The 72,089-nt window shown below is 44.9% G+C and overlaps 1 pseudogene; it reads right to left on the bottom strand.

Moving 5' to 3' along the window:
* Nucleotides 1-24,839: 24,839 nt before the first annotated feature.
* LOC122237546 lies at nt 24,840-25,019 on the bottom strand (annotated as a pseudogene).
* Between the last annotated feature and the right edge of the window lie 47,070 nt (nt 25,020-72,089).

Genomic DNA, 72,089 nt, shown 5'->3' on the forward strand with positions numbered 1-72,089 from the left:
GAATGGAATTAACTATCCAGGCCCGGAAGTAAGTTTTGGGGATGCAGGTTTTGACTTCTGATTCAGTTTTGTTAATTTTTATATAGTTTTTCAGATTTTCGATTCTTTTCTTGAACCTGTTTTGAATGTTATATTTTCCTAGAAATTTCTCTATGTCATTAAAATTTTTTTAAAATTTCTTTATTTGTTTTGAGCGAGTGAGAGAGCACATGCGAGCAGGGGAGGGGCAGACAGAGAGGGAGAGAGAGAATCCCAAGCAGGGTCCACACCCAGCGTAGATCCCGACGTGGGGCACGATCTCACAACCAAGAGATCGTGACCTGAGCCAAAACCAAGAGTCGGTGCTTAACCGACTGAGCCACCCAGGTGCCCCCATTAGATTTTTAAAAATTACCTGCATCAACTGTCCGTAATAATGTCTTATTGTCTTTGCAGTGTCTGTAGCATAGAAGAGATACTCTCTTCTTTTTTATAACTCCTGACATTTGAATTCTGGGTTTCTACTTCCTTTAAATTTTAAAAATTATTTTATTAGAGGTAGTAAATTTTATTTGCCACTCACGTAACCAACAGAAGAAATGGCATCTGTGATAAAGAAATAAGGTTATGTGTCAATATTTAAAAAAAAAAGACAGGGGATCCTGGGTGGCATCTGACTTTGGCTCAGGTCATGATCTCGCAGTTCGTGGGTTCGAGCCCCACATTGGGCTCTGTCAGCTCGGAGCCTGGAGCCTGCTTCCGATTCTGTGTCTCCCTCTCTCTCTGCCCCTCCCCCGCTAGCCCTCTATCTCGCTCTTTCTCAAAAATAAATAAACATTAAAAAAAATTTAAGGTAATCCCTTATAAAAATGTACATATGATTTAAATGACACTTTACAATACAGGATATCCAAATGCCAAATTACCAAAAAGCACATGCAATCTGCTAATTCTGACTCCTCACTTTGTACCCACATCAGCGGATAAGATTTAAAAGACCAACACATGTGGACAAGAAGGCAGAGTATCCAGAATTCTCACACTGCTCCTGGGATCGTGAATTAGCTGCAGTTATTTTAGGTAATAGTTTGTCGTTTCTAGAAAATTTTTGAATATGTACTTCCTAATATCCAGAAAATCTCTGTCTCTCTCTCTCTCCCTGTGTGTGTGCGCGCGCGCCCGCGAATCAAGTCCAAGGCCCAAGTCAGTACGAATTCATCAAGAACACGGCGTTGTAACCGGCTTTGCAGCCTCACCCAAGTTGGGTTTTGCCAAGCCCAAACCTCGATGGCTTATCGATGGCTCCTTTCGTTCTCGTTCTGCGGGGCCCCGGGGGTCGCGGCGGGTTGGCTGCAGACCGCGAGGGCCGCTGTTCCGCCCAGGGCCTTGGCCTCGGGGTCCACCTGCAGAAGCAGCGCCCCTGGGCGCCTGGCTGCTTCGCTGGCTCAGGAAAGAGGAAAGAGCGGGAGCGGGGCCAGGCCAACCTGGGGCTCAGAGCTCCGTTCAGACCCACGCGGCAGGTGGGCTCCTGGGCCACGAAGCCAGCGGTCAGATGCCCCGGCCCCGGGGACGCGGACACAGAACCTACCCTAAGGGGCGCTGCGAGCTCGGTGCGCGGGACGTGATGTGTCATTCCCTAGGAAAGGGGAACAAATGTTTGCCATCTTTCTGACCCTGTGCCCACGAAAGCGTCCCAGGACCGAGAGCGGGCCCTCCCCGTGAAGCCCGGACTGGGGTCGCCACGGTGCCCCTGCTGTCCCCGCCCACCACTGAGAGGAAGACAAACGTCAGAGCGGGGAGGCCTGAGGACGCCTCCTGCACCCCACCCCCCAGTGGTGCCAGCGAGGGGCTCCCCGCTGGCCGCCACGCCAGGGCTGAGGCTGGCACGGGCCGGCACAGGGGGCCGCTGGGAGGGGAGGGGGGGGGGAGAGACAACCGGGGCGGGGGGGGGGGGGGGCGGTGGAAAGGAGGACCGGAGGGAGCAGAACAGGACTGAAGCCGAGGGGCAGGGCCGCGTGGAGCCAGAGGGGAGAAACGCCCGTACTCCTGGAGCGCGCCCCCGTGCGCACGGGCTGCCGCTGGCAGCGCCGGGCTGGGGTCCGCACCCGCGGGGGCCGTGGAGTTGCCGCGGCCTCTCTGAACGTGAGGAAGGGCAGTCACCTGTCAGAGTGCGAGTGCAAGCCCGGGAGAGACAGGTGTGTGCCGCCCGTGCAAGGAGGGTGCAGCACCCCCCCCTCGCCCCGTCCCTCTGGGAGCCCCAGCGGAGCCCCGGGAAGGGCCGCCCGCGGGAGGGGTGCGTGCGGGGCGCCCGCCCTCCCCGAAGCCGCAGGGTGCACGCTGGGCAGTGTGGGACACAAGGGGCAGACCTGTGGGTGGCTTTCCTGAGCCGAGCTCCCCGCTCGCCTCGGCCCTGCAGTCCCCATCACACTAGGACTAAGACAGGTTAAGGGTACCATGCCCTCGGGCTGCCACCTGCTGACCTGGGCCCTCGGAGGCCAGGCTCCTAGGCTCGGGGAGCTGCCTCAGCGGCCAGGCCACCTACCCCTGCCCCCACGGCCCTCCCCCACCGCCCACTGCCCCTGTCCCATGGCCCCGGCCCCCACTACCCCCCACCCACCCCTGCACCAGGCCCCGCGCTCCCCACCGTCCCGCCCCACCAAACCCTGCCCCCTACCCCCCACTGCCCCTGCCCCACTGTCCCCGCCCGCGGGCACCACCCTCCACCTACCCCTGCCCCCCACCTACCCCTGCCCCCACGGCCCTCCTCCACCATCCCTGCCCCATGGTCCCAGCCCCCAGCATCCCCCCCTACTCCTGCACCAGCCCCCACACCCCACACCCCTGCCCCACTGGCCCTCTCCTCCTGAATGCGTCTGAAAGCACAGGAGGCACTGACTCACCTGCACAAGGATTTGCTGCTGTTTGTTTTCTTGGAAACTAAAAATAACAAGGTCGATGTGAGCAAACAGAAAGACATAAAGTAACCAAACCCTGTCAATGAAAAAGACGAAGCACTGTTCCCCAGAAACCCCCTCCCTCAGAGGCTGTCTTTAAAAGCAGCTTTGGTTTCCACACAACGCTAAAAAAGAAAAAAAAAAGAAAAATGTGTCTTAAATGATCCAGAAACTCCGACATCTCATAAATAACTCTCCTGTGGTTATTCCGGATGTACAATAGCACATATCTTTGTAATTCCGTGCAAAGGAAGGTGCCTAAAATAAGGGGCTTAGCTACGCTGGTGTCCAACCTCCAGGCCCCCGGGGAGCATCTGAAACCAGCCTGGACACAGAGGTCAGGGAGACACCAGAGAAAGAGGGAGGCGCTCCAGATGGGGGCAGGTGTCCTAAGCAAGGGAACTGCCCTGCGGACCTGTCCTGATGCCTGCACCTGCCAGAATCATAACGGTGTATACGGAGGCCTTAACCGGTCCCAGGCATGCGTACCATCCGGATGGTCTCCCACCGTGTGGCTCTCTCAAGGCTGTGTCCTTGAAAGCGGCCCCCGGCTTTGGGAAGGGTGGGCAGGGTGCACATTCCAGGGGCAGGGCTGGGGGGTAGGAGCCTCCCGGGGTCAGGGGCCAGCTCTGATCGTGCCCTCTCCATGACCTCCTCCAACCGCATATAAGGAACGTATGGCATGAGAGAACGGGTACTTGAAGAATAATCCTTCCTGAAGTTGTCTTTTCCGTAAATTGTAAATGCATACCCTTCGATGTCATATTCCCAGAGTCCACACTTTGCTATCGAACTTCGCCAAGAAGGGTAAGGCTCGTATCATTTTGCTGAACTTAATATTCACTGTATATCCATGGTACCAGTAAAGCTTCAATGTAACGGAACAGGGAAATAAATTATTCTTATTTACAGACCTAAGCTAACAAAATCTTAACTTTTTTTAATGTTTATTTATTTTTGAGAGAGAGAGAGCATGAGCCGGGGAGGGCAGAGAGAGAGAGAGAGGGAGACACAGAATCTGAAGCAGCTCCAGGCTCCAAGCTGTCAGCACAGAGCCCGACCCGGGGCTCAAACTCACCGACTGAGAGATCGTGCCCTGAGCCGAAGTCAAGAGTCGGGGGCCTAACTGACTGAGCCAACCAGGTGCCAGTTGTGCTGACAGTGAGGGGCCTGCTTGGGATTCTCTCTCCCTCTCTCGCTGTCCCTCCCCCACTGGAGCGCTCTCTTTCTTTCAAAATAAATAAATAAACTTAAAAAAAAAAAAAGCTGTGCATTTTCATGACATATTCCTGCCTAACTCATGGAGCTCTTCAAATCTGGTAGGATCAGAATAACACACATTGTGGCAGTTTCATAAAGACACAGAGTATCAGTCTTTTCTCCTGCCTTGGAGGACACACCCTACTCTCCCTCCAAACTTTTCATCAAAACCCAAGTTTACAGGGAGAAAACGTCCCAGGCATTTCTTTTCCAGTAGGTCAATATAGCTGCTTGCTGTACATTCGTTGCTTCCTGCGCCCCCACTCGATGGTTGTTTCCATCCTGTTTCCATCCTTGCTGGTGGTGGTTGTTTTTGTATTATTCTTGGCCTTCTGGACTGATCACGATGTAATAGTTCTTTTGCTCATGTTTACATAAAAACTTTATGGAGTCCCAGAAAAATACACTCAGAAGGACATCGCAAAGGTGTGTTTTTCCCGAGCTCGGGGCGTTTGGATGCTGGTAAGGTGGGGGTGCCACAGCCAGGGTGGGGCTGGCCCCTCCGCACCCCTCAATCGTCGAGCCTGATTAGCAAAGGTGCGGGCACCGGGAGAGGGTGGGAGCAGGTGGGAGCGAGACGGAATCTCGGTAATAGGGCTCCGTGGTGGTGACACAGGCAGACAGTTCAGGTCTTGGGCTTACAAAAAGTAACTGACAATAAATTACTAAAGATTACAGTTGGATACTGAAATGACCGAACGCCTCTCAAACTCAGAATGTTGCGTTGTACTCCTTAGCTGAAGAAACGAGGGCGTAGAAGCAGGCTTTGCCGTGGGAATGTGTGTCCCCGTAAGTCTCTTACTCTATCACACTTCTCAATTCTGAAATTTCCGTTTGGTTCTCCTTCGTACCTTCCGTTTCTTTGCTGGCACTTTCTGATGTCCCGAGCTGGTTTTAAATCCTTTTCAGGTAATCCCGACACCTGTGTCGTCCCATTATTGACATCTGTTGGTGTCTTTTCTCACTCATGTTGGCATTTCCCTGGTTCGCAGTATGATGAGTGATGTTCACTTAAATCCTGGACGTTTGGGGTGTTAAGTAAGGAGATTCTGGATCGTGTTTACATCTCTGTCTCGGCAGGTGTCCCGTGACACTCTGTGGCAGGGGAAGGAGATGTGGTGCCTCAATACCGCCACGGTGGGGGAGTCCACGTTCCCCACCAAGCCTCTGTGGCCACCTGGGGGCGAGGGGCACCTCAGTACCACTCCCCTCGTGGTCTCCACTAGTCCTGTGGAGGTGGCACCTTACCAGCTGCTACAGATGGAAGGAAGTCCGGCCCCCGACTCAGGCTTCTCTGGTAGGACCCCAGCACGGAGGAGCTGTGTCATAATGGCCAGGTGAGGGTGGCAGGTCTAGGATCCCCATTTAACCTTTACTACGGGGGTGCAGATAGGGCTGCGTGTTTCCTGGGGTGTTGGTCTAGAGTAGGGTGGTTATTGTCTAAAAGTTTTCTGCCTTGCTAGTCTGCCCCTCTCCTCGTCCTTTGTCTATAGAGAGCAGGGTTTTTGTGGGGCTCTTTCAATTTTTTTTATTTGGGGGGGTGGCCTCAGCCCCTTGGTGTTCCTGGGTTGCTGGCTTTCTCAGCACCTCTTCTGGGGTACATGAGGCACATAGAAAACCCACGGAACTCACGGCTGTGTCACTCCTGGTACAACTGTAGTTTTGAAAGGGTAGAGAGGGTAACGAGACACCAATTACTCACAAGGACTCAAGGCAAAGAACAGTGGTATTAGTCAAAATGTCACTCAAGTTTTGAGAATGCCTTCCAGCTCCTACTGAGGCAGATGAAGTGACGTGAATGTCCTTCGTAGCCATTAAAGGGCTTCCCTAATGCGAAATGCCAATTTAGGAGTATTTTTGTAAGAACGGTACCACGTACGTTGACCCTTGAACAGTGCGGGGGTTCGGGGTTAGTCACAAATCCACATGTAACTTTGGTTCCCCCAAAACTTAACTCCTCGTAGCCTACTGTGGACTGGAAACCTTAATGATAACACAAAGAGGTGGCCAACACATATCTTGAATGTTGTATGGATTGGCTGTATTCTTACAATAAAGTAAGGTAGAGAAAAGATGTTACTAGAAAAAGTCATAAGGAAGGAAAAATACACTTGCAGGACTAGACTGTATTTATGGGGAAATGTCTGCATAGAAGTGGACCCATGCAGTTCAAACCCCTGTTCAAGGGTCAACTGTAAGTTTCCGTACAAAAAGTTAGTCCTTGTCTCTAGTGCCCACACGAATGTATTCACTCAATGATAACTACAATTTACCATATAAAAGTTGGAACATTTTATGCAAAGGGCAGAAGCGATTGAAACATAGTACCAAGAGAGACAAGAGGGAACTTAGGATAAAGATACGTAGCCAAATTGTGCTGTTGTTTCCGTTTAAGTTCCGTAGAACAAAGTGTGGAATAAAAGTCCTTGCGGGAACATAGTCTCAGAATCCAGATAAGTTCTTCTCAGCCCGAACTCTGGCAAAACCTTCATAATCCTTCACAGTTCTAGCAGATTCCACTAATTTGGAAAAATAAATACAAATCAAAATTTAATTCATTTGTAGAGAGTGTAAGCAAAACACACACTATCATTTGGTCTAAACTTCTAACACAGTCAGTTGTTTTTCTGTGTGTCCATGAAGCCTGTTAAATCCATATAATCTTCATTTGATTTATTGACAACCTTGCTACATGCTTTCACAACGGAATGCTGCTTTACAAAGAATTATAGGTTAGATCAAGTACACCGACATAAAACATTCGGTGTTTCAGCTTTCAAAAAACATCTCAGCCCGTTTAAACCTGTAAATACATATAATTGTCCTTTACATTGACAGTGTCACTTCAGGTTGAAGGAATGTGGTCGGAGACAGACCTTTCTCTGTTCTTGCGGTCTCGCTAAAGAAAGACTACTTGTTGACGGAGGGCGAATAGTGAGGACAAATGGATGAGGAGATGAAGACATTATAATTCAAATGCCTGGGGTCGGGGTGACACCTGGGGTCCATTTGTGTCCCTCCCTTCTATTTCTCACTCAACGTAATCTCAATACAACAAAAAAGGGACTGTGGGACTCCGTGTAACCATTCACCGCAGGGAGCACACGTTCGTGCTTACGCACCAACAGTGTAGCAGAACAGCGTTAGACGGATTTTTCCCTAACTGTTGGCTGGTTTTCATTAAGTGAGCATGTTGCTCTCATTTTTCCGAATATCCATATAAATATTGCCTTTTCAAGTGTGTACTTACCTGTGGAATGGCCCTTTCCTCGTCTACATGGCCTTCCTTATGCATGGAGGTACAGAGCTGTGTTCCCCGAGGGCTGGTTCTTGAGAACACAGTGTGAATAAAATCTTACCCGGTTATCAGTGGGGGCTACGCATGAACCTGAAAAACTAACAGAAACGCTTGCTCTAAAACTGAGTGGGGGTCATGCACTCTCCAGGCCAATATTTAACTCAATCAAAACGAACACCTTCATAAGAGCGATTGTCTTGGTGAGATCCCAGCCCCCAGTTGGTTTGTAATCGGCAAGCAAGACAAGTAAGTTGCTACCTGGTGTTTTCATGTAACTGTATGAGAACAAACTTAAATGTGAAGGAAACCGTCCCTTCCTGGTAAGAACCAAATGTCTTATCAAAAGTATCTGAGACACCAGTTTTCGCTGTGAGACTGCACCGTATGCAAAGTAACAAAAGTGGGTCCTGAGTTCTGGCCCGGAGGGACTTGACCAACCCACACACTGACTTAAGCAGTGTCTCATCTGCTGTAGAAACCCTAGAATGTGTTATGTATTGCATTTCCCCCTCAGGACTTCACATGTCCATTAAACTGCATTATTTTCCATCTTTTAGAATTTGAGGCCATTTCCGATTTCCATGCTGCATTATATTTTAATAACAACTTACTCACTGACCTAACAAGACTTCTGAAGACTTATTAGGTGCCACGCACTGCTCCAAGGGTATGAAAAGAGTGAGGTATTTTCCTCCTTTTAAGGACAAGAGAAGATAATCCCAGACAAATGTCTGCAGCCGGGAGTAAGAGAGTTGCCAAAAAAAAAAGAGAGATGATAACACACGTATGCAAACCGTTCTCTCTCTGAGGGTGAAGACGTAACATTGGAAATGGATTCTCCTCCCGCACTCTGTGGGCCAGTTCGTGCCCTGCCCTTCTGCAGAATGAATGAGTGTGAATAAAGGTCGTTAATGGGAAAGTATCTCTGCATCGAGCGTCATGGATCATGGTGGTCCTTTTTTCTCAACCATTTTAAAATTAAAAACAAAAAAAATCAGGCCATCCTTCTGCATCGACCCTGGGCACAAGCCGCTTGCCTCTCAAACCAAATTCAGTTAATCCGTGAATAAAGAATACCCAATCCTGGGGCGCCTGGGTGGCGCAGTCGGTTAAGCGTCCGACTTCAGCCAGGTCACGATCTCGCGGTCCGTGAGTTCGAGCCCCGCGTCAGGCTCTGGGCTGATGGCTCGGAGCCTGGAGCCTGTTTCCGATTCTGTGTCTCCCTCTCTCTCTGCCCCTCCCCCGTTCATGCTCTGTCTCTCTCTGTCCCAAAAATAAATAAAAAACGTTGAAAAAAAAAAAAAAAATACCCAATCCACCGGACTACACACACCTGAAAAGTCTCTGGGACCATCTAGGTAGTTTCTGATCGAGAGCGTGCTTCATTCAGCAGCTTTCCAAAGCATGGGTCCTGGTAGTTATCATAGGAGAATCTTTTTTTTTCTTTTAAGGTAGAAGGAAGCATTTCAACCAGTGATGATATACATTAAAATTTGTTTTAAAGAAGTAGAAAAAGAGTTGCCTGGCCGACCATGAACACAGTGCACATGCTGTGATGGTTATCTTATCAGCTTAAGAGAACGGTTCACTTCATCTCTGTTGAATCAGATCTAAAAAAAAAAAAATAATAAATTTTCCAGCATGTATAGGAGCTTCTTTTCAGATAGCCAGTTAAAATATTTACCTTCTCGTAACAAGTTAGCAAATAATTGTGTATTGCTGATTACAGAAACGATGGCTATCTCTATGGACTCAAAAGCAGCTCAGACACGACATATTGGGATTGATATTGCCAATAAAATACATCTATTTGTCTCAAATGGCACAGATATCGGCCAAAGCAACGTTTTCCAAGTCATGGAAATAAGGTAATAGCAAAGCAGTGTGAAGAACACGAAAGCCTGGCAGCTTCTGAAGGCCACGACCACGCAATTCTCTCTTCATTTTGCAGCCAGGAAATATCGATCGTTTATATTCCAGGCCTACCTGTGTCCAGTCTCTTTATGTTTTTGTGGATTGTGATGAAATTTAGTGGCAGAGTCCTCAAATGGGTATCCTCAGCTAAATTCAATTTGCTTGTCTACACCAAACCAACAAAACACATTTAAGAAAAGTGGATTTGTAAAGACTGTCTCCTACTTCGTGTTACGACAGAGGATATAATGCTAATGCTTTGTCAAGTGGAAATCGCTGTGTAACACAAGGCATTATCCCAGTTCATCACAGAACTGAAAGGAAAAGTGCAAGTACACAAAGGGACAGGCTTCACCTGTGGGAAGCATGTGGACGTTATCAGTGCTTTGCCCATAGCCCCTTGCGTTCATCCTGCCGCTGCTGCTTCAGATACAAGCCAGGGGCTGTCTTGGCCACTGGAGCCTGCTGGGTCGGGGTGAGGTAGACTGGAAATGCTTGGGGGTCAGTCCCTCTGGGGGCAGCTCCTGTTGACAACTCAGAGTGGCTGGTGGTGAATATGGCGGCTCTGTCACCTCTTGGATGGGAGAGCCATGGGATATATTTCACATTGTCCCCCAGGCTCCAGATGGGATCGAGTCTTGCCATCCACAGCAGTGATCTGATGTCTTTCCTTGTCTTCCCTACTCTCCAATCGGTGCTTCCTCAAGTGACCTCCCAAGCTAATCACCGTGCCAGAATCCTTGTCTCGGAGTTTATGTCTGAAGGCACCCAGCCCAAGACAGAAAGATTGAGCATTACGCTAGAAAAACCACCCACTTCAGCATAAAGATCTACTCGTGAAACCCAACTCTGCTACTATTCATGAGTGAGATGGGGATTGGGTTGTATGCACTCAAGGTGGGTTCATAGGACAGATACTTCTTTCCGAACTTTAGTGGAGCATCATTGAAGAAAAGAGTTTAAAATACTAAATTTAGGTACAAATATGAGTATTTATTCTGAATGACAAAAGATCACAACAAAGTAAAAATTTTCAAACGTTGACAAATAAAACAAATACAACTTAGAAAAAATTCTTTGTATCAATTCAGTGCCTGGCTCACCTTTATAATGCTTTTACCCCTAGACATTTTGGCTGGATCGTTTTCCAACGCCTTGTCACATGAAAATAAGCTTATAGTATTTTCAATAGCTATGTTCCATGAAACAAATAAAGGGATAATTCCGTCTAAGTTACCTGGTAGATAATTAAGTCTTTTCAGATTGATCGGTTGAGTTTTTGGTCTGTAGTTTTGTAACACTTCCTCCTGATGCACATTTCATTTTACTTAATGCCCTGTAAAGTTTTAGGATCTCGATCCAATCTAGAAGACATATCAAAATTCTTTCCATGCGTATTGCCACACATGCTTATGCCCTATAAACATAAGAATTCTGACAAATCCTATTTTACACAATTCTCATTAGAGCAATATGCCTTTCAAATCGCATGTGGCGCGTTATAAGGTACATTTCTAAGGAACCAACCTCTTCCATTTTATCTAGGAGCCATTACAGTTTTCACAACTGATTCTTAGAAGTTTCCACAGGGTTCTCTGTTTTCCAACGAAGACATCCGGGTGGCCAACAGACACATGAAACGATGCTCGACATCACTCATCATCAGGGAAACAGAAGTCAAAGCCACACTGAGATACCACCTCACGCCGGTCAGAGTGGCTAAAATGAACAACTCAGGAGACTCTAGATGCTGGCGAGGATGTGGACAAACGGGAGCCCTCGTGCACTGTTGGTGGGAATGCAAACTGGTGCAGCCGCTCTGGAAAATAGTGTGGAGGGTCCTCAGAAAATTAAAAATAGAGCTACCCTATGACCCAGCAATGGCACTGCTAGGAATTTACGCAAGGGATCCAGGAGTGCTGATGCAGAGGAGCACTTGTACCCCAATGTTTATAGCAGCACTTTCAACAATAGCCAGAGTACGGAAAGAGCCTAAATGTCCATCAACTGACGAATGGATAAAGAAGATGTGGTTCATATAGACAATGGAATACTACTCGGCAACGAGAAAGAATGAAATCCTGTCATTTGCAGCAACGTGGATGGAACTGGAGGGTATTATGCTGAGTGAAATAAGTCAGTCAGAGAAGGACAGATACCATATGTTTTCAGTCATACGTGGATCTTGAGAAACTTAACAGAAGACCATGGGGGAGGGGAAGGGGAAAAAGATAGTTACAAACAGGGAGGGAGGGAGGGAGGGAGGGAGGCAAACCATAAGAGACTCTTAAATACAGAGAACAAACTGAGGATTGATGGGTGTCAGGGAGAGGGGTGAATGGGTGATGGGCACTGAGGAGGGCACCTGTTGGGATGAGCACTGGGTGTTGTATGGAAACCAATTTGACAATAAATTATATTAGAAGAAAAAGAAAGAAGTTTCCACAGACATGGTTCTGATTTTGTTAATTTCACACCTTGTTTCCCCTCCACCAGCCTCTTGTGTCTGGGGCCTTATGGCTTGGGACACATTATTTCAAGAAAACCACTGTATTAGCTGAAGCAAGATGTATGAGTTGAGCCTTTCTAGAAGGTATTCCTACCCTGGGATGGCCGAGTTGTCAGCACAGAGCCCGACACAGGGCTCAAACTCACAGACCGCAAGATCATGACCTGAGCCGAAGTCAGACGCTTACTCGACTGAGCCACCCAGGCGCCCCTAACTTAATTCTTAATTCTCCTACATGGCAGTGAATGCCACCACATAAACACATCTCACTAAACTCAAGTTAAATGTATTTCCAGTGCAACTCTCAGGGAGCCAAATCTCAGAAATGTCCGTAGCCTTTGGAACACAAGCCAACCCAAGGAGAAGCGTGACAGGGAAGTGTGAGTGCAGAGACAAGTCACCTGGAAGGCATATCGTCTTTGCAAATTTCCTGAGAGCATGTGCCAGTGAAAACCCATAGGGGGTCGTTACGAGAGCCTTGAAAGGGTTCCATATAAATGAGGGGTCCTGAAGCTTCACTTCCATGGTAAATCCTTGGATAGCCATCTGTAAACTGAAATGGCCGTGCTGTATCCTCAGGATTCTGGAGACAGCAGGGTACCTACGGAGGCATTTTTCTGATAATGAGGAGACCAGGGCAGAATGTCTGTAACAGAGGGACTAGGCACTGAGCTACGGCAGAGACACAGGAACAGTACTTGGTACTAAGGGCTTACCAAGAGCGCAAAGTCCGACAGGACGAGGAGAGGGGCGAGAATTCAGCCAGCCAAGGGGACCAACCTGATGCACCCCATAGAGGCCCCCCTCCTGGGACAAGGAGCAGGGATGAGCAGGACAGAGGGGGAAACGAAACGGTATGAAATCCTTTCAAAAAGAAAAAAGTGGACACCTGGTGCTTCCGTCAGTGAAGCCCCTGACTCTTGATTTTGGCTCAGGTCATGATCTCACAGTTCATGGGATCAAGCCCCACATCGGGCTCTGTGCTGGTGGTACAGAGCCTACCTGGGGTTCTCTCTCTCCCTCTCGCTGCCCCTCCCCTGCTCTTTCACTCTCTGTCTCTCTCAAAAATAAATAAACTTTATTGAAAACAAGGTAAAAAGAGTGACTTCACATGATTGCAGCAAACATCAGATTAGCTATAACATATATACGTATGCATCTATCCCAGAGGCAGGACCACATGATGATGCCAGTTCTGTCACTTCCGGGATGAGACACCAAAGTCTGAGTTCTTCGGTGACTTTAGAGCAAACGCAAAAAAAAAAAAAAAAAAAAAAGAAAGAAAGAAAGAAAGAAATCACAGCATTTGATGGTGGGGGACTCCTAATGATATCATGCCAGAAGTCAAGCAAGACTTTTTTCTAATTACTGCTATCTCTGCAAAACTCTTCTCAATGTCACATTTGCTGGTAAATAGTAAAATTCACATAAGCACTAAAGCATTCTCCAGCTACTGAATTCTCTTCATAGAAGTTTTAGGACCGACCTTCTCCAAAGGACTGGTGCAGATTGGAGGATGATCTGGGAATTGGGCAGGAAGACCACATCCAGGCCAGGGTACCTGAGAGCCACCTGCACAGCGGAGTGGAAAGGCCCTCGCAACGCGCGACACGGGGTGGTACACGGCAGAGCATGCCTCCTGTCTCGGCGGTCGCGCCCCCGTCTGGGAGACGTGGGGTTGGGACCATGGCAATGGATTCCAAAGTGAGCCCCGGGCAACGCACGAGGTCCCGTCAGACACACTCAGAGCCGCTCTCCTTTCTCCAGACATGTGGACTTCACAAGAAAGAGTCTACAGTTGACAGAAAATGTTTGACACCATTCAGGAGCTCAAAGATTCCTTCTTACCTCATAAAATAGAATGCCAAGATTCAAACTCTTTTAAAGACGTGTTTTTTTTTAAAGGCCCAACATTTGGGGGTACCCGGGTGGCTCAGTCGGTTAGGTATAGACGCTTGATTTCAGCTCAGGTCTTGGTCCCACAGTTTGTGAGATCGTGCCCTGCGTCAGCCTCTATGCTGATAGTGTGGAGGCTGCTTGGGATTTTCTCTCTGGTCTCTCTCAGAATAAATAAATAAACTTAAAAAAAAAAAAGGCTCCACATTCTATCTCGAGCTACCTTGCATCTAAGTCATAGCAGAAAGCTTACCTTTATTTCAGATCAACAGATATTTATTGTGTGTTTGCACTCTGCAAGGCACAGGTACAAAGAAATGATGCCTTTGATTCCAGTTTAAAATGCAAAGGAGGCACCTGGGTGGCTCAGTCGGTTAAGCATCTGACTCTGATTTCGGCTCAGGTCATAATCTCACAGATTCTTTCTCTCCCTCTCTCAGGCCCTTCCCCGCATGTGCACATGTGTGGGCACATGCTCGCTCACTCTCTCTCTCTCAATATAAATAAACCTAAAAATATCTAAAATGCAAAGGAAAAAAGATACACATAGAAATTCTAAATTCCATGAAGACATAAAACTAATTCATAAGCCTTAGACTATTTTTCATATATAGAAAAATAAATACACCTAGCATTATTATTTCAAACTTTTGGAGGGATGAACCGGTTCAGTGGAGGTAAAACGACAGAATATGCCATTTTTTGTGAAATCCTTAGCAAATAACCATCTTCTTTCTCAGCGAGGAGCCAGCTACCTCTCATACTATGTAATTAAAAAAGCACTTGTTCAAACACGGCCCAGTTGACCTTGTTAATCCCCGTGCTGAGCAATGTTGTCCAGAAAATGGTAACATAATGAACCAAGAAGATATAGGACTCACCCACAGGCTGGCTTTTGATTTCAAGAAAAACTTTCAGCAACAAAACCCTGGGGAAAAAAAAAAAAAAAACAGTAGTTATAAAATATTCTTGAAATACATCTGACTCGGTATTAATTACTTAAATGAAGTATGTGTCAAATTGTTCTGTGCAAAACCGACTTGTATTTTTTAAAGGCCTGGAAGAAAAAAAAAATCAGCCATTATCAAGAAAAGTGATGTATCGGGGCGCCTAGGTGGCTCAGTCAGTTGAGGGTCCGACTTCGGCTCAGGTCATGATCTCACGGTTCATGGGTTCGAGCCCCGCGTCGGGCTCTGGGTTGACGGGTCAGAGTCTGGAGCCCGCTTCGGATTCTGTGTCTCCCTCTCTGCCCCTCCCCCACTCATGTTCTGTCTCTCTCTGCCTCTCAAAAATAAAGAAACATAATAAAAAAAAAGAAAAAAGAAAAGCGATGTATCAAAAAGTAACCAAATCCAATCATCGAGCCTAAAGGCAATAGCACAGGTTGTTGTCAAATAACATCTGACAGAAACAGCTTCTAAACCACAGGATGGCATTAACTTGTTCTTCGTGAAGGCCCGAGCCAACCCCAACATCTACTTCTTGGTCTCCTAAACTGTACAGGATTGAATGGGAAGGGTGCATCGAACTCTTTTTCCGTGTTAGTAATCAAGGTTGTGGCACAAAAGACTCCTGGAGGGTTTCGGATTTAACCGTTGCTGTTTCGTTCTATCTGTAAGCAAATACAATTTACCCAAAAACCTTCCGATTTTGTCTTACTGGGGCAATGGAGAAATTGTATTTGTAACTATTTACTAAATGCTGGAGGCATAACCCTGTCCTTTTGCACAGACTATCAATCATTACCGGTAGGAGTATTAATATTCGTTGTGTGTAGAGGTCAGAGGTCAATTTTACCTTTAATTTTCCTCTCCCTTGACACAGGAGGTAACTAGCTTGGAGAAGTCACCAACCTGGCCTCGGGTCACACACCAATGGTGAGTGACAAGCTTGCTCAAGTCTAAGCCATTCGAGTTAAGATATCTGTGTGTTTTCTGTTAGTAAAACAACCCGTGTAGAATTTCAAGCAGGCAACAATGAAAGGCGTGTGGTTCATACTTTCACACCACCAAACTACTTAAAATATTACCACTGTGGCGGCTTTTCCCAGCCAAAGCATTCATGTTATATCCCTAAACGTGGCAAAGTGTGTGAATGATGCAGAGGAGCCCCGAAAGGCAGCGAGATCGAAATATCCCTGGCTTTGTATTCTAGCCATTTGCAAACAGCTCTGGTAAGAGGCCCTAGGACGTCACTTGTAGTAAGAGGCTATTCCTGGCAGAGGTACATTTTTAAGGATAAACTTAATGAAAACCATTCCGTCCAATCTCTCTGAACACAGATGTCCTGCTGGCTATCGGACCCTGGGGTGGGGCGGGGGGGAGGGAGGGTAAAATGCTATTTCTGTTGATATGACTGGGTAGGGCCTTACAGTGGAATATCTTTGAAATGCAGCGTATGTTGAAGTACTTGACTGTTTGGGAGACGTAGCTTTGTCCCAATAGACACTCCTCAACTCCACTAGCTGTGTGTGTCAGATGTGAATTGTCTTAGAGCTGATGCTGTTGTCTGTGAATCGAGGTAACAACCAGAGGCAGCTCCCATGGAAAGGAACTGATATGGAAAGTCATTACCAGAGTACCTGGCACTAACAATTACAGAACGGTCAGCAGGACACCTGCTCTCTGACCTAGACCTCTGCTGACCTTGCTTCCATTGTGGCTTCTGCCCTTGGCAGACTTATGTGGCCTTAGAGGTCCTGCCTCACACACTATCCCTTCTACTCTCAAATTTTCTCCCATTCAACTTTTGTAGTTACCCGAGTCTGAGTTCGCACCCTGATTCCCTGAGATACCCAACTGTCTGATAGACCCACCTCTAAGATCTCGGGAAGATCCCTCGACGAAGTGGCCAAGGCCCCCAATCAAATAGGCTTTTTTGAAAAACACCTCGAACGTGTATTTAAGATTGATTTATTAGATGCCAAAAGAAAAAAGACATTTCACCTTGAGCTGAGAATCAGTCGGTCACTCGGCTAAAATTCTGCAAATAGATTTGAATCACTTCATTATCTTCGAATCTAAGGACTCCGTAATACGGTCATTGAAGATCACTTTGCGGTCTCCCCCGTGCCCAGAGCCGGCCAAGCTCAATACAAGTTGAAAACGCGGGCCACATATGGTGTAGACAGTACCGGGCAGAGGAACACAACCAGATGGCTCCCAGAGACGAAAAGGGGTGTCTGTCAGCACTTCACTCCTTCCCTGAGGGAGTGCTCCGGTGACGTGGCGGGAATGTCCCCGCAATGGGACAGCAAGTCATTTTGCTAGCAACTACGGGAATAGCTCCTGTACCGTCAGCCCCTTTTCATTTCCAAAGTTCCTACCAGAGAAGGTGGCTGAGACGGACGTAAAGCAGACAAGGACAGATGGCTCCTGTGGGTAATGATTTGGGTCACATTTGGGTCACGATGTTACTAAAAAGTTTTCCAGAAACAGAGTAAAAGAGTCTTTCACTGCTCATTAAAACTCCCTCCATAGGGGCGCCTGGGTGGCTCGGTCGGTTAAGCGTCCTACTTCGGCTCAGGTCATGATCTCACAGTCTGTGAGTTCGAGCCCCACGTCGGGCTCTGTGCTGACAGCCCAGAGCCTGGAGCCTGTTTCAGATTCTGTGTCTCCCTCTCTCTCTGCCCCTCCCCTGTTCATGCTCTGTCTCTCTCTGTCTCAAAAATAAATAAAACGTTTAAAAAAATTAAAAAAAAAAAACTCCCTCCGTATTTCCACTTCAAACGGAAGTGAGCGCACAGAGGCAGCCCTCTGAAGCCGCCACTGTCTTGCTCTGGTCAGGCTTTCTTCACCCAGCAGGACCACAAGCCCTCTTCCAGAGCAACCCTTTCCAGACCCCTGCCTCGTTGAGTCTGAGCAGGGCTCAGGATGGGCTCAGGGGGCTGTGTCACCCTGCATGAGGGTTAATTCACAAAAGGCCAGCTCAATCCTGAAGAGCTGGACATCATGGGGGCAGGTTTGTGGGAGCCATCCTGCTGGGACAGACAGACAGCCTGGGGCAAAGACACCCGAATCCCAATGCCAGTCCCCCCTGCTTTGTGCCCACTCACAGTTGAGGACCTCAGCTCCTCGGGGATAAAATGTTCTGCCCCGCCTGCCTCAGAGACGTACGTGCTAATGACCTAATGTTATACATGAAAAACACTTCTGAAAAGTATAAAGTTATAGTTGTTACCACCATTAACACGATCGTTGTTCTGTCTTTACTAAGTGAGTGCCTATTAAAACATTACACGGAGACTGCAATCAAATATATTGCAAACATCAGCTCTGATAGCTACACGGAGGTCACATGTCTATTACTCTCAAATTCAAGCAGTGAGCCATTTTTCCGGGCACACGTTATTCTAACAATAAGAAAATCTGCATGTGGCATGCCGTGATTATGAGACGCCTGACAGCCTACACCAGAAATAGCGTAATTGCCGTATCAAGGACTTCAACTCGTGTGAAAACGTATCACCACTTTTGCCTCCTCTGAATAGGTACTTAGCTGTGGTGAGTGGACTTTGGTTCCAAACGCATGTTTTTATAGAATAAGAAGAAGGTTCACGTAATGTATTACTATCAACTTATGTTCAGGCAGCCGTAATCCTTTTCAATTCGGGACCCAGACAGAGATATAACTACAGAAGTCGTTTGCTAGAGAAAGAACAATAGCGCTGACATAAATAACTTAAAGCAGCCAAACGTATAGAGTCCAGAAAGACTTCCTGTATCCCAGGCGAAGTGTGCGACAACCGTCATTCCTGCCATGAAAACACAAGGTAACTATGGTGCTGGGAGAGAATACGGAAGAAACTCCCAGAACCGCAAGATCGGGAGGACCCATTAGAGTCCAACACCACTATCCTCTAAACGCTCACCGTAAAACCCCCCAAACTGCGTGCACAACTCCAACAAGAGAAAATGTATCCTGCCCAGAGATGCTGCATTTTGTTTTCTCAGAGGTCTGAGATTCCTCATAGACCTGAGATCTTAGATCTCAAGTCTGTCTCCTTCTAGCATCTTCTAACCATCCGAAGCAGAACACACGCAAAAGTCAAAGCTGTCTGCCACATGGAAACCTTTCTACTGTTGGCAAGCGGGCATTCACAGTTCCTGGATTACCTCTCCTCACAGCCAACATCTCTGCTGCCTACAGGCACTTCTTAAACAGTCTCAAATGAACCCCTTCTGCCCCCTGGTCATTTCTCTCTGAGTGATTTTTTTTTTTTTTTTTTTTACATCTCACTTGAACATAAGGACTTGGACGGAATGCATGCTTTCTTGTTGGATGTCACAGGCCCAAGTAGGCAAACAGTCCCACCAATACAGAAAAAGGTAATGCATTATGGTTTACAAAATAACGATTTCAAGACACTTAGAGGTCTATGAAAACAACAAGGAATTGCTGGGCTAAAATTTCCAGGATGGGAGGCCCATTCACAGATGAGCTCACGACACCCAGCTCTTTCCTCGGGAAGACATCCGCCAGTTTTGAGCATGGGCTCGGGTTGGGCCCAGACAGGAGTCTAGCCTCAGTGGAGAGAGAAACCAAAGAACAGTTCCAAGTCCAGAACAACAAACTAGAAGGCCTCAAATATTCATCTGGTTCTCACTAAAGACATTCGCAGAATCCTGACTCTGTGTGCGGGATAAACGGCCCGGTGAGAGGTTCTGAAACTCAGAATTTCCTGCTCCCTCACGGTGCTGGGGACTCCTTGACACCCCAGGAGAACAGTCCTGAAAAGAAAACACGCATGAGGGAGGCCCCCTAGAGGGGCAAATTAACACCAAAGATCAACAACAAAGACTGACACGGGGCACCTATGGATTGCGGATATCCAGGCGAAGGGGATTCGGGTTTGGCTCCTGGGAGAGGCCATTTCCGGAGGACAGAGAAACCAGGCAAGAACTTGGAACTCCTTTGAAAATAGACATGCCGCCCTAGCAAGACATCAAATTAGAAAGTCTTTGTAAGACAAGCATCACCACCCTCCCTAGGTCTTTAACACATTGTCCAGAACATAACTAAAATTGACCGAGCACACAAAGAGGAAAGACTATACGATAAATAAGAACGAGAAAGGAAACTACAAAAGAAACAGACCCCAACATGATCCAGGTACAGGAATTAATGAAACGGAAGAACTGGGCACGGTATGTTCAAAAATATGGCAAAAGATGAAGCAGAGATGTAATAGACACTAAGTTGTTACCACATAGATTCCATTCAAAAAGAGTGTCTAAATGATACTGTGGATCTAAGGTGTGTAAGACATGAATTGTACAACCTCGATGAATGAATGGAAAAGTATACAATGTGCAAGAAGCCAATGTAATGTAGAACAGCTAAGTGGCAGGTCCCCCACTGTTCTGGCGAACAGAGTGAAATCACAGAAGCCAAAGAAAGCACTCGGCAGAGGGTGTAATGAAAATATGGGACACAGTCAATATTGCGATCTCTTTCTCGGTTTGCGGCGACATAGTGGTATTCATCGTGGATTCTTAACAAGAGTGACAATTGCACACTAAGTATCCGGAGACACCAGTAGACCACTTTTTGTCTTACCTGTCGGGCGTCTGAGTAATGGAATTATTAGAAACTCTAGCCAGCGTTTCGTAAAGCTGTGGTCATGCACAGAAAAATAACTTAAAGTCACAAAAACAATTGGAGATGACGATGGTATTTTAACCATTTGCCGCTTAAGGAAACCCTTCCTGTCTGGTGTTATCTTTGAGTATTTTTTTTTTTTCTGCATGGTGAGGCGGGACAGGACCCAACGATAATCCGCTGATGGTGGAGAATGTCAAGGAAGGTACACTGAGAATATTCACTAGTTATGCTCATAGCCAAGACTATCGTGATAATCTTCAGAAGGAGGGAGTAATTTTTACCAGCAAGCACCCAGGTGCTAAAATGATGTTTGCAGCATGTGTAAATCAACATAGCTTTGCTTACCCCATACTGGCACATTAGAACAGTGGCTTAAGAAAAGAACCATTTCTGTAAAGACTGGATCATAAGCTTAAAACAAAAATGCTATCGCGAAGGTGGTTTAGGCTTAAAGTCAGGAAAATTATTTCCTCCTCCAAACCATACAGGAAATCATTTAAGAAACTAACTGATCCGTAAAGTAAAGAATGGGACGTAGCATCAGCTGACTCCTGCCATAGTAATTAACCTTCCCTTTTCTATAAGCTCGGGACTCTCTTCTACATGTTAATAAATTATTTCTCTTGTCACGCCAATTATAAAAGATCTATTTCTACGCTTCTAAGTTAATTGTGAGAAATGAGTTCTAACTTTCAAAGTTATCTACCTCTTCGGTTATCTGTAATAATTTTCAAACTGTTTTGTTAGAGGAATTTTTTTCATTCTCATCTAATTCTAGCTGGCATTTAATTGTGCTCAGACGCATTGTTTCAGGTTTAGTCTCGGATTCAACTTTCACTTTTTAATGACCACCATGTGTTGTACATTCCATGAGTCCTACTGTGTTCTTGAAGGCTCCTGACATTATTTTTTTTTATTTTTTTAATATTTATTTATTTTTGAGACAGAGAGAGACAGAGCATGAATGGGGGAGGGTCAGAGAGAGAGGGAGACACAGAATCCAAAGCAGGCTCCAGGCCCCGAGCTGTCAGCACAGAGCCCGACGTGGGGCTCGAACTCACGGACTGCGAGATCATGCCCTGAGCCGAAGTCGGACGCTCAACCGACTGAGCCACCCAGGCGCCCCGACTCCTGACATTATTAATGCTGATTCTATGAGAAGAACATCTGAGATCCCAAAAGAAAAAAATACCCTTTAAATTTTGCTGCCAGATTCTAGTCCATAATTAAACTGAGGGATGTCTATATTTATCTTGCTCTGTCTTTAATTCATCAATATATTTATTTTAGTTGGCATCATATGAATGTCCCTGATAACCCTTAGAACCGCAGTACTTTCTGTGGAAGTCCTTACATCTCTGACCATTGCTTTAATAATTCAAGCCACTCTTTACCATCTAGATTATTCACCATTATGTAAGATCCACCCTACCAGCTAACCCAGTAATTTTTTAACTTTTTCCTCAAGATTCAATTAGACCGTATATACCTTAGGAACAAAGGTCGTGCTTCACTTGACTTCATCCTCCGTTGCACCAGATACGGCACCCTGAAAATAATAGGCTTTTTTTACTTAATAAACTTAACTTGGTTGAAAAGCATTGACACTTTTGCTTCAGACTGTGATCACAGGCTCATACTTTAAAATTGGTGTGTTTACTTCAAAATAAAATGCTTTGTCGGAGACAAGTAATAAAATGATATTGAGAAAGAAATGAAAATAGCATTTAGTGTTTAGTGTCCCAAGCACTGTAACAGATCCATGCACATGCTGTATCACACCGTCTTTATAAGAAATTTGAGAGTGGATAATATTATCTCCCTTCCACGTATGGGAGACTGAGGTTCAAAATGCTAAGTGCTTTGCCGAAGGCTGCATGCTGTAGGCAACTCCTGCATAGTCTCACTTCAAAGTGGATATTTCTTTTCATGGCAAAAACTTGTATTGTTTTGCAATGCAAGTGCAGATTTAGGAAGGAAGGAAGGAAGGAAGGAAGGAAGGAGGGAGGGAGAGAGGGGGAGGGAGGAAGGAGGGAGGGAAGGAGGGAAGGTGAGAAGGAAGGAAGGAAGGAAAGGAGGGAGGGAGGGAGGAAGGAAGGGAGGGAGGAAGGTCTGTTTAGAAAGCACAATGAAAATGTGGCTCCTGGTGCCCCATGAGAAAATAATGAAATATTTGCAAGGCTCCCATCAGTATCTTTCTGTAGCTTTTCAACCCTACCTGGTCTTCAAGAAGACAGGCTGCCGCTGATGAGTCAGGACGAAGCACTCGCCTCCCTAGACCGCACACCTGGGTATTCTGTACTGCCTCTAGTGCTCTAAGGTAATCATCACAGACTATTAGGAAAATTCAAGTATTTCAGTGAAATTTTCCTTGTGACAAGTGAACAAACCAAAAGGGAAAAGAAGGAAAATAAAATGAAAATGTTCCGATGTGAGAAATACAATGCAGTCAGTATGGCACCTGTTATGTCTTTTAGGAAGAAAGGAAAATGAAAATGGTGTCTCTTTCAAACTGCTTTCTCATCTCAGAATTCGTAATCAGGCAACAATTTTGTAACAAAATGGGAAACTCAAGCCTGGCAGGATTTAATCTATGCAGTGCTATCCCTACCTATCAACAGCTTCTCAAATATTTTTTTCCTTTTTCTTTTCTTCTTTTCTTTTTTCCTTTCCTTTCCTTTTCTTTCCTTCTTTCTCCTTCTCTCCTCCTTTTCTTTCACTGTTTTAGTAATCACCAGAGCATCACATTCTCTGAATCATTAAGAACCCCCCACAAATTTTTTCTGAGAGTTTTTTGTTTGTTTTTCTTACACTCTATTCACTCAACACTTACTATTTGGGGAATCATGAGCCGAATACTTCGTTCAATCTTTGGTTTCTCATTTGCAAAACACAAGGTCCCAACAACAATGGCCAGTGACACCCTCTATTTCACAGAGCTGGGATGAAAATGAAATAGAGGGTAGAAATCCCCCCCGTATGGGATGGACACTAATAACTCTTCTATAAATACATGAGAGAAGGCAAAAAAAGGAGAAATATCCTTAAAATAATTTTTAGATGGATAATTTCAAAAATCATCGTATAATAAGTCGATACACATGTGTTAAATGTTGCTTAATGCTTCACATGGTGCCTTCTTAAGACCAAAGTTAGTATCTAGCAAGGTCTGCACAGAAGCTTCAAAATTTTATTTCCCCAAAAGTTTTGACTACGAGCTCAGCATTTCAGTCGAGCTAGACATGGTTAGCATTGATAGCTGCTTAGAGCTACATTTTTGGACCTTGGTTTATAAAGGGAAAGCCTAATAAAGCCTGAAGAGTGGTCAGTTACCATGATGGTGGGGGGAACTTATTTCCTTGGTGAAAATAAACTCATGCAAAGACCAGGCTAATGAAAACCACAGTCCCAAGTAGCATCAATGGTCATTCTGTGCGGGTCCCTATCAGAGTCAGAAATTACCTCCACACACATCACACATCGGCAGAGAACAAATAATTTCCTACAGCCTCATGGCTTTACAGGCTTTTTAAAATATCGAATTTCAACAAAGTATGCAATAAAGATCCCTTTTTTTTTTAAGCCATTATACTCTTTTATTATTATCTTATGTAGCAACATAGACTGAACACAGTCCTATGGTAACTAAACCAGAATCCCGGAATGGTAATAACCAACTCTATTGATAAATTTCCAATTAAAGGATAAACTATGTGTTATTTATCTCTAAATAAAAGCAGTTCATTCGGAGGTATCAGTTCATTTTTCTACTTTAAGAGAGGAAGAAAATTCCAGAACTGTGGTACCGAAATTTTATAAACTGATTCATAAAGAGATTTGCATGCTAACACAACTCAACCATATTCATCGATACACATTCATCTGAAGCTTTTACAAGAGGCCACTGGTAGTGGAGAGTTATCCAGCTAGGTCTGGAAAGTCAAAATTGACCCAAATTTGTCATCTGGAACCACAAATCCAGCTCCACAATTTCTCACTGCAATATTATTCTCTGCTATATTAAGAATACTCTTTTTTTGTTTCTTTGGTTGGTTGGTTTCTGGCGTGTGGGGTTTAACATATTGGGTGGTCAATCCCCACTTGGAGGCAAAAAGGAATCCTGCAGGCAAATTTTCCCACACTAAAATCCAAATACAGGAAAAGATCAAAGCATGTGAGAACTATCCCTTGGAATGTTCCAGGTGTAAGTTCAACAATAACTAAGTACTATTTAAGAAAGCTATGCTTCTGTACATTTGAGATTTGCCCAACTGACATCCAGATGGGAAGGAAACTTGTTTTTTAGTAGAGTTGGCACACAACGTTATATTCATTTCTGGTGTACAACATAGTGATGTAATTGGTCTATACTGTATGCTGTACTCACCCCAAGCATACCTGCCATCTGTCCCCACACTAGAACAGTAGCAAAAGGTGATTAGTTAGAAGCCACCATGAGGTGGCAGTGCCTTGATCATATGCATGCAGTCAGGTGGGGGCAGGGGGTGGGGGATGAAGGGGGGGGGATTGGTGGGGGGGGTTGCGGGAGGGATCTCTCCCATCCTTGGCAAGGGGAGTGCTAACCCACTCTCCTTTCATACAACACAAGAAACTTTATTTTTTTTACTAAGAAAAGTTCTTAGAAATCTACCTGTGTAAACCAAAAGTACCCTCTAACTGATGGCCTCTGCCCAGTTTCACATTTGGAGATGGAAATATGGAATTTGAAAGGGAAGGATGGAAAACTGATATGGGCTGCGGGCTTTTGCTGTCGCGGGCACTGAACACGTAGATTCTCTTGTATCTAACATAATCCTCCCAATAAAACAGGGGTGCTGGTCCGATTAGCTTCACCTGAGAGGAAGAAGCCTGAGTTCTAGAGAGCGTGGATAATTTCCTCAGAACAAACTCCTAAGAAATAACTGCAAATGCACAACTCATTCTGCTTGATATTTACATGGACTTTCTTTTCTTTCTTTTTCAGGTCATGAATCCTCACTTTCTTGACACATGTAAATGACCAACTTTTTTAAGTTTATTTATTTGAGAGAGACAGAGATAACACCAGCAGGGGAGGGGCAGAGAGAGAGAGGGAGAGAGAGAGAGAGAGAGAGAGAATCTCAAGCAGGCTCCGCACTGTCAGCACAGAGCCCAACGTGGGGCTGGAACTTACGAACTGTGAGATTACCACCCGAGGGGAAATCAAAAGTCGGATGCTTAACCGACTGAGCCACCCAGGTGCCCCCAAACAACCAAGTTTTCTAGCAGCATTTATTCTATTGAAATGGTGGCCTTTGCGGTGTCACAATTCCATGTATGCATTGGTCTGTGGGGTACGCTGAGTTGTGTGTCCCTAAACTATGTTCAAAGCCTAATCCCCAGAGGTTGTGTGTGTGACTTGTTTGGAAATAGGGTCTTTGCAGGTATAATCATGTTAAGATGAAATCGTGGAACCCAATCCAACATAAGAGGAGGGAACCGTGGACATGGGGACACAGGGCAGAGGTCCATACAACAGTGAAGGCAGAGGTTGCCAGGATGCACCTGCCAGCCCAGGACCCACGGATCACAGGCAATGCCAGAAGCCAGGTGAGACAAGAAATATTCTTCCCCAGAGCCTCAAGAGAAAGCATGGTCCTGTGGATGCCTTGACTGTGGACTTCTAGATCCCGGAACTGAGAGAACACACTTCTGTTGTTCAAGCCCCCCAGCATGTGGTGTTTTGTAATAACAGTGCTAGGACACCGTCTGCTTCTGGGCTTTTCGTGATGCACATTGCTTTCTGCATCTATTGCCCTAATAATATAACACCGCCTTAATCGCTATGGATTTATATTAAATCACGGTATTTGGGAGGACAAATTCCTCAACCTTGTAATTCGTCAGGCTTTTCTAACTACCCCTGACCGCCTGTTCTCCCCTCGCAATTTTATGATAAGTCAGTGCAGGTCTGTGAAAAACCTGCGTTAGATATTGGTCGGAAGTTAGCAAAACTGGAAGACTAATTTGGGAAGTATTCACGTGTTTAAGATAAAGTATTTTCTCGCTATGAAAGGGAAGTGTATCTCCATTTATTCAAATATGCAGTAATGCTTCATAATTTTCCCTATAAAGATTTTACACGTATTCAGTTTATTCCCAGAGCCCTAGAAACACTGTAGAAATCGTGAATGTGATCTTTGTTACAACGGTTATGACTAGCGTATAAAAGTGCTGTTGGTTTTTGTATGTTGACCTCATTGTCAGCAAACGTGCTCAATTCCCATGTTATTTCAGGACAACGGATTATTTTGGACTTGTCCATAGCAACCTTATCGCCTGCAAATAAAGACATGTTAATCTCTCCCTATCCAATGTTTAAGATTCCTTTTTGTCTTTTCTTTAGACTTCAGTAGACACAGTGATAGCAGTCATCTTTATATTATTTCTGACTTTGGATAAATCTAAATCGCCATCGTTAATTATGAAGTTTTGTACAGGCTTTAAAAAAGATGAATATCTACTCATAGATAATAGAGTATTATCTGTTAGAAAAGTCTCTTCCTATTAAGAGCTTCTTAAGGGCATTTTTAAACATTATGAACATATAAACAAACAGGTTATGTCCAATCATTCTGAAATTCCTAGAAAAATATAAAATTCTATAAGTTTTCTTTATAGATACAATTTTTCAGTCTTTCAGTAAAACTTAAGACCTCTGGGGCACACTGAAGTCCTGCCCTTTTCTAATTTCTAATTCTTTCGATGAGAGGTTCTATTTAAAACAAAATAATAAGCAGGGGCGCCTGGGTGGCTCAGCTCAGCTCATGATCTCGTGGTTCACAGGTTCGAGCCCAGCGTCGGGCTCTGCTGTCCATGCGGAGCCACTTCGGATCCTCTGTCCCCCCCACCATCCCTCACCCACTTGCACTCTTTCTCCCTTCTCTCAGAAATAAGTATTTAATAAAAAAACAAGCAAACAAATATCTAAAGCAATATTTGGCTATGCGAAACCAGGAATGTATGTCTCAGGAAACGCATGCACATCTCGGATATTCCCAGTGGAATAAAAATACACTTCACGTCGCATTGTTGGTCTGTGTGAAGTTGGAGGGCAACGACACACAGGCATTTCCCTGAGAAATCCACGAAGCTGTGTGCAGCCCGCATGGGCACCTTCCTTTCAAAGGACTCAGAAGGGCTGCTCGGATTGAAATGGCCACAAGAACTGTAAAAGGTGTTTTCACTTCATTTGAAACAATGAGTTCATCCGATTAAAATTTCTTTTGCGTTCACGCAGCTACGTAAGATACCATATGTTTTACTTCGGTAAAGAGCATCAGAGCAGGGCCACCGGCCTTTCCTGGCACCTGCCCCACGGGAGCCACATGGACGACGGGCAGACACAGGAAGCTTCCTCCGTGTGCTCAGAACGCTAGGAACAGAACGGGCTTTTTAGTGATAAAAAAGTGCTGAGTACTCAGAACTGTAGGAACTCAGTTAAAAAAACTACGTAGTTGTGTCCAAGGAAAGGTGGGGAAGGGCGGTGCTCCCGACAAGCGGAAGCCTGAGGGAGGAGAGGGGTCTGGACGGGAGGGAACACGCCTGGGAGAAAGCAACCCAAGCACTGGCCAGACGGACGGGCACATCGGGAAATGCCACCAACAGTGACAGTGACGCCCCCAACACTCAGAAACACCACCCGCATCCTGCACTCGCGATGCTGTATTTCTTCCTTTCTTTCTTTAATGTTTTTAAGTTCATTTATTTTGAGAGAAAGAGAGTGAGGAGGGGAGGGGCAGAGAGAGAGAGGGAGCGAGAGATCCCAAGCAGGCTCTGGGCTGTCAGTGTGGAACCTGAGGCCGGGCTCGAACCCACAAATAGTGAGATCGTGACCTGAGCCAAAACCAAGAGTCCGAGCCTTAACCAACTGAGCCACCCCGGCGCCCCGCATTTATTTCTAATAAGTAAATGTGTCGTGTGGTCATTTACTTCCAGATGGTTTGTACCCTCTTGGCTGACGCCATCCAAGGCCCAACCACAACATACAAATATCAGCCCAATAATTGGCACTTGGTGGGCTCTCAAAAACCTATTTACCTACCAGAATGATGAAAGAATAAAGAAGCTTGCATTTTGGAAAAGAATTTCCCTAATTCCGTCAGCTCTGGAAAGACTTGCCTGGGGGCATCTGAGTGGCTCAGTCGGTGAAGCGTCAGACTCTTGATTTAGGCTCAGGTCATGATCTCACTGTTTGTGAGTTGGATCCCCACCTCTGACTCCACACGGACAACATGGAGCCTGCTTGGGATCCCCTCTCTCCCCCTCTCTGCCCCTCTTCCACTTTCTCTGAAAATAAATAAACATGAAGGAAAGAAAGAAAGAAAGAAAGAAAGAAAGAGAAAAAGAAAGAAAGAAAGAAGAAAGGAAAGAAAGAAAGAGAAAGAAAGAAAGAAAGAAGGAAAGAAAGAGGGGAAAGAAGGAAAGAAAGAAAAAGAAAGGAAAGAAATAAAGAAAGAAGAAAGAAAAAGAAAGAAGGAAAGAAAGAAAAAAGGAAGGAAAGAAAGAAAGAGAAAGAAAGAAGGAAAGAAAGAAAAAGAAAGAAAGAAAGAAGAAAGGAAAGAAAGAAAGAGAAAGAAAGAAAGAAAGAAAGAAAGAAAGAAGGAAAGAAAGAGGGGAAAGAAGGAAAGAAAGAAAAAGAAAGAAGGAAAGAAATAAAGAAAGAAGAAAGAAAAAGAAAGAAAGAAGGAAAGAAAGAAAAAAGGAAGGAAAGAAAGAAAGAGAAAGAAAGAAGGAAAGAAAGAAAAAGAAAGAAAGAAAGAAAGAAAAGAAGGAAAGAAGAAAGAAAGAAAGAAAGAAAGAGAAAGAAAGAAAGAAAGAAGGAAAGAAAGAGGGGAAAGAAGGAAAGAAAGAAAAAGAAAGAAGGAAAGAAATAAAGAAAGAAGAAAGAAAAAGAAAGAAAGAAGGAAAGAAAGAAAAAAGGAAGGAAAGAAAGAAAGAGAAAGAAAGAAGGAAAGAAAGAAAAAGAAAGAAAGAAAGAAAAGAAGGAAAGAAGAAAGAAAGAAAGAAAGAAAGAAAGAAAGAAAGAAAGAAAGAAAGAAAGAAAGAAAGAGAAAGAAAAGGAAGACAGACAGACTTGCCTAGTGGTATGCAAACCCGGGATAAAAGGAAAACCCAGAACAGGACAAGTAGCCGGAAGGTTCCGCAAGTAACATCAACGTGGTTGAGAAGAGGAGGGGCTGGCATAGCAGCTACAAGGCTGGAGAAGCAGGGATAAAACCAAGCCGTACTGCAGAGGCCACACTGTGGCTCACAGGGTAGGGGACACACCGGTGGAGGGGGGCTGGCCCGGCTCGGCGGCCTCAACAGGAGTGGGGACGCCGAGCAGGACCCGGGAAGGGGGAGAGGCCCGTGGCACCCTGTCGCAGGGTCTCCCGGCGGCACGACCGGCCGCCCCGAGCTCCGTGCCTCCAGACACGGGCTGCTCCATCACCGCTTCCGCGGGCCTTGAAGGCCAGGCCACGCAGCACTGACTCAGCCTCTCCTCGGGGCCTCACCCGGCGGCAACCACCTGGCAGGAAAAGACGGCGAAATCACCCGCTCCTTCTTGTTGGTGGCCCAGCAGGGCCAGCCAAGCCCAGGGGAGCCGGGGAGGCAGACAGACCCGCCACCACGTGGCTCGGACGGTCGGGGAGCGCGGAAGGTGCTTCGTTTGTTTCCAGAGACGGACACCTGTCCCCTTCGCCACTGGCCCTGAGCCACAAGGCCCGGCACAGGCTGCCTCCACAGCAACCATTAAATGTTAGAGACAAACCATGGACTTCGACACTATTTTTTGAATTCTTGTCAAGCGTCGGGCTCTGTGTTCAGTGCGCCGGCACATTCCCAACGCTGAGCTCGTTCTCCAGCCCCACGCCTCGCGCCCCACGGCCTCCCCCATCACGCAGGTGCGCAGGTGGGCGACGCCTGCCGGGGCCCAGGCCAAACCGGCCCGGGGCTTCCTCACTTCCTCGTCCCCGGGACGCTTCTTCCCTCACCTGTCACGAACCGGTGCTGCCTCAGCCCCAAACTCCTTCCGAAAGGCAGCCGCGTCTCTCCAACTTCCCGCTAACACCCACCCCTCTCGCCCGGATTAACGGGGCAGTCCTCGTTTCCGCCCTGATCCTGGAATGCCTGTTCTCGAAACAGCCCCAGAGCCAGCCTCTCAAACAGGACCTACGTCACAGTACCCAGGGCGGCCGCTAAGGGCCGAGATCCTAAGGAAGGCCCCGCCCCCATTGCTTCTTGGGTCTCCGCGATGACTTCTCTCCCCCTTCAGCCACACCGGCCTTTGTGCTGCTCCCACCCCGAGCCCCTCATGAGCACTGGTGTTCCTCACCTCTCCATGAGCCCACAGTCTCCCCTCCCTCTAGCCTGTGCTGGGACGCCAGCTTCTTGATGAGGTCTAACCGGCACCCCTATTTAAAACTGCTGTTAGCTTCCCCCCCCAATACCCCCAATCCATATACTCTGTTCCATTTCCCCGTATTGCCCTAGTGCTCTTGACTTTCCAGAAAATCTGCTTCCTCATCATGTTCATCTGTATCGTTTATTTTCCTTTCCTTCCCATCCCCAGTCTCCAGGCAGAATACACATTTGGGAAGGGAGCGAGGAATTTGGTTTTGCTCCACTGATGTCTTCCAAGTGCCCAGAACCGCATCAGCATCCGATAGGTATACGACAAATATTTGCCGAGTAAATAAATAAAACTACTTTCCATGAATTAGCCGGTGAATTCTTACGACAACCTAATGAGACAGGCACTGTCAGAGCGCATATTCTGTAGAAGCAAAAGCTGAACCCAGAGAATGAACTGTGTTGCCACCAAAAGTACAGGGCTGCTTAGTAACAAAACAGAAGCCCAAACGGGGCCCGTGGGCCTCCAGGGTTCGGCCGGGGCTTCCCACACTGGCAAAGGTCTCCGAGGTGTAGCAACAGAGCAGAAATTTGCAGGACAGCAGAACACGGGATTCGTCAGACTCTTTTCTTTCTAATTTCGTCAAAAAACATGTAACAAAGCATCAGTCTCTGAGCACCGGTAAACACTCATCGAATCAAGTCAATAAATTAATATATGGGATGGACACAGAGGCCGGACGGGGAACAGCACCGGCAAGTTCCTAACCCCTGCCATGCAGAGAGACCAGCTCTGCGTTGCCTTCTTGGATTAGCAGCTTTATAGCCAACGAGGCAACTAGCCAGATGGGGAGACCCTGGGATCACAGCACCACGGAAATACCTGTTTGTGGCTTAGAAAAGAAAAGAAAAGAAAGGAAGGGAAGGGAAGGGAAGGGAAGGGAAGGGAAGGGAAGGGAAGGGAAGAAGGGAAAAGGAAAGGAAAGAGAGAAGACAAAAAAGAAAAGAAGAGAAAAGAAGAGAAAAGAAGAGAAAAGAAAAGAAAAGAAAAGAAGAGAAGAGAAGAGAAGAGAAGAGAAGAGAAGAGAAGAGAAGAGAAGAAAGGAAAGGAAAGGAAAGGAAAGGAAAGGAAAGGAAAGGAAAGGAAAGGAAAGGAAAGGAAAGGAAAGGAAAGGAAAGGAGACAAAATAGTGTGATGCTGTTTCACGGAACATAAACAAAAATACGTAGTTCTCCTATTTCTAAATTAATATGACTGCTTTCTGTAGACTCTATTGTTTAAAAATAGAAGTGCTCACGGTAATTTAATTGAAAGACAGTGTGGCATCTGGGCCAATATCCTTCGATGGATTCCGTTGCACAGATAGGAAATACGAAACATATTCAAGCCGGAGGCACTTTCCAGAGCTCCCTGAAAACATACATATTTTTTCTATTAAAAACAGAGGAAGTTTTGTTATTATTTGAATAGAGTTAATTTATGAAAAACAGCTGAAATATCCGGTATGGATTTGTAGAGTCCGTATTTAATTAGGGTAAAAGTCCGTATTTAATTAGGCCATTGTAAGTTCAGGTGTGTACAAATCAAGCCGCTGTAAAGCTATCATTCATTTCCACACAGGAAATACCGTTGTCAATGGTTATGTACAAACATCAAACCATCTTTTAAAAGCGTACCGTGATACATTAATATTCACTAATTTCAGCTCGAGGAAAGAGGACATTTTCATCTCTTTAAAGCGAGGAAAAGGGATTTAGACAAATCTCCAAACGCATCGGATCGTTAACTTGCTTCCAGCAACGCAAAATTGCAAGCTCACCCACAAGAGCACTTGCTTTAGAAATCACTCCCGTCGGCTGTTTCGCTGACCGGGAAAAAGCAAGCCACCCCTGGGCACTAGGCGTGTTGTCCTCAGAGCACCCGGATGAGTCTTCTGTGCCTCCTCCCTGCCGGTGCTCCAACAAGAGCCAGTCAGAACGGGATGGGGACCCCGGGGCACACCAGGACACCGGAGGTTCTCAGGGCTCCTACCTTGGACCCAACTTTCCAAACTTCCTCGACACGAGGGCACCGTTGAAGCATCAACGACCGTGACGAGTTCTGCGAAACACCTGTGTTACTGGGGCTTCCTGACTGAGAGGACGATAAAGTGTCGGTCAGAGTTAAGTAATAGTGCTGCGTGGCTTTATATTTCTTAATTATAACCAGACCCATAGACATTTAAAGAAAGTAGAGACACAGGGACAAGACTCTGTCCTCCTGTAGACAATGTCTACTGCACGCACAGGTCTGTCAGACTCTCACAGGCCCTCACCACCCACAGCCCCCCCAGAGGGACCCCAAGCGCACGGGGAAGCCACATCGCAGGAAGGAAACCGGGACTGAGGAACCCAAGTGGAGTTGGGTGGTGTTTCTTTCCTCAAGTCCTGGCACGTTTTGGTAGCAGCACCTGCCCTGTCTGGGCAGGACGAGACGTCTCCTGTGCTGGGGACACACGCTACAGACAAACCTGTGCAAGCAGGATTTCCTTGTCCCCCTTTGTGGACTAAGATTATTCCTGAGCCAAAAGGAATGATCAGTGTTGGGATATCCAGCCACTTTGGGAGACTTGCAGAAGACGTGATCTGACTAGACTCTTCTAGTTACTACAGACACCAGCTTCTTCCACACGAGGTGACCGTTGTCTTTAATAGGATCCTTTCTCCCTCTTCTGAAGCCCAGTGTGTGGAGGAATGAGTACAGATCTGGATTCAGGGACGCTGGTGCCCCATTTGCTCATGACCGCATACAAGACCAAGGAAATTATTGGTGACCAATAGCAGGCATCTTCTAGGTGAAATAAAAACTCTATTCCTAGAAATACACTCTAGAAAAAGAATTTAATGTTTATTTATGTAGAGAAACATGTTGAAAATTAAGCTATTTTCCACGGATTTCCTGATTGTACAGATGAGAGGGAACTCTAAATAGTCAACATTGTGATATTCATTACAGGTAAAAAAAGAAAAAAAGTTATCAGTATAAACAATGTCTTCATCAATCACGGTCCAGAGCTATTCCTGAATTGATGGTACATATCCTTGTGCCAAAAAAGGAGACGGTAACAACAAATAAAACATGGCAGGCTTTCTTAGGCAATAGTACCCAAAGACCATAATCAGGATAGTTCGATGTTGATTTGTTGGTGGAAAAACCATAGACCTGGATTATGTGACTTTTTAACCAGGAAGGTAAAGACAACTTAGATGTGTCAAAACGAAACGGACAGTATTTGGTTTCACAAGATCTGTCTGGTAAACTTTCCCACTCACTCGGTATACCTTCCTTTTTCTTTTCCTCTTCATTATTTTCCTTCAAAAGTCAGCTCTTTAGAAAAAAAGACACTCAAACTATCATTTAGAATGTTTTAAAATGCAGTGGGAAGGAGGGGTTTGTGTGCGTGTGTGTGTGTGTGTGTGTGTATGGGAGAGGGAGAGAGAGAGAGAGAGAGTGTGTGAGTGTGTGTGTGTGTGTGTGTGTGTGTGTGTGTGTGTGTGTTTCAGAGTGGAGAAAATCAAAAGCAAGAGAATAGTCTTGAAAAGGTCCTCCTGAATACTCTTGGCTGTATTCACAGCAATTCTGAGCTGTCTCCAGACCACAGAGCAATTAGGCTAATGCCATCATTCTGTTGTCCCTTTTGTTCCTGAAGCCTCTTCTTTAATATGTGTCTAAATAATTTAATTTTCGGATGGGATGTGGACAAGGTTCAGTGAAAGAGGGGCAGAAATCCTATGAATCTTAATGTCTGTCACTTTCCTGCAAGTGCTTCTACATTAATAAGAGAGATTCCTCAGTCCTTTTTTAAAAGACCCACAGAAGTCAGTAGCCTACAGTTCTGATAATAGCTACATTCGTTTGCATTAAATGCTTCCATAAATGATGTGCGAAAGTGCTATTATTTCTGAATATCTGAAGACAATTGTGAATAGCATTAACTCCACTAAAACAAAGAGGAACAGACATTTTCATTTACATTATGATTTCACAGTGAATAAAGTTGAACCAGCTGGAAACACCGAAAAGAAAAAACCTTCCATGATTGTTAAATGTGGTTTTCATCATTAGAATTTCTTCTTTAAGAGAACTGACATTTTATCAGGCCAGTGTCCTCATCCATTTATTAGAAAAAGCACTGGAAAATAAAAAGTGATTTCATTTCTAAAAAAAAAAGGAAAAAACACACAACTGTATTGTGCACCTATGTGGGCCAGTGGTTGTGGAAGCAACATGGGATGGGGGGGGAAGGTTTAAACATGGATGGAGGCTAAGAAGAGTCCAGTGAAGGTGGCGAGACTATAAATGACAGTGAAATGGAGTTTTTTAAAGTTTATTTATTTGCTTTGAGAGAGACAGAGAGAGGGACTGTGTGTGTGTGAGTGTGTGTGTGTGTGTGTGTATGTGCGTGCACACATGCAGAATCAGAGATGCAAGTGGGTGAGGGGCAGAGAGAGAAAGAGAGAGAGAGAGAGAGAGAGAGAGAGAGAGAGAGAACCCCAAGAAGGCTCCATGCTGTCAGCCTGGAGCCCGACGCAAGGCTGGATCTCATGAACCATGAGATCACGACCTGAGTCAAAATCAAGAGTTCGATGCTTAACTGACTGAGACTCCCAGGTGCCCCAGAAATGGAGCGTTGAACTAAACTATGTATTAACAGTACAGAATAGCTGCTTGCTATCATTAGATAAACATACAGTAAAATCTCAATCAGAACACTTAAGGAATTTTTTCTGGTTGAATAAAGATAGACCTTAAGATAATTGTTTTAACTCATACTAAGGAAGGAAAAAAATTCATTTAGGGGCACCTGGGTGGCTCAGTCCATTGAGCGTCCGACTTCGGCTCAGGTCATGATCTCACAGTCTGTGCGTTCAAGCCCCGCGTCGGGCTCTGTGCTGACAGCTCGGAGCCTGGAGCCTGCTTCGGATTCTGTGTCTCCCTCTCTCTCTGCTCCTCCCCTGCTCATGCTCTGTCTCTCTCTGTCTCAAAAATGAAGAAAAACATTTAAAAAAATTATTTTAAAAAATTCATTTATATTTGATAATAGGAGAATGTTGTCTCAAACATCAAATTGTTTTATTCTAGAATATAAAAACTATAGAGATTAAACACGTCTAGGGCAGATCCTTTAAGGAAAGCCTTGAAAAAAAATCCATGTTATCAATTCATTACGTTAGGATTTGTTTCTCTGATTTGCATGTGTTGTATCTGTTCTAAGAAAGGAAATAGAATGGAAGGAAATGAAAGGAAGAAAAAAAGAAAATGAGAAATAGAAGAAAAAAATCAAAAGCTTAATTGGGAATTCTAAGATGATGGCGGTGAAGTATTTCTGAATCTCCCCAAATCACCACATGAAAGCAGACAACTACTAGGATAATAACATTCAAGACCACATTTACAGTAAAATTGGGTAACAAGGCTCCCCCATGAAGCCCTAGGTAGCAGCAGATGGGGCAAATCACAACAGCCACATCACCCGTCAGAAGCCGCAGCAGGAAACGGAGGGAGGCAAAGTCAGCCGCCCAGGTAAAGAACATCAGAAGGGACCAAGAGTGGGCTCTGTGGACTCCACTTCCTGCGCTGGGAGGTGCTCCTGAGACTAGAATCCATACTGAACAGAACAAAGACAATACAGAAAAAGGAGCAGCTAAAATAAAAGAAAGTTAGGGGCTCTTGGGTGGCTCTGAAAGTGAGGTGGCCGCCTTCAGCTCAGGTCATGATCTTGGGGTTCGTGAGTTCATGGGTTCAAGCCCCGCATCAGGCTCTGTGCTGATGGCTCAGAGCCTGGAGCCTGCTTTGGTTTATTTGTCTCCCTCTCTCTCTGCCCCTCCCCTACTAGTACTCTGTCTCTCTCTCTCTCTCTCTCTCTCTTTCTCAATCAACCAATCAATAACTCATAAGAATGGAATCTTATGATTCTGTCTCTCTCTCTCTTTCTCAATCAACCAAACAATAACTCATAAGAATGGAATCTTATGATTCTGTCTCTCTCTCTCTCTCTCTTTCTCAATCAACCAATCAATAACTCATAAGAATGGAATCATACAATATTTATTCTTCTTTGACTGGCTTCTTTCAATTATCCTAATGTCCTCAAGGTCCATCCATTTTGTTAGCATGTGCCAGATTTTCCTTCCTTTCTTAAGGCTGAATAATATTTGTGTGTGTGTGTGCATACCATATTTCATTTACCCATTCAACCAAACCATATGTCCCAGCAATTCCATTTCTAGGTAGCTACCCAAAAGAATTGCAAGCAGGATCTTGAAGAGATATTTCCACACCCATGTTCACAACAGCATTATTCCCAAAAGCCAAAAAGTGGAGCAACCCAGGAGTCCAGCAGACTTTTTATCACTTCACGAAAACAAAAGGAGAGGGAGGTCCAGCAATAACAAGCTAGACAAGGTATCTTTGACCAACTTCTCCCTCTTAAAAGGACATCATTCCCTTCCAACAACTTGATTATATAAAAATGCAGAAAAGGGAGCAAAAAAAAAAAAATCCCTACAACACACTATAAGATATGCCCACAAAATGGGTAAAAATACTAACTTCATATTTCTAAATGCACTAAAAGACATTTTTAAAAAAGACATTTTTAAAGCCAGAGCCTATAAAAATTGCATACGTAATATTGGGAAAAAATGAGATGATTGGAGAGAAAAAGGTTTGAGAAGAAAGGTAGAGCACTGAGGAAAGAACAAAAGTAGAATTTTCTCTGAAAATGTAGGCTACAAGAGAAGTAACACAAGAATAAATAAACATACTTTATATGCATTAAAATTTAGGAGATAAGAGAAAAAGTTATGGTCTAGAGAAGTTAAAACATTGTTTTTAAGTTGACAGAAAGTAACAGCTATAGAAAAGAAGCAAAGAAGGTACAACATGCTTTCAATAAGAGTCAATGAAGGAAACCAAAGCAATGGAACAGAAGAAACAAAATAAAGTGTTTCTAACGGTTTTTTTTTTTTAAGGCCAAAACTACATATTAAAAGGGAGAGCACTGCCATGTACCTGGGAAAATCAAGCAATAAAGGATATCACTGAGAAATATTCCAGTAAAAATACTGTGGGGTTTTTTTTGTTGTTGTTTTGTTTTGTTTGTTTGTTTGTTTGTTTTTGAGAGAGAGAGAGAGAGAGAGAGAGAGAGCATGAGTCAGGGAGAGGGGCAGAGGGAGAGAAGAGAGAATCTCAAGCAGACTCAACACTCAGTGTTTAGCCCAGCATCGGGGTCAATCCCACTACCCTGGGACCATGACATGAGCCAAAATCAAGATTCGGATGCTTAACCAACAGAGCCACATAGGTGTCCCAAAGCGACTGTGTTTTAATGAAAAAGAAATCTTAAGGACATCTAAGGAATGGACCAAGTCACTATAAGAGGAAAATTAAAATTGTAATCAGACTTTTCAACAGGATTACTTAATGATGGAAAGCAATGGAGTAAGACAGCTAACAACCCAAGAAAAGAACATAGGACCCATGGGCGCCTGGGTGGCTCAGTCAGTTGAGCATCCGACTTAGACTCAGGTCAGATCTCACAGTCTGTGAGTTCGAGCCCTGCATTGGGCTCTGTGCTGACAGCTCAGAGCTTGAAGCCTGCTTCAGATTCGGTGTCTCCCCCTCTTTCTGCCCCTCCCTGCTCATGCCCTGTCTTTCTCTGTCTCTCAAAACTAAAATTTAGAAAGTTAAAAAAATAATTAAAAAATAAGAATATAGGAACCAGAGTTTATATCTGGTCAAATAGACTTTACATATAAAGGAGGTAGACAAACCAACACAAACATGCAAAAACTCAAAAACTACTATTTCCAGGGGCGCCTGGGTGGCTCAGTTGGTTAGGCAACCAACTTCGGCTCAGGTCATGATCTCACAGTTTGTGGGTTCGAGCCCCACGTCAGGCTCTGTGCTGACAGCTCAGAGCCTGGAACCTGCTTCAGATTCTGTGTCTCCCCCTTCCTCTACCCCTCCCCTGATCACACTGTGTGTCTGTCTCTCAATAATAAATAAACGTTAAAAAAATTCAAAAAAACCCACAAAACTACCATTTCCAAGAGCTTCCAGTGCATAACCTTCTAGAGAATGAGATTTAAGCAACACAAGGAAAGATCTGTAACTGCTAAGGCCTCGTAGTGAGTGGTAACTTCGCAATTACCTGTATAAAAATTAAGTGATGATTATACATTATACTAGATAGCATATCAAGGCTTTGTTCTCTGACAAGATAGACACAATCTGGGGAGAAGAGATGAGGAGATGATTGCATTATTGTTCACAGTAGGAAGCAAACACAAAATAGACAAAGAAGAGGGACCTAGAGTCTTCCATAAAGATATTATTGTAGAGATAACTACTTGGCAAAAAAAAATGCAAGCATATCTAAGTGGTAAATGCATACAGAAAAAAGACAGAAAAGGGAAACCCACTAAACGAGCATATAGTGTCCAAATATATGAATAAAATAAATAAAATATACTAATACATATTCAACATACAATGATATGACAGAGCTAAAGCAAATGTAGTTAAGTATATACTATTTGGGTTTAATTTATTTCCTGGAAGATGGAAAAGGAAAATTGTTACATCAGATCACAAAAGACTATAATTTAGATGGCGGTTTGGGGCGACAGAATCATCTCTAATGTCCTTTTAAGCTAAAGACACTAATGACTTTTCTAAACTCCAACAGTAGGTGATGAATTTTCAAAACTCTAGGGGCTCCTGGGTGGCTCAGTCAGTTAAGTGTCCGACTTTAGCTCAGGTCATGATCTCACAGTTCGTGAGTTCAAGCCCCACATCGGGCTCTGTGCTGAGAGCTTGGAGCCTGGAGCCTGTTTCAGATTCTGTGTCTCCCCCTCTCTCTGCCTCTCCCATGCTCATGCTCTGTCTCTCTCTGTCTCTCAATAATAAATGTTAAAAAAAAATTTAAAAACAACTCTATTCCTTGCCATGTTGTTATAGATGAATTATTGCTTTAGAAGGAACTTGATGGAAGCTAAGTTCTTTCTTCAAGCATATATCACTAGTGTGTACACAACATTCAGCCCTCCCAATCCTAGTTCTGCACACAGCTGTACCCAGGCAATGATTTATCTCTCCTCTTAGACTCTTTGCTTTCAGGTAACTTTCTACTGAGTTCTGGAACCTTCTAACAGTGAACGCTTCTTGGCATTCAAGGCTTTTTATACCATGTCCTTCTCTCCTTTGAACACTCCCCAACCTGAGCTCTGGATGGATAAACCCACACTTCATTAAAAATTCAACAGTCCTGTAGACTACTGACTCTGGGGCAACATTTAGCTTATAAGGAAGGTATGAGTGAGTGTGTTTTCTGTGATATTCATGCATATATAGCACATCTATTAGGGATAAAACTTAGTCTAGCACTGTGATGATGTTAGCCCTAAAATATGAGACTTACTTCTATATCCTTTATAGCCAACATCACCATAATGTTTGAATAGAAAAATAATTTATACTATCGTTAGAATTTATAAGATTATGGTAGAAAACAAAGTTAAGAAATTTCTGCAACAGAAATCCAGTCAAAACTAAGAGAGTATAAATCAAGAACCTCTTCCCCTCACTTATGTGATAGCCTAAAACTCTGATGCGTAACGTAGAGTCAATTACATTCAAAGGATGCACTTTATATGTCATTATGAATCACTTAGTAATACAGATGTTTAATTATATAATTAGATTTTGAACTCAAGTGCCATTGAGGATTCACTTAATTGCAAAGTAAAATTATAAAAAGAAAAAGAAATCAATTCTCCAAGGGTAAACTTACATTTTAGGATCATGAAAGACGCTTTTCAAATAATGTGTGAAATGATATTGAGCATTTCAAATAAAACTAAACACAGATTAATAGCAAAAATGGTTTAAAAATACAGTCATACATCCAATTTGTAGATAATGTTTTGCTTAATAGAGAACACTAATTATGTAGAATTGTATTACTGTCTAGAACAGGCCATTTAAAAAGTAGAACATAATGTTGAGATGGTTGGGTGGCTTAGTCAGTTAAGTGTCTGACTCTTGATTTCAGCTCAGGTCATGATCTCACAGCTCGTAAGTTCAATCCCCACACGGCTCTGTGCCGAAAGCATGGAGCTGCTTGGGATTCTCTCTCTCCTTCTCTGTCTACTTCTCTCTCTCTCTCTCTCTCTCTCTCTCTCTCTCAAAACAAAAAAATAAACTTTTTTTAAAAAGTAGGACATAATGCTATAAAATATTAAACCAAAACAAATAGGGGGTAAAATTAAATTGGGTAAAATAAAAGTTACAATTGTGGCATTTTGTGATGATTCCCAAACACAGAATTTACATGAACATTAAATTGCTTCATCCTGCTATTTTTTTGTTTTGTTTTGTTTTTTTGAGAGAGAGAGTGTGTGTGGGTGTGTGTGTGTGTGTGTGTGCACACACACACATGCCTGCATGGGCGGGCAGGGGGTGGGTGTGGACAGAGGGACAGAGAGTGAGAATCCCAAGCAGGCTCCACACCGAGCACCGAGCCCAACATGGGGCTCAATCTTACGAGTGTGAGATTGTGACCTGAGAGTCGGGAGTTGGCTGCTTAACTGACTGAGCCACCCCGGTGCCCCTCATCTTGCATTTGCCGTCTTAACATAAATCCAAATCCAACCTTAAACCAAAGATGTGCACAAACCTTGTTGGCACATGTGATTCATCACGTTCTTTAAAGTCAACATTTTCCATAATACCACACTTCCCAATCTTCTTGTGGATATTCCTCCTAGCATGATAAAAAAAAAATAATAATAAGGGAAATAAACAATAGAATGTCGTTTTGAAGTTACACGTTCTACAGCCAAAAAACAAAAAGTGCTAAAAACTAAATAGGCATAGAATTTGGTAAAGCAGTCAGCTATAAGGCAAATACACACTTTTTTCTTTGTCTCCGCTATAACTCAGTGGAAAATTAGAACAGTTGTCATTTGTGCTATTTAGTGATATATACACATATGTACAAACATGTATTTATACGAGAAGTATTTGTATAAAGATGTATATACACATACATGTATATTGGAATAAAGTTATATACAGACAGCTATGTATAAATATGTATGCATATATATGCATGTATCTGTGTATATACATATACACACACGTACATGCACATATCGGAGTAACCTTAATGAAAAGTGTGTGAGCTCATATAAACCTACATAATCTAATTAGTAGGTTCAAAATAAAACTATGAATATTGAGAGTTACAACATGTTTCTCAATAGGATGGCTTCTGAAAAATCATATGTGTTTTTCCAAAATAAATGACATCTGTAAAATATACTAATGAGGTTCCCACCAAAATTTTTGTTTCATATATCTGCCATTTTAGAGGGAATTAACAATAATAATTCTAAAATATAGAGAGGTAAATGAAGAATCTTTTTTATGTCAAAAATGAATTGTAGCTAAGATACCTATAATCTTTTGCCTCAGCCAATGTGACACTAAATTCCACAAAGAAATGGATTTATTTAATGTCTATTATGTGTCAGAATCTTTGCAATAGCATTTATAATTCTAATGTGTATATATGTGTATATATGTATATATGGGTATATATGCACGTGTTACACACACGTAAATACTTAATACATACATTGACGACATCATCCAAAACTAGCATGAAGGTAATTGGAAGCATTCTGGAAAGCATAACTTAGACTACATACCCAACAAATTCTAGAAGAGAGACGTTCCTCAGCTTCAAATCCACCGCAAATGGTGGAAGCTAACAAAAACAACAGGTTATTTCTGCACAAAAAGACAAAGTACCAACAAACTCTGGAACGAACTAATGTCCCATAGAATGAGCATTTACATATGTGATGCATTTCTTATAAAACTCATTCACATTCATAAGAAAAGTAATTTTAAAAATACCCAACAGATAAAATATCCACATAAGGAAGAACTGAATGCCAGGGGAAAAAAATGCGTAGACAAACCAACACAACCACAAATGTACCCTAAATGCGCCCGTTTACACAAATCACCTCGTAATAACCAAGTCCATGATGCTCTCTCATCCGGCTTCCTCCTCACCTACAGCTGGCTTTGCTTCCACCCCTCCCTTCCTCCCCACTCACTGAGGAAGAACCACAGCCCTGGCACACATACACCTGTCCCCTGTCATGCCTCCAACTCTCACCAGCTTAGCTTTGGTCAACATGCTTAGTTGTTTCTGTTCTCCACCTGTTTATGTCCATTTGATTTCTTATTCTAATTATACAATTGATAAAACTGCACACAACCCAAAGAGCTAGAACCACGAAAAGAGTTACTTATGTGAAAAACAGGTGAATGTTTCATAAAGTCTCAATTTAGTGTCTACAAAGCAAGGGGGAAAAAATAAATCACTGTAAATTGGGAAGTCCAAAGGAAAAACTCAGATTTCTTCCCAAAACTCCGTAATTTCTCACTCCACTTTAAAGGAAAATCATTGGCTATCACAGACAACACATATGAGTGTAGTTTAAGGAGGAAAAGGAGCCAAAATGGTCAATTATCGGTACCATACTTCAAAAAGGTGGTTTTGACTCTATATCAAGGGATTAGTTAATGATATAATTTATATGATTTAAAATGGAATAAAATGTTCAACAGATTTATAGTTTTCATGAATTTTATTAATTCCCATGGAAATCATGATTTATAATTTTCTCAATCTATTACTTGTTTTTAAAAACATTGGTAATACGTTCTGGTTTTTATTTCCTTTACCGTAGTTTTTTTTTTTTTGAGCTTACACTATGTACTGACACAGTGTTAAGCATGCTATATAATGTCATATTAGTTTGCTAAGGTTGTCATAACAACGCACTACAACACAAGTGGCTCAAATAGAATTGTATCGTCACAGCTCTGGAGACTGGGAGTCCAAGACCGAGGTTATCTCAAGGTTGGGTCTTTCTGAGGCCATGAGAGAGAATGTGCTCCAGTCTCTCTCCTTGGCTTGTAGACAGCCATCTTCTCCTGTTCTTCACATCATCCTACCCCAGGCATGGCCCTATGTCCAAATTCCCCCTTCTTATAAGGACACGTTGGATTATATAGACTTTACATAAGTCGCGTTGGATTGGGGCCCACCCTGATGACCTCATGTTAACTTGATTATCTCCAAATAAGGTCACATTTTGAGGTATGGAGTGCTAGGGCTTTGACCTTTTATGTGACACACGATTCAACCCATAACAAATGTCTTTTAATTCTTGGGTCAACCTTAAAGATAAGTAGTAGAATTCACCAGATGAAGGAGCTGACGAATCAGAGCATTTTATCTAGAAAATTTAGGGTGAGGCTAAGTGGAGAAGCAAACTCAAAATACCCATTAAAGAGCAGCTTCTTGGTCATGACAGCACACAGCACAGCCTTCCACTCGAAAAAGCCTTCAATAGGGAAACGTGCACACACACACACACACACACACACACACACACACACACACACACACACACACATACACACACATGCAGGCTCACACCATGCCCTTGAATCACGGAGACCTTAAATGGACTTTCCGAAGCAGGGGATATCTGAGTGGGGAAAACTGACTTAAACGTTTCATTTCGGTTATTCTTTTGATCCTGTGGTGTTCGTCTTTAAGTCCTCATGAGGATTCTCTACAGAGCACTCAACATTTACCAATGCCCAGAACCCCTGGCAGACCAAACGGTTTGTTAAACTCCTTAGGTGTTTCTCATATTCAGCCAGGGTTGAAAGCACCATATTACTAGTAAAAAATGTGAGGATATTTTTTCAGATTGAATATAAAGAATTACCAAAAAAAAAAAAAAAAAATTCCTGACCTTTGTGAATAAAAAACACTCTCCACTGAGGGGAGAAAATTTCATTACTGAGCACATCGTACATGTCGACTTCCATGCTAAGCACACTGCCATTCCTTTCTTTCATAAGGGGAAAACATTATTTGGTGGCAATAAAATGCGCTTCTCTAACAACTCTGTGACAAATTAGCCGTGTGACCTGGAGCCATTCCGTAAACACTGATTCTTTGATTTCTCATCAGTGCAAGGAAACTATAAAATCAGCCATTTCTCTCTGTCAGGAATATATGAAGGATGGTCAGGAGAGGAAAAGGACAGCACGTTCTAGGTACCAAGCACTCTTCAAGAAGATTATTAACAACTAGGATTATGGTTGTTACCATGCACGGGACCTGCCGCATCACATAACGCTAGCCGAGCGCCTACGTGCTCCCCAACTTTGCAAGCCAGCATCATTTAAAAAAGCTAGAGAAGGAAGACAGTGATGACCCTATGGTATTCATACTTCCAAATGAAACTAGAAAATAGACCCACTTTCTTTTCTCTAATCCATGTGATTGGGTGAAACACTTTATATTTGTTACACCTCAAAATCTACTGGGGAAAGATGAAAGAATTGAGCTCCTGATGAAAAAAAAAATGCAGAATCAGACAGAAAAAGAGGTATGGTTGCAGGAAGACAGAAATGTGCCCCCCCCCAAAAAAAAGAGAGAAAATCAGGAAAGAAATGGATATTCACCAAGTTCTAACAGGGCGGTACTGTCCTGGACAGCTAACATTTCATCATCCAGTAAATGTAAAATGCTTTAAGTTTCCTCCCTTTCCATGGCCTCTTCAAAGATTTGAAGACCTCGGGCTCATAAATGAGCTCCCAGGGTTCTTCTGCGTGATGCCGGGAGCCTGCATGGTAGCTGGCAACGGAAATTCCACAAACCAAAAGCTCTTTGCTCCCAGAGCCCAGCCTACTGTGGTCCGGGGGCAGCATGGCCAATCAAGGAAAGACTGTTTGGGAGACCGCAAACCTCCCCATGACAGCATGCATCTCACTCTGCTCGCTCTAATGCTTTTTGTACAGCTCTGCGTGTATCTGCATTCCTGACGAATGCTCCAGGGCTCCATGGACATCACTGCGGTTCTCTTGATACTGGAAACCTAAAGAAGAGGCGATGGGCTGAAAAAGCTACGCGACTACATGACTCCCTCTGCCATGGTCACCTTGGTAGCAAATCAGATCCAGAAAACCTTGGTGAGTAGCACAAATAACTCTTTTTCTTTTTTAATTTTTGATGTTTATTTTTAGAGAGAGAGAGAGACAGAGCATGAGCAGGGAAGGGGCAGAGAGAGAGGGAGACACAGAATCGGAAGCGGGCTCCAGGCTCTGAGCTGTCAGCACAGAGCCTGACATGGGGCTCAAACTCATGAACTGTGAGATCATGACCTGAGCTGAAGTCGGACGTTCAACCGACTGAGCCACCCAGGCGCCCAGGTTGAGCATCCAGCTCTTGATCTCAGCTAAGGTCTTGATCTCACAGTCATGAGATCAAGCCCTGCTTTGGGCTCCACATGGGGCATGGAGACTACTTTAAAAAGAAGAGAAGAGAAGAGAAGAGAAGAGAAGAGAAGAGAAGAGAAGAGAAGAGAAGAGAAGAGAAGAGAAGAGAAGAAAGGGGAAAGAGGAAAGGAGATGGGAAAGGGGAAGGGTAAAGGGGGAAGGAGGAAGGAGGAAGGGGGAAGGGGAGGGGAGGGGAGGGGAGGGGAGGAGAGGAGAGGAGAGGAGAGGAGAGGAGAGGAGAGGAGAGGAGAGGAGAGGAGAGGAGAGGAGAGGAGAGGAGAGGAGAGGAAAGACAATATTTTACAAGCAACATATGGGAATTCATTGACCCCCTAAAGCACACCCGTGGTAGATAATGCTTGCTGCCTGTCCATATTCTCTTTTCTCCATTTCAAAGAGCACCAACTGTACCTGGGGTATAATATGCCCAACTAAAAGATGACATTTCCATGCTGCTCTTACGACTGAAGCAGGACAATGAGATGGAAGAGAAAGCCATTGAGTGAGACTTTGGGAAAGTTGCACGAAAAAGCTCGACTCTTGTGTTTGTCTTTTACTTCCTTCCCTTCCTGTCTGGGAAAGCCCTCTCAGATATGGTGACACTAGCATGACACTAGAGAATCCTTAGGAAAGAGTCACAGGCTGAGGGAAGGTGTGGGGTCATCTGTGCTCGGCACACTTGAGGAGCAAGCAGACCTGTGTGGTTAGAGCTACATGGGTGAAGAAGACAATCAGCAAAGGGGTCAGGGTGGGAGCCAGGGTACGTGATCAGAGAGGCCTCACGGGCCACGAGAAGCACTTTGGGTTTCGTTCAGAATGAGATGTGAAGCCATTGCAGGGTCCCAAGCAGCAATGTGACATGACATTGTGTTTTAAAGGATCGCTCTGTTTCTTGTGTAGTTAAGAAATCATAAAGTGGCAAGAGACAGCTCCATTTAGAGACAATGACATAAAGTTTCAAACTTGAAAATGAATCACCCTACACCCTACACATAAGCACACATACTCAAGAGCAAAACCTATTTGAAGATGGACAGAATCCTTTGAAATCTAAGTTGAGACCCCAGCTCTACCTTGCTCCCTGGTTTCCAGGTAAGGGTTGGCTGAGGAAGAGATTGAGTGGATGGGTCTAGAACTGGAACTAGGATTACAAACTGTTAACCTAAGGAAAATGGTATGAGTCTGTTCCCAAGGTACAATCAATGTGCTGAAACAGTGCTTCTAAATGTTCATATGTAAACTCTCTGAGGCAGGAAATGTACCTCAATTTACGAGAAGGTCCACTAGTCCCTAAAGTCTCAGGTGACTAGATCAACAGATGGGTGGATGAGAGAGAGAGAGAGAGAGAGAGAGAGAGAGAGAGAGAGATGGATAGATGAGATGAACAGATAGCTGGAGACATGAGAGTGAAAGAGAGAGATTAGAGAACTTGTCCCTGGTCTCTATATCTGAATACCTAAGTCCCATGATATCAAAACCTTTCGTTTCAATGGCAACAACTACTTTCCTTTAACCCATAACCTTAGCCAAAGTTCAACCCCATCTCCTACACCCATGACATCCTAACACAAAGTTCTTCAACCTCTGCTTGGTTATCTTCATAAACAAGGGGTTCACGATGGACCGGACTAGAAGTCCATTTTTAGACCATTCTAGATGATTGAAAATAACTCTACTATTGAGCCGGTATCTACTCCCTGTAACTTTCACTCCATCCTCTTACTTCTACACTCCAAAGCGATACATCTGAGCTCCGCTCCCAGTGACATCCCTTCGGATATTTGAAGACAGCAAGCCCCTCCCTCGTCTTCTCTGTTTCGCAATCAATATGTTCCACTTTCACAAACATCCCCCACATAACTTTATGTTACGCTTTTCTATATACTAGGTATCCTCTCATAACGGGTCACAGGTTTTCCAGTGACGTTGGCCATATGCTTCTTAGAATGTAACTTTGCCAACTGTACAGTAGACGGGAACTATTCATTTAGTTCAAAAAATATTTAGAGTTCTACATCTATCAAGTTCTCACTGGGAAATACATGACATACTCGTAGTTATTTGAGGAGAGTTTAATAAAGGGACCGTTTCACAGGTTAATGCAAGGGCTGGTAAACATAATAAGAAGGCCCACAGTGCCCCCAAGGTGAGCAACAGAGAGAAGTGAGGACTGTCTCTTGGCCTGAGGGATCTCCGAGAAGACAGCCGTGTAAGAGCACAGCCTCACAGGAGTAGTGACAGCCAGCAGAAGTGGACACAGGTGAATGAATGATCCTACTTCACTCACTCCCTGCTCTCTGACCTTCCATTGCCTGCACCTAACTGGGCAGCAGGTACCAAGAGAGTAGGATGATGCAGAATATATGGCCACACTCACTGAGCACAGAGGAGAAGAAGGGGGTGGGGGTGGGGGCATGGAAGCTATAAGATACAAACTCCCATTAATTGCTAGAATGGTGGGGTATGAAGGTAATCCTTCATTGTGGGCTCTGGGGAAACACTCCCAAGAATGGACAGAAGATAGTATTCTGTTCTCTGGGTAGTAAACAATGAGTATGGGCTTGTACACATTGACTTTGGGATGCCTTTGATCAATTCAGACAAAGTGGTCAAACGGGCAGCTCCAATTCTGCAGCCCAAGGAAGAAACCCAGAAGGACATAAACCTACAGAATATAAATGAAGGTCTGGCACACATGAATTTGCCAAAGAAGAAATTTTGTCATCGGAAACCCAGCAGGGCGTAAGGATTCCATCTTGATTCGCCTGTCGTGGCTTCATGGTGTAGGCTGACCCTGAAAAGGAACCTGGGATAGAACAGCCATAAACATAGGAGAACAATCAGGAAGCCATGCAGAGAAGGTCTCCAGAATGAGGGGGTGGTTAGGCCCTGTCAGATGCCAGTAGGGTATGAGATAACATGGGGACTGGAAAAAATCTCTGCTAGATCTAGCAATGTGGCAGGAGAGACGGGCTGCAGAGAAGGGGCGGTAAGAGGAAAAGAGTTTGAGTAATGGGGTGGTCAATGCTCAAACACTGACGCGAGGACACCCTTGACAGGGAAGGCTGATGAGTCACAAGGTAGAGGGTACGAGTGTAATGTTCACTGGAGGCCAACAGGAGCATGATCTAATCTACAGTTGGAGGGAATAACTCTGAATAGAGTAGAATTACTTCCTTTAGTACATCAGCAGGAAAACATGAAGGAAAAAAAAAAAAAAAAGGCTGCCTGTGGCAGTAAATTGTAGTAGCTGGCAGTTAATGACCTGAATTTCCTCTGAGAAGTTGCACGTTTCATGCTGGAAGTACAGGAAACCAGGAGGATGGGGCTTTGGAAGGTCATCGTATGGATTAGAAAGCGGGTCTACCACAAAACGGGGAGCGAAGACCGTTTGGCCCCCAACTCCCCACGCTGTGAGAGAACAGTTAGTACCTGGGAGGCACAGAGGGAATCCTAAGGGGAGGCTGGGTTTTGTCTAGGATAAGAAAGTGGAGGACATTTGGAAAAGAGTTAAAGAATACAAGGAGTTTGCCAAGTGAGAAGCATTTCTGGATGGCAGAGGGACCAGTTAGGAGTAGGAAACCATTAACAGTCGGGTCAGGGGACGAAGTAGGGAGCACTAGGTGAAGGGACTGGTTCCCCTGGGGCTCACCTGTTGGCTTCTGACCGATGAAGTCACGGACACAAGGCGCGGTTGATTCCGCCTTGGTAGCTTCTTTGAAAAGTCTCAACGTTGTCTACTCACCTGTTCTGAGGTAGGATAGTGGTAAATGCGCATAAACAGAACATCCCGCTGGATCCTCAGCTCCCTGAGGGCAGGCCCCAGATCCTTGCTTGTGCCATACTTTGTCCCGAACACCAGCAGAGTCTAGGCATATGGAAGTCACTTAGGGGTGTCTGGGCAGATCAGTCAGTTGGGTGTCTCCCTCTCTCTCTCAGAATAAATCAATCAATAAAACATTCCCAAAAAAGTCATTTTAGATGTTTCTCCAGGAAAAAACAACACAAAAACGTGTCTTTGACTCTACTGCATACGACTTGAATCTTTGTCAATTTATTTTAAAATCTCACAAAATTTCAACATCATGGCAAGGGACGTCAATCACTATTGCAAAAAAAATAAATGTCATATGATACAAAGTTTATCTTCTCAAATAAGGAAAAAGATGGGTTTGTGAATATAAAATTATAGGGGCACCTGGGTGGCTCAGTCAGTTAAGTGTCCAGTGCTCAGTTTCGGCTCAGGTCACGATCTCACGGTTGGGGAGTTTGAGCCCCACATCGGGCCGTGCTGGCAGTGCGGATCCTGCTCGGAATTCTTTGTCTCCCTCTTCCTCTGCCCCTCCCCCATTCTCTTGCTCACCGTCTCTCAAAATAAATAAACTTTAGAAAAAAGAATATAAAATTATAAATTTAAATTCTGCTTCTGAAAAAACATCAGAAACTCTCCCAATCCACCAAAATCAAGTTGTCTAACAAGACTTATCATACTAACTTAATCTCCTATGTGCGAACAATTGGATTAATGCATAAAAAAATCAATAAATACAACCTCTGACTTCAGCAAAGCTTTTGGCTGAGCTGTTCCTAGGAAAAAAAAATCAAAACACTGAAAATGTGGTAAAGGTACAACTTTTTGTACAACCCTGTACTCCCAGCTACACCCCTGCTACCTTCTACTTTGCAAATATTCTCTCTCAGTGAATGAGGGTGCTCCAGCTCAGAAGCAGGAAATGAAATAAAAATACAAAAAGTGATAACAGATGATAATTGCCTCTTTAGAGTTACCAAGAATGTGCCATGATGGCTTGAACGAGGCAAGGTTACTAAGGGCTCATCACAACACAAGGCTTGAGCAAGGAAGTCGTCTCAGGTGGTGCTCATTGCAAAGATTAAATAAGATTATACACTTTAGAGCTAAAAACAGTGATTTGCACAAATTAATAGCTTTAAAAAAAAACATAGCTGTTACGAGGATTCTGGTGATGACAATGATGTTTGGGGACCAGTGTCCTATAATTAGGCTACAGAAACAGAAAAGCAGGTGGGGGCAAGTTCAAGGTCTTGACGGGTGGTTGGGTGCATCGTTCTAGAGTTAGTCATCAGAGGGAGGCACGCACGGTTTCTGAGTGGGGCTGAGGCGGGAGCGCACCGGGCTCGCACGCACGCAGGGTCGAGGCCCCGCAGGACGGCTGCAGGAGCAGAGCCAGGAGCAGGCCGGACAGGACGCCGCCACAGCCTGGACTCCGGTGGTGCCCCCGAGGAGACCAGGGAAGCCACAGCGCGAGGTGGTATAGACTCAGGACACAGCGGCTTTCGTCGCTGTGTGTGGAAAGGGACGAGAGAAAGGGTCCCAGGGTGATTCTGTGGTCTCAAGGCTGGGCGACTGAGAGAAAGAAGGTGCCAGTCACAGACGTCACAATGAGGAAATAAACGGCTTGCAAAGGGCTCAGAGGTAGGGCCTGTGCCTGCCTCATTACCTTCAGTTGTAGCTGATCCTCACCGGAAAGGCCTCACGCCCACCAGCACACCTAGAAGAAAGCCAGATGAACAAACGGATAAATGAATGAACAGATCCTGCGTCGGTCCCCAGGATGCCCAGAAGTAATCAGTGAGTCTGCAGCCCTGTCTTTAAAACACAGGATTGTGGTTCCTTCTGCACCTGTCCTTTACCAACAACCACTGCCCCCCCCCCCCCGCAACACACACACCCCACCCCCTTTGCTTGGAGGGAAGCGTTAGCTTCAGAGACATCTCTGAAAAGCAGTGCAAACCAATATATCTTCATCAGGCTTCCGAATCACTTTCTATATACTTGTTCAGAGGCTAGGAGGCTTCAGAGGTAATAAAAGCACTAACTGGTTCCCATGCCTACACAGTTTCTAAGCCTCCTGTAAAGAAGAGGCTCCTGAAATTCCTAATTAGCAGCAAGTGTTGGGAACATGGTTAAAAGCTGAGACACCCAAGAGAAGAGACGGAACAACAAGGTCTGCTGGAAGGAGAGCTGGGCTGGGACACATGTCGTTTCAAGCTCGCTAATTAACTTGCTGCATGACCTTGGTACAAATCTCCTGACCCTTCCCCATGTGTGGTCCTCCCACCGTCAGAAGGCAGGCTAAGGGTATTTACCAACTACCTGCCTCCCCAGAGTATAGCCAAGATTAACAAGACTCAATTTATAAAGTGCCTTGAGCCCTATTTCTGTAACATGCTTCCCTGCGTAAATAAATCCACGCATATCCTATCGTGCGGTTTGCGCAATGGTACCTACATCTCTGGCTTTACACAAAATGCTCATGTGCACGCATGGGTAGTTGATCCATTAAATCCCTTCTTCCCCCACCAACTGTGATTTCTCCGCTCTGCTTAATTAGCTAAACCCCCATGAATGAATGCATCATTCTCAGGCTCTTTTCTTCTTTATTAAACATGCTGACATAAATGGTTTCCCTACAAGTTAAAAAAAAAAAAAAAAAAAAAAAAAAAACAGCTTAAACGTGGAAAAAACATTAAGAACGGAATAAAAGCTGTTTGAAATAAAATGCCCTTTTTCCCCATTGCTCAATACTTTATGTATCTGAAACTCCCATTTGACTTTAATTGGCAAACGGCTGCTGCAATTCGTGCGGATTAGACAGAAACCCCAGCTTCCCGCTCACCACAGTTCTTTCTTTCTCACCTCTTTTTATTTCTAATACACTGTGCTACAAAGATTTGTATAGCAGAAAGGAACTGCTTTTTCCCAAGTTTTTCTCAACAAGGGAGTAAAAATGTCACCCAATGGCAAGAAGAAGTAACTTACAAAAGACAGTCTGCCATTGAAGTCATCAAAAGCTAAATTGTAATGAAAAGCACAAAGGAAGGAAGGGAGGGAAGGAGGGAAGGGAGGGAGGGAAGGAGGGAAGGGAGGGAGGGAGGGAGGGAAGTAGGGAAGGAAGGGAGGGAGGGAGGAAGGGAAGGGGAGGGAGGAAGGGAAGGGAAGGGAAGGGGAGGGAGGAAGGGAAGGGAAGGGAGGAAGGGAGGGAGGAAGGAAGGAAGGAAGGAAGGAAGGAAGGGAGGGAGGGAGGGAGGGAGGGAGAGGGGGAGGGAAGGAGGCAGAGAGAAAGAAAGAAGCAATATTTATTTGATTAGAACATGCATTCAAGCCCTATGATTTCTCCCGGGAGCAAATGCCAGCACAGTTCAGATGTTAGAAACCTCAGCAGTTGGCACATACTTCCCTTTGCCTAGAGGGCACCTCCACGGGACCTCAACATTCTTGCTGTCAAATAAAAGAAACTGAGAGCTAGCGGCCAGAACTTGGCCGAGCTGGCGTGTGCTGAGAACGGCCCAGCTGCCTCTGTTTGCTATAATTGAAGCTATTATAACCACCTGCGAGTCTGTTATCGCTGTCCTTTGTCCAGGGCCACGGCGGCGCTGGCCACGCACAAATGCTCCCTGCTGAACCAGGAAATTGGGTCCCCGGGACAGATTCTGACAAGGAGTTGAAAGACAGATCAGGTCAATTTAAATGATCCCCCTCTCATCAGAAAATTAGATCACCATCGAAAATGAGTGCCGTGAAGATGACGATTTAAGGAGACCACCTCGTTTGGGAAACGTCGTTCGTGAGCGCATGTGTCCGCGGTGCCCCCCAACACACTCCTCCCGCGGCGCGTCAGCACGAACACCCATCGTGGGCTGAGAGGGGGAGGGGCGCAGAGAGGGAAAAGTCTGCACCTCCGACTGTTCGGTCTTGGACGTTTTCCAAGCATTTCAAGATGACTCGGTCCAGCTCTCACGCGGCTGTGTGAGTCAGGGTTAAAACCACAGCCGCACATACTCCCAGCTTTAGCTCGGCCGTCCGAGTTCAGATGAAACCAGGACAGGAAGTGAAATAAGGGGTCTTTTGTCTCAAACTCCTGCCGAGTTCTTGTTCACACCTGAGGGAAGTTAAGATGGGTTTATGCCGACGGAATGGGAGGGGCTCCCACGGCACGTCAGCCCACGAGCTCAGCTCTTCCCCCATCACGTGCGTTCTAGAAGTCACGGCACCTGCAAAGAAAGAAGCATCTGCCTAGGACTGTTGCCGCCTCCCACCGTAAAAAGAAAACTAACGTAGAAGGAAGTTAAACAATTAGAGGACAGCAGATAAAAGGTACCGTAGCGTTCTCATATCACCTTTTTCTCTAGAGTAACTTTTGCATTTTGACTTTTTTTCTATCTAGAACATCCATACTAACATGCTTTATAAAAACAGATAAAATCTGGGAACAGACCTGCAGTGCCATCAAAGTGAAAAGGTCAGCAAACCCTCTTCCTGGTAAAACAAATATTAAACTGAACAAAAATATCAAACGCAACCATTTTAAGAGCTCTGAATATTGACCCAAAACAAACAAACAAACAAACAAAACACATGGAGAAGTGTTTACTCATGAAAAATGATTGAATTTTGGATTTCAGCCACTGGAGCCTCCTTTACCTGAGGGCTCCTTTCACCCTACCTACCGGCTCAGGAGAGCCCAGTAGAGCTTAGAAAGACAAAGGTCACCTAAGCGTTGCCCATGTTCCTCAGGGACCTCATGGGTCCCTGTGCACACGGACCCATCAGCAGAGGGAGGAAACTTCATTGCCACAAGAGTTGGAGCCCAAACTATAAGCAATGACCGGCTGAAAAATAACCTGTAGAGACTCAAGAGTGACTCCTAGTGAGCCAGACCAAAAACTAAAAATAAGAGTTGAAAACAAAGTGAGCAAAGGTCTTCCCAGATCCCCATCATAGGGGAGACAGAGACAGGAGATTGAGGTGAGGCAAGTTGCTATCAATAAAACAAAACAAAAAAGAATAACAACGATCGCCCTTGGAGAAAAAATTCAGAGTTGCAACAATTTATTATCTAAACATCCAGTCTTCAATAAGAACTTATGAGGCTCGCATAAACAAGGATGTGTGACCCATATTCAGGAGGAGAGAAGGAAGCAGTCGGTAGAAACCGCGAGTGGGCCCAAATGTTGAATTTAGCAGACAAAAATGCAAAGCGGCTAAAGATACTCAAAGGATGACGGAAGCTGTGTTTGAAGAATTAAATAAAAATATGATGAAAATGGCTCCACAGGTAGGGAATCTCAATAAAGACACAGGAACAATAACAAATAGCCAGTGGAAATTCTGAAGTCATAAAGTACAATAACTGAAATGGAAGCTTTACTGGGTGGCTCGACAAGCAGACAGGAGCTGGTAAAGGAAACAATCCGTGAACGTGAAGAAGGATCTGTAGAAAGAATCCAATCTGGACAACAGAGTAAAAGTGTGAAGAAAATAAAGAAAACTGAATTGAAGAGAGAGGCCTAAGGGGCACCATCAAGCAAATCGGCACCTGCGACAAGAGTTCCAGTAGGAGACGAGAGTGAGAAAAAGGAAGAAAAATAATGAGACAAGGCTGGAATCCTCCCACATTTAGTGAAACACACTAATAGGCAGATCCAAGAGGTTTGTTGAATCCCACGTAGTAAAACACAGAGATCCACATCTACACGCATCTCTAACCATGGAGAGCGAAAACAAAGAGAAAATCTCAAAAGCACAGAGAAAAATACTTCCTCACATACACAGAAATATTGATACACGTACTGACTGATTGGTCAACTGAGGCAAGGCAGGCCAGAATGTAATGGAGAGACGTCTTCAAAGTGCTTAAGAACAGATATTAACCAAGAATTCAATATTGAGTGAAACTATCCTTCCAAAAACGAAAGTGAAATAAAGACATTCCCAAACAAAGACTGAAAATATGTGGTAGCAGACATACCTTGGAGGAAATACTGAAGGCAGCTTTCTGGCTGAAAAACAATGACATAGATGGGAACTTAAATCCACTGGAAAAAAAATTAAAAGAATTAGAAATTATAAATAGGAGGTTTCATAAAAAAGACTACAAACATATATCTTCTCTTCTTCAAAAGACATAAGATTGGTTAAAAAGTTATAACAGGGTAGTATTAGTTATATAATATAATATATAATTATATATATAATATATATAATAATATATATAATATTATATATATAATATTATAATAATATAATAATACATATATAATATAATTGTATATTATATATATAATATATAACATGCACCGATATAATATTTATGACAATAACAGCACAAAGGAGGGGTAGAGAATGCAGTGACATGAGAGTAGAATTCTACATTTAAGGTGCCATTAATCTGAATTGTCCTACTATATGACGTATATTGTAATCCTAAAGCAATCATTAGAAAGCAACTTTAAAATATAGCAAAAAAAATGAATAAAAATGGTATACTAAAAAATATGTGCTTAACACAAATAAGGTAGCAGTAAATGAGGATCAAAGCAAAAAAAAGAGAGAGAGAAAGAAAGAAAGAATATAGAAAGCAAATAGCAAATGGCAGATATAAATATAACTATATCAACAGTTAGATAAAATGAGAACAGACTAAACACCTCAACCAAAAGGCAGAGGTTGGCAGACTGGTTTAAAAAGCAAGATGCAGGGGCACCTGGGTGGCTCAGTCGATTAAGCACCAGACTTTGGTTCAGGTCATGATCTCACGGTTTGTGGCTTCGAACCCCATGTCAGGCTCTGCGTGAACAGCTCGGAGCCTGGAGCCTGCTTCAGTTTCTGTGTGTCTCTCTCTCCGCCCCTCCCCTACGCGCCTCTCTCTCTCTCTATCTGTCTCTCAAAAATAAAATATTAAAAAAACAAAAAAGCAAGATGCAACTATATTCCATCTACACGAGGCAAATTTTAGTTTCAAAAACACAAAGAGTCTGAAAGTAAAAAGGTGGAAAAATATATGCCATGTAAACCTTAACCATAAGAGATACAGTTATATCAGACAGAACAAAATTTAAGACAAAAAATATAACTAGAAAGAAAAAGGAAATCCCTTAATGGCTGAGTCATTATATTAAAAGATAGAAAACTTATAAATGCATATGCACCTACCAACACAACGCCAAAATACATTAAACCAAAATTGACAGAATTGAATGAAGAATTAAATAACTCAGCAATTGTACTTGCAGCTTACATCTCTTTTAAAAAATTGATAGGACAAATTGTGAATGACAGTTATTCTGTCTTCTTCCTCTCAAGGAAAAGACCACAAAAAGAAACACACACACACACACACACACACACACACACACACACACAATGAGCATCACCACACGCTCAACAAGAATGGCTTTCATCAAAAAGACTGGGAGTATGAAATGGTACAGGAACTTTGAAAAACAGTTCACCAATTTCTTTTTTTTTTTTAATGTTTGTTTCCTTTTGAGAGACAGAGAGAGACCAAGTGCCAGCAGGAGAGGGGCAGAGAGAGAGGGAGACACAGAATTGGAAGCGGGCTCCAGGCTCCGAGCCGTCAGCACGGAGCCCGACGTGGGGCTCAAACTCAGGAACCGTGAGATCATGACCTGAGCTGAAGTCGGACGCTCAACTGACTGAGCCACCCAGGCGCTCCCACCAATTTTTTAACAAAATAAACAGAAATTTACCATAAGGCAGCAATTCACTCCTAGGTACTTACCCAAGAGAAATGAAAACACGCATCTACAAAAAGACACATTTGCAAATGTTCATGGTAGAATGTCCACACACCCAAAGACTGGAATCCAACCAAACACCCACCAACTTGTGAGTAATGAACAATTACAGGGATAAGCCTAAAAAGGAGCTAGACTCAAAGTACTACATCTTGTACTACATACAATCGGACTACATATAATTCCATGTGCGTGAATTTTTTTTTTTTTTGAAAAGTATGTCTCTAGAGACACAGGATAAAGGATCCCCTGGCCTGGGAGCAGGGGTTAAGTGGTAATGAGATGATGGCACCTTCACTGTGGGATGGAACTATTCCAAAAGTGGACAATGGCAGCGGTGGTTACACAGCTTTTTAAATTCACAAAAAAAAATCATTGAATTGGGTGCCGACAGTTGGTAAGATTGTGCATGTAAAAATTATACCTCGAAGCTGCTTAAAAAGTTAATATAAGTCATCCGTACCAAAAAAGCTACTCATGTAAGAATCTCATAACAACTCACTTATGTAAATAGCATTGAACTAGGAGCCAGAAATCTTTCCATTCATTACCTAGAATGAATCTTTGACAAAGTCATTTGATATTTTAAATCTTTTCTTTCCCCAGCTGTATGCAGATCAGACCTAGCAACCACCACAGTGCTTATTGCAAAGGGTTGTTCGTCGGTTCACGGAGTTAGTCAGGTATCTGTCCCTTTAGCAAATACCTGCTATGAATGTCCATCACTCTGCAAGGGGCAGGAGATAAACCTGGAAGCCGAAGACATTTAGGAGAACGTAAATACGCCTACAGACCTACGAGGAGCAAACGAGATGGGGAAAACCCTGTACAAATGGAAGAGATTATTACTGTCAAGGGCTCGTGTTGGAAAGAACCATGGAACAGAGCACTGCTAGAACAGCCTGGAAACGATATTCACCTTAGAACCGTGGGACAGGGCACTGTTAGAACAGCCTGGAAGCGATATTTGCCTTCAGATGCAGGAACGTCCAAATCTTGCCTCAGTGGACAACTGCCTCTACGTAAGACCCCAAGGGAAAGAAATATTCCTAAAAAGACAGTGACAGTGGAAAGCAAAATGCTATTTTGTTATCAGATGGGGTCTCCGACACTCCACACAGGGTTCTGGTTTGCTGGCCAGGAACCCACAGAGTGATGCGTGCCCACGGGTGTCCCCTCTCTCTGAGGTCCAGGCCTTTATCTTTTGGCTGCTCTCCTAGTCAGAAGAGACCAGAAGGAAGACCGTGCCAGAGAGTTTACTGCTTAAGCCGCACAGAGAGAAAGAAAAAAAAAATAGGGTCACCCTAAAATGCATGACTTCTTGTGTGCAAAGGCCACATGCGTTCGGCCTAATCCTGTTCTTTCCGACATGTTTCTTCTGAGACAACAGCTGTAGGCTCTGAGAGGAGCTCCGTCACCCATGCGCCCCTTGAAAAAGTTATTCACCCTGCCTGGACTTTATCCTGCCTCATTCATCAAACCTTAAGATGCGGCTAACTTCATCTGTCCCGCTTATTTGTCCCGGGGAGGGGGGACTCAGGGAGAGACAGCTCTAAGTGGCATTCGAACTTCATAGTCTCCCTTTCTCCTGTCGATGAATAAATACACGTTCACCCTTGAGCTGATTTCTTCAGCAGCCCGTCACTTATTCAACAACTACTCAGTGAGAATCCTCAATATCCAGAGCACCAAAAATAAACGATTACACTTGCTCCCATGGAGGAAACAGACAACTGTGGGAGACAGAGGCACTCATCAAAGAATCACTCTCGTGGAGGCTTAATTACAAAGCAAGACGGGCATTCCAAAAGGAGGAATACCCAGCTCTCCAAGAGCACGACAGAAAGGAAGTAGGTCCAGCCTGGGAAAGGGGGGTGGGGGGCTCCTCCCTAAGAGGTGAGTGATCTGAGCTGCGTCCTGAGGGGTCGTGGGAGGAGCAGGCGGGAGGATGAGGGACAGGTCTGGGTGCAGGGAGAGCGCGGTTGCACAGAGGGGCCAGGGTGTGTTTGCAGGTGCAGCAGGAGAGAGCAGGAGGCTGTCTGGAACCCTTACCAGCTAGTGTGCAGGGCTGCAGGGTGGAGGGAGGGCAGGTGAAGAGCAGAAGGGGTGAAGAGGTAGAGGGAGCAGGTCCTGCCCACCATTCAGGTCTCAGAAAGCATCTGATCTTCATTCTGGGCACAACAGGGGAGAAAAAGTCTCCTCCAGATCAAACGTACTAACCACCTTGCACACGTACGTTCACCCAAGGCGAACCGTCACTATTTCGTATTCATATTGTTTGAATCGCAAAGAGAGAGAAAACAAGATAAAACATTCGCTGCAAACGACTCACCACACAGACGAGGAAACGAAGCAGGGGAACGCACCGTCTCCACGGTCCGCAGAATCCAGGACGCCTGGGTTCTGAGCCATGCTCTCTCTGCTCAAACAGCCCTCTTGGGGGCATCTCTTCTCTTAGAGCCTCAGATAACGTTATGGGGATTCAACCTCATTTCAATGACAAACCTCATCTTTAATACAATCATTCATCTATTGAATAAATATTTATTGAGCACGTGGGGGCCAGTGTCTGTGCTTAATAAATTATTAAATTTCCATCACGGTGTGCGTGGACAAGTGCCCCGGACCCGGGGGGCAGATAACACCTTCCTTTGCTACTTGAATCGATATTAGGCAGCCATTGTAAAATTACTTATTGTAGCCCGGTTCTTCCATTACTGCGCTGCTCTTGAATGGTCTTCCAGACGGGAAATATTCTGTCAAAGCCAAGCCTAAAAAATATTTAAAGATCTTTCATAAAGGAATTACCTCCACCCCTAGTTCCCAAAACTAACATTCTCTCGCTCTAAAAATTTAAAGATACAAAAATATAAAGAATAGAAATTACACTCTCAATCCTACCACACAAAGGCAAGCGCTAATAAATACGCTGGTGTATTTTTCTAGATTTGTGGCCCCTGTGGATAGATTTTTTTCAGATGATAACTTAAGACTTACCTGTCTTTTTCAACTTAGTGTTTCAAAATAGCTTTTCCCAGTGCTATTAAAAAGTCATTGTCAACATCATTTTGCCTTCTAAGTATCAAGGAAATGAAATGGTCGAATTTCTCTAGATGCCTTATTTTTCATTTTTGCCATCAGAAATAGTACAGCAATATGTGCTCTGTTCATAAAGGTTTTTGCCCAAATGCAATAGCTAATAACATCTATCGTGCGTTTACGGCACGCCCCGCACCATGGTTACCACTCCTCGTTTTATTTAATGCCCACAATAATTTTACTAGGTAAACACTGTTGTTATTCATATTCTCCAAATAAGGAAATCAAGGCAAAGAGAGAGGACCAAGGGGCACCTGGGGGGCTCAGTCGGTTGAGCGTCCGACTTCGGCTCCAGTCACGATCTCGCGGGTCGTGGGTTCGAGCCCCGCGTCGGGCTCTGTGCTGACAGCTCGGAGCCTGCAGCCTGCTTCGGATTCTGTGTCTTCCCCTCTCTCTGCCCCTCCCCGGCTTGTGTTCTCTCTCTCTCTCTCAAAAATAAATAAACATTTTAAAAATTAAAAAGGAGAGAGATGTCAAGGAAGAGCATCCAACGTTTACTGAGCACCTACTGTGTCCAGTCCCCATACTCTGTGTGTTACATGCTCTCATCTGCTCCATGAGACTGTCGCCATTCTTGCTGCCCCCAGTTTGGAGAGGAGGAAACTGAGGCAGGACTTCACTAAGCGGCTTTCCCAGGTCTGCCCTCGTCACCCTTGCTGGAGCTGCGATCTGAGCGCGGGCCGGCTTGGGGGACTGGCTCCCAGCCGGTCTTGGGCTTGGACAGCTAGCAGATGGGAGGCATTTAGACTACTCCCTCGGGGCATGTTCCCAGAAGTCAAATTACTGCTCTTGAAACATGCAACTAAACCACTTTACGACGTCAGCCGAGTCACACTCTAATTAGGGAAGTGTGAAAGTGCCCCATTTATGCAACAGGCTTTCTGTTTGTGTGTTTTCACCCTGCAGGCATGAAAGACGCACATTCGGACGAGGCGAGCAAGATCGGGCTCTGCAACACAGACCGCTCAGCCGATGTTTCAAGGTAAAGGCCCGCACTTGGCCCCAATCCCATCCGGGCACAGGCGCTGTCACTGGGCGCGGCCCCTCACCCGGGGGCTCCCACCATCAGACCTGGAGTCCCAGAGCCGGAGCGGCTTTCAGTGGGGGGGGGACAGAAAGAGGAGCCAAGTGGAAGGGGAGGGGAGAAGATGAGGCACAAGGGAACACAGGAAGTCCCCTCTCACAGGAGGAAAAGTAAGCAGATCGGAGGCCTGAATATGTGACACGGCAGCCGGGAACAGTGTCCCACCAAACAGCCCCGTGGGCCGGCTCTGTGGGAACGAGGAAGTGGCCGAGCGGGGGGCACGCTGTCCTCGGGGCGGCTCTCCAGGGGGACCGAATGTGTGTCCAGTCCAAACGCACGGCCCTGATCCCCGGTGACCCCCCAGCTCTCGGGGTGGGGTTCGCTGGCCTTTGGAACGTGGCGGAACTGCGTTCACAGAGAGCAAAAGCAGGGGCAGTTCGTGGCCTCGCTCAAGTTTAAGGAAATCAAACAGAACTCACGCAAAACACTGGTGGTTCCCGGGTGAATGAATCTACAACAGCGATACGGTTTCTCCTAAAATGTACATGCATCTTAAAAAACAGAACAAAAGATGTCTTGGGCATAACACATTGTGGTTTTCACTTGAATCTCAAAAAAAAGGAAAAAGAAGAAGAAGAAGAAGAAGAAGAAGAAGAAGAAGAAGAGAAAAGAAAAGAAAAGAAAAAGAAAAGAAAAGAAAAGAAAAGAAAAGAAAAGAAAAGAAAAGAAAAGAAAAGAAAAGAAAAGAAAAAGACAACTGTGTGTATCACAGCAGCCTCTGGGTAGAAACACAAAAAGAGAGAGCCAGGGACCGAGTCAGTGGCAGAACCCCACTGTGCCCAAGGCTCAAGTCCCCCATTCTTGTACTTCACTTGTTGAAGTAGCCACTCTGGGTTCAACATTGAACAGCCCTGAACCCCAGCTCACTCGCTGGCAAACGGCGCTGCCCTTGTGGGTGTGCGGTGTGGGTCCAGCCGCACGGGTAGGCGGTCTCCCGCGCCGATGGCAACATCTCACTGCGCACTGTCTTTCCAGACCATTCCAACCAGGGTTGGCACAGGGTCAGGATCCAAAAGCAAAATGAAACAAAAGCGAGAGACCTTAATTCCGGCAACTGGGCGCGTGGCTTGTTCTAGGCACCCGATAGACGTTTGCTGTAAATGACAGGGGTGCGGGCGTTAGCCAGACAAAAGGGACCAAACGTGCGGGGACAGAGACCATCCCCACTCCCATCTTATAACCAATCTGCACAACAATCGTGCTTCCTCTGAAAGGAACCGTTTGGACCCTCTAGGACTGTAGCAAGGACTCAGGTGCGGCCGGCCGGGACTGGCGAATATGCCTAAAATTGCACCTGTCTGACCCCAGTGCCTTCGTCTGTAACCCTTGGAGAACACTCCCACTATTGTGTAGACCGACTTGTTACTTGATGTCCCCAGTGCAGAGAAGCCTGAGGCCAGAGAACCAGGCCTGTGTTTCTAGCTCCTCGCTGGATGGAAGCAACAGAAGAGGTACTCGTTCCTTCAGTATCTCCGAATTCCCTCTCTGCACCTGTCCTAGGAGAGACAGGTACACTCATCGATAGCCCAGGAGGGGAAAAACATCCTCTTGTCTCTACCTGGGGAGAGCCTGACGACAGCCACGGTAAATGGGTCCTGAGTCATCTCAGAAGGGAAAAGCACTGTGGACAAAAATGAGAGCAAAGAGGGCACGGGATGAAGGAAGGAAGGGAAGCGAAGCATGAACGAGTGATTTCTATTCTTGGAGAACACGTTTCCCACATGGCAGCGCCCCCTTGATATCTCTGTAGACGCGTCGGAGACAGACCCATTAGGTCTGTTTCCCATTAGGTTTCCCATTAGGAAACACGAATGGTGTTTCCCCTCTTCCTGTGAGAACACGGCCCAAGACGTTCGTTCCGACATCCCCTTCGGCAGTTTCTTTCATATTTTCTATTCTGCTCTTCTTCTCTATGCCTTAATTTTGTTAGATGCCAAGTGTAAAAAATGTTCCTACTTACGCTAATGGCCGCATTCCTATGTCCAATGTTTCCTGAGAACTTTTCTCCTACAGTCTCTTCAAAGCTCCTTTTATCCAAAAGAATCTTACCCTTCTTTCTAGAATGCCTGAAGTGACTTAGATCTCCACAAAAATTACTAAGTCAATAATGAATCTAACTTCACACGCTCTGCCGGGATGGCCCCCCTCAGTCTGATAATCATGTCGGTAATACACCGACATACTGCACTTTAATATACATGATATACTGGTAAACGTGTACATTAAAACAAATGACCAGCAGATAGATATACACCAAAAAGGACACACAATGTGTTAAGTCATTTAAAAGTAAGAAACTCCGAAACAAATGTTTTAAAAGTGCCAAGAAACAGCCTGGGTGGTTCAGTCCGTTAAGAATCCGACTTCGGCTCAGGTCATGATCTCGCGGTTCGTGGGTTTGAGCCCCACATTGGGCTCCGTGCTGAGAGCTGGGAGCCTGGATCCTGCTTCGGATTCTGTGTCTCCCTCTCTCTCTGACCCTCCCCTGCTTGTGCACTCTCTCTCTCTCAAAAATAAATAAACATTAAAAAAATTTTTAATTAAAAATAAAAATAGGGGTGCCCGGGTGGCTCAGTTGGTTGAGCATCTGACTTCGACTCAGGTCATGATCTCACGGTTGGTGGGTTCGAGCCCCGTGTCAGGCTCTGTGCTAACAGCTCAGAGCCTGGAGCCTGCTTCGGATTCTGTGTCTCCCTCTCTCTCTGCCCCTCCCCTGTTTGAGCTCTGTCTCTCTCTCTGTCTCTCTGTCTCTCTCTCTCTCTCTCAAAAGTAAATAAACATTAAAAAAAAAATTATTTTAAGTGCCAAGAAACAGAAGCATCGGTGCTCAGATGGTACATCTCCACTCTTGATTCAGCAAATCGTGCTGGGTGCTACTCTATGCCATGAGCTCTGCCAACCGCCCCAAGCCGTCTCAGTCACCAAGACATAAAACTCAGGAAGCCCCTCCGGCCAGCCCCACGGGGTCATCGTCCCCTCCCCCAACCATACCTGTCCTGGCTGCACACCTGTCCTCCGTCAGACCCCCCCCCCCCCAGTCTCCCCAGTCAGCACCGTCGAGCCGGCTGCTCCGAATCCCACCCGGTACAACATGCTGGGAGCAGGTACAGAAACATCACGCACATAACCACCTCTGCCTTTTCAGAGTCCTCAAACAGTCGCCGTGTCCCTATTCCAGTCCCCTTACGGTGCGCCCTCACCATGTTCTTGCACATCCGCAGGGGCGTGGGTGCTGCACGTGCATCCGTGGCTTTTACAGGGGATCCTACCTCGTTGCTCTCGAAAGGGCTGGGCCCCTGAGGCTGCCACCCCTGGAGGCTGAAGGGGCAGGCCAGCCCCCCGCAGGGCAGCGGCCCAGAAGGGAACGGGACAGGGATGCAGGTAAGTGCCAGCTACCTGCCGTCAGCGCCCCTCAAAGGGACATCTGCAGAGCCAGGCCGGGGGTGTGGGTGCCAGCGGGTGGGGCTGGGCGTGGGGGGGAGGTGGGAGGTACAGGTGTTCTGGACCAAGAGGAAGAAGCCCAGAGCCGCTGGAGACTTTCCCAGGGCGTTGGGGCCCTTCTAGAACAAGCACGTCCCCCACCTTCTCCCTTCACGGTACTTCACGCACACCCGAGTCTGAGGTCCTCTGGGCCCGGCCGGCAGGTGGGGGAAGGAAGGTTCCCACCGCACCGTGGGGATGTGGTGTTGGACTGTAAGCACACTGGTGTGTGAAATGGGACCGCGGCACAGGAGTCGAAATTTCTCTGGTGCAAACAGCATTTCTTTAGGAAACAATAAAGATCTATGTAGGGCAAGGGTTTATTCTAAAGGAAACCATGGCAGTTTATAAATTCCGTCACTTACCCAGATGAACGTCACCTGTTTGCACGGCGTCCGCACAGAAACAGTTGTCACCGGGTCAACAGACTCAGAGCCCAGCAGCGCTTGGGGCCAGCTCCCCCCCTCCCCCCGACCCTGAGCCGGGCCTCTGCCGGGCTTTTTTCTAACCACAAAGCACTTTTGGGGGGCTGGGACCTCTTGTGTATGATCTCTCTCTCTCCACCTTTTCCACACTCATTTATTTTTCTAATTGGTTAACATAGCTTAGATACAGCTCAGATAACGTGGGCTCACGGGCTGTGGAAATTGTTTTTTCGGAGGACCGTGAACCCCAGATAAGCCCCAAATGCAGAGGAGTGGAGAGAGAGGCCTGGGACGGGCAGCCAGGGGTCAGGTAGAGACGAAGGTGGACAAGGGAGGCACCCACTTTCCAAGCTCCCAACGCAAAGATGCCAATTAAGGAAACACCTCTGCACAAGAGATTCTGTACCAAATGGAAACGAGACATCATAACAACTCAGACCCTGCTGCGGAGCGGCGGGAGAGGGAATCAGAAAGGCGCGGTGCACAGAAAAACGGCCACTGGAGCGGTGACTGTCCCTTGAAAGCAGCTGCCAGGAATTACAAGACTCAGAAGAAATGAGGAGCCAGCTATAAATGTACACGACGAGAGCAAACACCCCTCGGAATTTAAAGGCGCACGGGGCCTGCTCCACAAAGAACTCGGCCGCACAATTAATCTTCAGGCCCCGGTTCCACGGAGGACTGAGGACGGCTGTGCAATTTGTCAACCGGGGAGAAGATGTGTGCTTGATGAAGCAGTTTTCTCAGGTTATTTTACAAGGGGCTGTCGTTAGGATCGACTTCAGGGGGACAGAAAAATCACTGAATGATTCGTGTAGCAACTTCATAAACAGGGGATCAAAGACCTACTATGTAACGTAGGCGTCGAAAAACCAGCACCGCATGGCTTCGACCCTGCACTCCAAGAGCTCACAGCCTGGCAAAGGTCAACGTGTGACGTGATTCCGTTACATATCTCTTGGGCTTCCCAAACGGTCAGTGAAAAGGCTAAACCCGAGTTCCCTGGTCAGCGGTAATTAACCTTTCTAGAAAGACATTGTGCGGCGGTGGTACCATGGATTTGAGTCCTGTCTCTGCTACATAGCGGATGTACACCCCTTAACGGGGTTTCTCGGCCTCAACACTAGGGGCGTTGGGGTGAATCGTTCTTTTGTATGGAGGCTGTCTTGTGCAAAGTAGGATGTGCAGCAGTCTCCCTGGCCTCCGCCCACTAGACACCGTGACACCTCTTCTGTCGTGACGACCAAAACCATCTCCAGACGTTATGAGATGCCCCTTCTCCCCATTGAGAATTGCACTAGTGCACAAGATTAAAAATTCAGGAAACCAACTTATGCTGCCATTTACTCCCTGTGGCCCTCTGGAAAAAAGAGCTTGAACCAAATTATTACAGCAGTCCCTAGTTCTGAAACTTTAAAAGTAGTGCATTGTAGTGATAAGATTTAGACTTTGAAATCTGGTCTGGCTTTAGATCCTAGTCCCATCAACTTCTGGTTGTTATCTTTGGGGAAAGCCATTACTCATTTTGAGCCTTGGGCTCCTGTCCAAATATTTATCTTCTAGGGATGATACAGGAATATAAAAGATGTATGTTAAAGTGTCATACGGGAGTTCCCTCCCTAATTCGTAGCTACGTTTTGATCCTCAGAAACTAGCCTTTCTGTCTCCATCTAACGACTGCGTGATTTCCTAGCTAAAAACACGAGTGGATAAGAGCGGCTGCCCTAATGGTCCCAGAGCGTCAATGGCAGAACACAGTTTAAGTCCTCTTGTTAGAGAGAGTCCAGCACAGATCCCCTGGGAGACTCCGCTCCAAGGAGTGACTCCAGAGTCCAGACCCCTCCATCACTAACACCCCAGGGGAGGAGCGGTCTCCGTGGTCACCACAAACGGGGAAGACAACACACACAGCCCACCATGGCCCGCAACAGACACATTACTTCTTCCCACGTTCCACTGGCGAGAACTAGTCATCGGATACCTGGCCTGTGACCCTGGAGGGCACGCAGCTCTTCCTGCCAGTTAGACGCTAAAATATCCTAGCACGGAGCTTATTACAAATAGTTCATAACATAAAGGGAAACTCAAGGCGAAACAGTCCGAGATAGAAATACTAACTGGTTTATGAGCTTCCACTAATCATTAACCCTTAGGAGGAGATGTAAAATCACTACCAGCAGCAATAGAGCAGGTAGGGACATTGAGGACGGTGAACACAGCTTCTTCGGGGGCTCCCTCGCCCTCCTTACCAGGAGCATCGCTTCTCAAAACCGCCGTTGTCACCCCTTATTGCTCTCCAAGTGTTAAGCCTAAATGCGCAATGGAGTCATTTTCAGTAAGAGACCGATACGAATATACAGAAAGTAGTGACGATATAGAAGAAAGTCTCTGACGAGTTGCTTTAAGCATATTGTACCTGGGAAGGTCCATGTGCCTGTTTCCTTTTTATAAAATGAAAGTTACAACAAAATCGTTTCGGGAGGCATGAGTTTGCTAGAGCTGCCGTAACACATGATGACATACTTAATGGCTCAAAACAACAGAAATTTGTTTCCTTACAGTTTGGGAGGTCAGAAGTTCAAAATGGGCCTCTCTAGGCCAACATCAAAGTCCACAAGGCTGCAGAAGGGACGTACTGCCCTGTCTTTTCTAGCTTCTAAAGGCTGCCTGCATTCCTTGGCTCATGGCTCCTTCTTCCGGCTTCAGAGTCAGAAAGATCACGTTCTGTTTCCAACTCTGTTTCCCTTGGCTTCATCATCAAATGAGCCTCTCCCCACTCCGACCCTCTTGCCTCCTCTTATAAGAACCCTCACAACCACATCGGGCCCACCTGGACAGTCCAAGGGAATCTCCCCATCTTGAGATCCTTAACCGAATCATAGCTAGAAAGTCTCTTTCACCGTGTAAGACGACATAGTCATACATTCTGGGGATTTGGACGTCTTACTAGACACCTTTGAAAGCCTTTTCCGGCTGACCACAGTGGGGCAAGTATGTGATGCTATTATTGCTACAGCTGATTATGTATTCAACATGGAGCGTCACACAATCCTTCTGAGTGTAGCTAAATAACAAATGTTAAAAAAAATGTTAACGATGACGATGTTGACGGTGATGACGATCGTACCTTTAGAATCATGTAGGATGAATAATGTCATGTGAAAAATTTGATCTTCAAACACTCTCAGAAGGAAGGGCCAGCTTTCAGCAGCAGTGAAGACTAGAGTCCTTGGACCAACGCTCAGAGAACAATTATAAAACTTGGACAAAATATTTCAGAAGCAGGCAGGAACCAGAGGAGATCTGCACTGGAAACATGGGAAAGCAACAGTGACATTTATGAATTTGCACCTTTTTTTCTGAAGGGCACTATCCCATCTGCATGAGGCCCAAGGCAGGGCATCTGGAAAGTTAAAGTGAATCCTGGAAGAGAGGGAGCCACTGGGGAGTGAACACGAAATCTGCACATAAATTCTGCCCAAGCTGTTGGGGGGATTGCTAGATACACATACGCAGGTGGATGGCCCGGAGGGCCCCGCAAAACACACCGCAGCTGAAGGCAGAAGGAACTGAATTGAATCTCAACTGCTGCCAGCTACAGACAAGACACAAGTTGGCTTGAATTCAGACACGGGCACTGCCTCCTGGAGCAAACTCAGATTGCTACCATGGAGCACAAACACGGAGTCTCCGTGTGGTTTCATTCTTAATGTTCAGATTACAGTAAACAACGTCAGTAGGCATGTAAACAAATAGAAAAATGAGACTCAAAATCAAAACCAAGACAGGTCAACAGAGGGGCGTCTGGGCAGCTCAGTCTGTTAAGTGTCCGACTTTTGATTTAGGCTCAGGTCATCATCTCATGGTTAATGAGATCAAGCCCCACATCTGGGCTCTGGGCCGACAGCATGGAGCCTGCTTGGGATTTCGTCTGTCTCCCTCTCTCTCTGTCCCTCCCCTGATTGCTTGCTCTCTCTCTCTCTCTCTCTCTCTCAAAATAAATAAATAACCTTTAAAAAAAAAAACAAAGGTCAACAGAAACTAAACCCAAGATGTCCCAGACTTTGACAAGAGCGGATGAGAACCCCAGAGGTGCTCTTATAAATGTATTGAAGGACTTAAAGGAAAATGTGCTCATAGGGAATGAATGAATGGGAAAACCAAATGGAAGCTTGAAAGTGACGAACCCAGTATCCGAGATGAGGTGTCAATGAGCAGGCTTACCGACAAACTGAAGGCAGCAGAATAAAGGTCAACAGGAATAGTACGATCTAAACAAGAGAGAGAAGCAAGGCTGATGTAAAGCTAGTGCAGTCTTAGTAAACTGTGGGAGAACGCCCAGAATCCTAACATATGTGCAACTGTAGTCCAAGACGGAGGAGAGAAAAAAAAGATAATGGGGCAGAAAATATTTGAAGAAATAATGACTGAGAATTTCCAAATATGGTGATAAATACCAGTAACGGATCCAAGAAACTCAATGAAACCCAGGCAAGATAAACAAGAAGAAAACCATAATTAAGCCCATCATAAATCTTGCTAACCATAAATTTGCTAAAATCCTAAATTAAAGAGAAAATCTCGTATGCACCTAGAAGAAAACAACATAGCACATATAGAGGGGTGAAGAAAAATGACAGGAACATCAGCTGATGTCTCGTCAGAAACAATGGAAGCTAAGAGACAACAAAACTATATTTTCAGGAGCTAAAAGAAAAAAGGCAACCAAGAAATCTATACCCAGTAAAAAATATCCTTGGAAAATGAGAATTTAAAAAAAAACAGATCAGATTTAAACACTGAGATTTTTTCATCAACAGACCTGACCTATAAAAATGCTAAGGGGAATGGGGCACATGGATGGCTCAGTCACTTAAGGTCGGACTCTTGGTTTTGGCTCAGGTCATGATTTCACGGTTGGTGAGTTCAAGCCCCACATCAGGCTCTGGGCTGACAGTGTGGAACCTGCTTGGGATTCTCTCTCCCTCTCTTTGCCCCTTTCCCGCTGTGCTCTCTCCGTCTCTGTCTCTGTCTCTGTCTCTCTCTCTCTCCCTCAATAAATAAAAATAAACATTAAAGCAATTGTTTCAAAATGCTAGGGGAAGTTCTTCAAGCCTAAAGTTCACGGACCTACTGAAGGGATAAAGAGCTCCAATCAGAACTGGCAGATATTTCAGCAAATATAAAAGATGGTAAATGTTTTCTTTTCTCATAATTTATTTAGAAGGCATATTACTGCTTAAGGCAAAAATGAAAACAGTATTTTAAAGGTAGTAATGTTTATCGCCACACTACGTATTCTACCGCTAACACAGGAGCTGTACTGGAGATTCCTGGCTAATGAAAGAAGGCAAGAAAAAGAAGTAACACATGGAAAGAGAGAACTCACACTGTCTTTATTCACGGCTGCTGTGATCATCTAGAAAAAGAATCTTCAGGGGGCGCCTGGGTGGCGCAGTCGGTTAAGCGTCCGACTTCAGCCAGGTCACGATCTCGCAGTCTGTGAGTTCGAGCCCGCGTCAGGCTCTGGGCTGATGGCTCGGAGCCTGGAGCCTGTTTCCGATTCTGTGTCTCCCTCTCTCTCTGCCCCTCCCCCGTTCATGCTCTGTCTCTCTCTGTCCCAAAAATAAATAAAAAACGTTGAAAAAAAATTAAAAAAAAAAAAAAAAAGAATCTTCAGAACAACTACAAGGAATAAGGCCACAGATATGAGGTCACTACACAAAATGAAATATTATTTCTCATTCTATCAACAAAAAATGGAAGATTAAATTTGAAAAAAAATTCATTTACCCTGTGCTTAAAATAGTAAAATCCGTAAATATAAATTTGACAAAAATGAGCAGCTTTCTGTATTTAAATAAAGTAACGTTAAATCTCAGCAGATAGTGTTCAAGGTTGTAACCCAGAAAGAATACACTAAAATAACATGAACAGTTCTTGAAAACATAAATTTAAATGAATTTCAAGTGGAATGCAAAATATATTTGATTATCTGAAAAGACAGTGGGAGAAAAACTAGCAGGGGGACAAAACTCAGATGAGGCATCCCCCCTGAAAATAAAACCCCAATGCCAATGGCATGGAACAAACGAAACGGCATCGACGACCACATCAGGTACAGACACACACTAGCTCAAATGGAATCAAAGGAGAATAGAAATGGATGGAACCAAGTTTACAATCAAATCAGGGGCCCAAATTAACCAA

Source organism: Panthera tigris, chromosome A3 (assembly GCF_018350195.1).
Source record: "Panthera tigris isolate Pti1 chromosome A3, P.tigris_Pti1_mat1.1, whole genome shotgun sequence".
Classification (NCBI taxonomy): Eukaryota; Metazoa; Chordata; class Mammalia; order Carnivora; family Felidae; genus Panthera; species Panthera tigris.